The sequence below is a fragment of the Coregonus clupeaformis genome, unplaced genomic scaffold (genome assembly GCF_020615455.1).
Source record: "Coregonus clupeaformis isolate EN_2021a unplaced genomic scaffold, ASM2061545v1 scaf1072, whole genome shotgun sequence".
NCBI classification, from domain to species: Eukaryota; Metazoa; Chordata; class Actinopteri; order Salmoniformes; family Salmonidae; genus Coregonus; species Coregonus clupeaformis.
This window is the reverse complement of record NW_025534526.1, coordinates 117369-187350: the sequence shown is the minus strand read 5'-3', so window position 1 is coordinate 187350 and position 69982 is coordinate 117369. Positions and strand designations below refer to the sequence as shown.

Below are 69982 nucleotides of genomic sequence, written 5' to 3'. Positions count from 1 at the left end.
TATATAAAACACAGGAAAATCACGTTTTGACTGGACTAGGCCTTTATGGAGAAACAATGTCCAAATAAAAGGATTGCGGATGACTCCATACAGTTTTCCATTACAACTTTTTGGCATGCTGTATAAGTTTGTCCTTTGTCCAAAAATATCAAATATAAAGTAAACATCTTAATGACTAATCCACAATGTTCTATATAAGAAACTGGACAACCTAATGTGAAAACAAAGTGAAGGTCAAACAAATAAATCCCCAAACTTCCGCTCAGAGTGTTTTGTGCTCAGTGAGTGAAACAACTGTAGCCTTCAGTTGGCTTTGCAGAGAGCACCAATGACTGCCTTACACTCACCCAGGAGCCTTGACAGGCCTGTTTCCCTGAGGCCAGGGATGTAAAGACCCAAGTTTCCAGGACACATGCTTGATAAGGCAGCAGCAGCGGGCTTATTTTGGAGTAGCCATTCAGTGGCTCTACTAATGTGAGAGACAATACCCGCCATCACTAAGTGGAGAAAGTGGAGACTCAGAGCACTGGACGTGACATCTCTGTTACTTAACGCCATAGAGTCGATTTGATATGTTGCATTGATGCTTCGTATCCATGGCAACAAAGGGAGAGGTCAGCTGACCTGGGGGTGTAGGGGCTAAGCCGCAGCCAGGATGACAGGAGGCCAGTTGTTGGAATTCCTGAGAGGAACCCAATACGGGTGTGGATGATTGGTTAATCCTGAGAGATCCACAGGGCCCAGCCGACACACTGAAGCTGCTTGATGTATAGTGTAGTAGTGTTTAAACTTGATGGTCAGACATCAGCAGCACCCTGGGTAGTGTGTTATGTCACGTCCACATTACGGCCTATATAGCATCGCAGATCAGTTAACAAGAAATGGAATAGGGTTATATGCATGTTACAACAATGTTTGTCTATAAAGCCATCTGAGGGCAGCTGCCAATATATTTAAGCACTTTACTTACCGTACAGAGTCATGGACAATACTGTCTGAGATCACAGAACTATAAAGGCGTCCGCATTCTAGGTTCGGTTTGCTCCTAGCAGAACTTGGCTAGGCGAAGCGAACGTCTGTGCCTCGCATGCTCCCTTAAAAGACCTTCGATTGAAAAACTAGAAAAAATCCCTCCTGAGACGCTGTAGCAACAACATACCCAGTAACACATCCTCAAAATAGTCAGAATTAATCTAAGATCAATCTAGAAATCTGTAATTAATTTTGACATTGTAGCAAAGGAGGTCTTAGTCGCGTAATTTTACATCTAACTAAAATGTTTGGTGCAGTATTTCTCGAGTGAAAAAATGTGTATGCAAACTAGTTGTCTCTTGGTGAATGACAACAAACACTTAATTGAAGAATCCCATCCATAGTTCCCACTCCTACTAGGAGTAGTACTGTTGTGACGTGACTTACATTAATGTGATGACTGTTATTTATCAAATTAACTAACTATGTTTAATTGTCACTCGATTAAATTAATCATGTAACAATTAACTAATTAGGAATTAGGGGCACCACGGAAGACGTTGTTTAACGAGTTACCATCTCCCGAATTAAACTCTTAGAAGATATATATATATATGTTATAAACTCAGCAAAAAAATAAACATCCCCTTTTCAGGACCCTGTCTTTCAAAGATAATTCGTAAAAATCAAAATAACTTCACAGATCTTCATTGTAAAGGGTTTAAACACTGTTTCCCGTGCTTGTTCAATGAACTATAAACAATTAATGAACATGCACCTGTGGAACGGTCGTTAAGACACTAACAGCTTACAGACGGTAGGCAATTAAGGTCACAGTTATGAAAACTTAGGACACTAAAGAGGCCTTTCTACTGATTCTGAAAACACCAAAAGAAAGATGCCCAGGGTCCCTGCTCATCTGCATGAACGTGCCTTAGGCATGCTGCAAGGAGGCATGAGGACTGCAGAAGTGGCCAGGGCAATAAATTGCAATCTCCGTACTGTGAGATGCCTAAGACAGTGCTACAGAGAGACAGGATGGTCAGCTGATCGTCCTCGCAGTGGCAGACCACGTGTAACAACACCTGCACAGGATCGGTATGTCCAAACATCACACCTGCGAGACAGGTACAGGATGGCAACAACATCTGCCCAATTTACACCAGGAATGCACAATCCCTCCATCAGTGCTCAGACTGTCCGCAATAGGCTGAGAGAGGCTGGACTGAGGGCTTGTAGGCCTGTTGTAAGGCAGGTCATCACCAGACATCACCGGCAACAACGTTGCCTATGGGCACAAACCCACCGTTGCTGGACCAGACAGGACTGGTAAAAAGTGCTCTTCACTGACGAGTCATGGTTTTGTCTCAACAGGGGTGATGGTCGGATTCGCGGTTATCGTCGAAGGAATGCGCGTTACACCGAGGCCTGTACTCTGGAGCGGGATCGATTTGGAGGTGGATGGTCCGTCATGGTCTGGGCGGTGTGTCACAGCATCATCGGACTGAGCTTGTTGTCATTGCAGGCAATCTCAACGCTGTGCGTTACAGGGAAGACATCCTCCTCCCTCATGTGGTATCCTTCCTGCAGGCTCATCCTGACATGACCCTCCAGCATGACAATGCCACCAGCCATACTGCTTGCTCTGTGCGTGATTTCCTGCAAGACAGGAATGTCAGTGTAATGCCACGGCCAGCGAAGAGCCCGGATCTCAATCCCATTGACCACATCTGGGACCTGTTGGATCGGAGGGTGAGGGCTAGGGCCATTCCCCCCAGAAATGTCCGGGAACTTGCAGGTGCCTTGCTGGAAGAGTGGGGTAACATCTCACATAAGAACTGGCAAATCTGGTGCAGTCCATGAGGAGGAGGTGCACTGCAGTACTTAATGCAGCTGGTGGTCACACCAGATACTGATTGATACTTTTGATTTTGACCCCCCCCCCCCCTTTGTTCAGGGACACATTATTCAATTTCTGTTAGTGATATGTCTGTGGGACTTGTTCTTCAGTTTATGTCTCAGTTGTTGAATCTTGTTATGTTCATACAAATATTTACACATGTTAAGTTTGCTGAAAATAAACGCAGTTGACAGTGAGAGGACGTTTCTTTTTTTGCTGAGTTTATATCGATAACAGTCACTTATTAAATCATTACCTCATCAGTCTCATTCTGAACATCGCATAATCCTTGAACCTGCAAGAACCCTAACCTTATTGATGAATCAGCAATACACAAATTGGCTTAATTATGTATTTACTAACTAACTAAATAATAACACAGAATACAAACACACACACACACACACACACACACACGGTATAGGTTATTGATTACTAACGTAATACAATGAAAACAGGTCCCTAGTGGACTGGACTAACAATAGCATGACTGCTTGGTTAGGGGAAGGATGGGTCAATAGAAAGAGAGTGAAAGGGAGAGACAGAGATTCAACTTATCATTGTTACATTTGGAAACCACCACTCATTCGGATAAGAAAAGCAATGCATATTTCCGCGTAGCTGCCCTTGATCGTCGTCTCTCTGTTGAACCACTTTCTCAAAAGGGGTTTGAGTGTCCTATCCCACTTTGGTGTGACTCGGCTTGTCTTCGAATGGAGTGTTCGTTAGAATAGATACTTCAGATGTACCAACGGTTGTCGAAGAGGGATTGTCCTTCCCAACTCATGTATTTAGTGAAAGTTCTAGACACTTTACATGTACAGCTGCAGATTTATATGATAAGGTCTAGTGCGTGGTCTTCTTCTCTTGTAGAGATTGAGAATTTCAGAGTTTCTCACCATTTCAAACGTGCAGTTTTCTGGTCTTTCTGGTCTAACCATTTTAAGCCGTGTAGTCACCGCTCCACACTTCCTGGTCTTTCTGGTCTCTGATTCAAAGTTCTAACCATTCTAAACGTGTGGTCGCCACTCTCACGTTTTCTGGTCTGTAGAGTGTCAACCATTTTAAGCTGTGTAGCCACCGCTCCACACTTCCTGGTCTGTCTCATTCAAAGTTCTAACCATTCTAAACGTGCAGTCGCCACTCTCACGTTTTCTGGTCTAATGTTGATTTGTCTTTCAAGCCTTTATGCCCTCTTGGTAAAAGGGGCGTCCCTACTTGCTGGCACGATCTCTGATGGCACTTGGGGTGTGGCTAGTCACTGTGCATAGTTTATATGAAAAACGATTATCTCATTAGAAGACTAAAATCACATTCCTATCTTCACCAAAATACTCTCATACTTAATCATATATTTTATGCAACATTTAGATGTAAACTTGATAGATCACTTTCCGAGATACAGTTATTTATTAATACCATCCTTAATGATGTCACAAAACAATAAACAATATGACATGATTATTCTTTAGATCCCCACCGACCATTCCAAACATTTGGATCTCAACAACAATGTTCCAATGTCCAATCTTTTGATGTTAGAGTTTTTAGGCGGCAAGAGTTTCTCTGTAACAAAGAGATTTCTTTCTTCCCATACTAGAGACCAAAAGGAGTCCTTTTTTGCAAACTATTAATGACCAGCTGTTAAGTCATAAAACCGGCCCAACTCCCCCTTCTCCTCTCCTGTGGGAGAGAGGGGGGGGTCTGGCTGTCTGTCAGCCATTTGCCAAGCTGATCTGGCACATTTGATCCTCACCAAGGAGAGAGACATGACAGTATTGTTGGCCAATCACCGACGATGGGGCATAGACTTCGGCTACTGAGCTTTGACTTGCCTCAAGAAAATGTTTTGTGTTGGCGAACAGCTGGCAAAAAACCTGCCGAACACCAAAACGAGCAAAAATGTCACAAAATGTAATCATAATATATGCGCGAATTGGAGGGCTGCTGACTACTGACTGCACATATTTTTTTACCTGCTCTTTTAAGCTCTTTTATGCACTTTGTACTGTTTTAACTTCCATTCATTGTTAAGTTTTATGTGTTGTTGTATCTATTGTGTAAATACATGTATGCTGCTCTCTTGGCCAGGGCTCACTTGAAAAAGAGATGGAAATCTCAATGTGACTCAATGTGACTCTCAATGTGAAAATGTAAAACAAAGCAGCTTTGTGGACATGTAACACGACATTGGATACTCTAGGTGACATCTCACTCTGTGTAATAGTTTTAGTTCGTGTAACCTTCAGCATTGTTTTGTCTCTGTTTAATTTTGTTATTGTCATTATTGGTCCATCTGCTCTTCAATTGTTTTAAAAGCCTTCATTATAATAATGTATAGTACATCCACCTGTCAACATCTGTCAGTGCATGTGCTCATCCCTGTGTGTATAATTGCGTTTGGGAGTCATGTTTTTGGATGTGCACAGGCTCTGTGGCCCACAGGGCGCTGTGAAGGGAGAGGTTCTGTCAGGACCGGCGTAGCTCCATGATGCCAGCAGAGGAGAGGGAGAAAGATTTGCAGGAGATATGAGCAGCCGTCACAACTCCCAGGCTCAACTTTTATTGGAGCTATCTTTTCCTCTGTTGTTACTGGGACAGAGCCGTCAGATTAGAACCACTGATAGTCCCCTCACTGTGGGAGGTACTGTGAAGCTTGGTGTTTCAAATTAAAGAGACCTTGGAAAGAGGGTCAGAGGGTGAGGGTGCGATGAGTTTAAAGAGGGGGCTTATGTAAATGGGAAAAAGTGAGTTCAAGACCTGTATTTGTCATTTCAAATGACGCCACTAGGTTCTCTCTCTCGCTCATATCCCAAAACAAACAAATGAGTAAGGAAGAGTCTACGCTGTCTGCTTTGCCTCTAATCTTCTTTAAACAGTCTAGTAATGATTATCTTTAATTTCACCGATTTAAGATCCAAATGCTCTCTTCTCTGTTAGCGTCTTTGTTTTGATTTGACACTGACTGACCTACTATAGCTCCCATTATGATATCAAGCAATATCATATTCACGTAGCTGGGCGTACTGTAGTTTAACGTGTATACATTGATTGCATACATAGTAAGGTGCTGATCAATATGTACCTTGAAGCCTTATGCCTGGCCTATCTTGAATTTCCCTTGCAGTAGGAGATTAAATATCACACAGACTGCCTATGCCTTGTTCTGAGTGGAATCGCCCACACATAGACAGAGGATCACATCCCACACAGCTCAAGGCTGCTTCTGCTTGTGACCTTACACGTTGGCACTCAACTACACACTCCACAGACTCAGACAGTGGGCGAATAGTGTGGGATACTACTGTATGTCAGTGTGACTGTGGAGCAGCTTAGTTCGAGGTGTTACTCTTCTACTATCACATACTGAATGAGTGAGCTGGAAGTGCTGGGAAGAGTGGGCGGCCATGTTGGATAAAGTGAGCAACTCTTGCTCTTTTGTAGTGTGGCTGAGCTGAGTTGAGCCATCAGTAAGCCTTGAGAGGAGATGTGAGTGACTGTGGAGGCTGACTGTGCGTGACAGTGCACTGCAAAGGAGTATGTGTGAGTATGGAGTGTGTGTGGGAGTAGGAGTAGGAGAGATGGGGTTGTGTTGGCAGGTTGTGTAGGCAGCAAGTGACTGTTCAGGGTGTTTGTAGTGCTTGAAATCAATTTATGTGCTGTGTTTTGTTGTTTTGTTGTAGGCAATTATTGATGAGGGGTGATAAATTGGTCATTCGGGTCATGGTAGGCACTTACATGGGAATAATATGTAAAAAAACAAAAAACTTTAATGAACATGGTTATTCATAACTGGAGACAAAAAGCATTATGAGTGTTGTGGGAAAATTATAGGTTTTGTTCAGTGTTGTAACAGAACAGCAGCAGGCCATGCAGGGTGCAGCATTTTATGAGTGATAGTGCACAGTCACATGTGTTGTGTTCCCACAGCATGTTCTCATTATGATGAATAGTACTGACTGCTTTCCTTTTTAGTGCAGTCCAAACCTCTATCAGTTACTATAGGAGCAGATGGGAGGAATCTTAAATGGATTTTCTGTTTTACTGGGGATTGTCTCACTAAATTACTAGTCTTTTGTGACAGATGGAACATTGAGTAGATGGCCAGACCAGCGAACATGCAATATGGTTCTGGGTGCAGAAATCACTAAATTACAGACCGTAAACCTCTTACTATAAGAGAAAAATCATACACATACTGCATGTTGTACTGTATGTGGTATGTATTGGACATGCCGGCAAAAGCCAGCCATGCAGGTCCACTCATGATCCTGATTATTTTCATAGCACCTATTCAAAGCATTGTTCTGGCTTCCCAAAGAAAGCTGCTTAGCTCACTGTCCCCATCCTAATGTGAGCCATGTGATTTAATGAAACCATTGTCCCTGAACAACCTTCCCTCTCTCCACAGCCCTCCGCTCCTCTCCTCTTCTCTCCCCACCTAGCTGTGAATCACACAGGTAGGCCTAGTGGTCCCGTATGGCTCAGTTGGTAGAGCATGGTGCTTGAAATGTCAGGGTTGTGGGATTGATTCCCACCAGGGACCAGGAAAAGTACATAAATGTGTCCAGTCGCTCTGGATAAGAATGTCTGCTAAATGACTAAAATGTACTTCCCTCCCTGCCATGTAATCACGCTGCTCTTTTGTGAAGTGAAAATGTCACAGATTCCAAGAAAAAATATGAATGATACTCTTTTTGACATTATGTAGCAGTTGACTGAGGAGAAAGAAACGTGTCATTGCATACAATTGAGGCATTATGTGATCTTCAGGAGGGTTACAATAATCAAACTGCTCTCCATGTTTTCATCCCTGTCACGATTGTCAGGAATAGATGAGGACCAAGGCGCAGCGTTGCAGGCAAACATACTCTTTATTTAGCGACACGATCAAAACAACAAAACGATATCGTGACAGTTCACGGTCTAACACAAACCGACTGGAAACAAAATCCCACAAACACGAATGAAAAACAGACTGTATAAATATGGCTCCCAATCAGAGACAGCCAGCAACACCTGACACTCGTTGCCTCTGATTGGGAGCCACTCTGGCCAACATAGAAATAGCACCCATAGAAACAAAAACACATTGATCTACACACCCTGGCTCAACATAACAGTGTCCCCAGAGCCAGGGCGTGACAATCCCACTTATTTCACTGGAAATAATGATGGTTCATGATTACCTGTAACCTTTTACCTATCACAACATTATAGTGTATTTTGTGACATATTGTTGTAGCCCATCACAGTGGCTTTTGCCATTTTTTACTATTCGTCTGACTGAGTACAATAAGAAGTGCTAGACCAGATGTAAAAGCTAAGCTAATTGTATTAGCAAAGCCAAGCAGTAGCATTCTCACAGGGCGGCCAATACTGACTGCCTTAATGCAATTACACAAAGGTCTATTCCATTAGCCCACGCCTGGAACACCACTTTGATAGGGAAGATGCAGAGCCCATTAGCTGCTATATGAATTTAAACATCTGTGCCTCTCTGTGAATTATCGTGTACTACGTCACAAGTCGCAAGACTTCAAGGTCCAAATGAATTAAGAGCACCATCCACATCTCGTCCACCGCATTGCCATCCCGCAGATAGCATGAGTGACTCCCAGACCTGGTCCAACCTGCTGCTTACTTACAGAAACCAACCTCCAAATTGGTTATTTTTCATACAAAAAGAGTCCTAAGAAATCAGACGGACTCAGACATTAGCTATTACAGGCTGTTTCTAAGTGTTCTTCAGCAGTCTAACAGGCAGTAATGTACTTCTGTCTTTTCAAAGGACTTTCTGCTCCTACTCTGTTGCTTGGCAAATAATGCCTAAAGTGGGTCTGGAGACTGGATAGTGCCTTTTCTTTAGCTGCCTACTTACACACCTCCGTGCCTTGATGAAGTGATGACCCTGCTCTACTGTAGCACAATGCAAATGTCACATGTAACGTTACGTGAACATGCACAGGGAAATGACTGTAAAATCATTATGAAATACAAATACATCGTGTAGAGTGTACATTCTTGTAGCATACATATTCTTTTGCCTGTAATTTTCTTCAGAAGTGGTGATATCAATGGTTTTAGGCTACTATCTGTTATTGTTGTGTGAGGGCAGGACACGAGTGCTGAGAATGCTCTCCTGTAGTTCTAGGACGTGATTGCTATAGTAAACACAGGATTAACGCCACTCAGCGTAGCCAGTGGAGCGACACAGTTTCTGGAATAAACCCCTCCCCTCCTATGCCAGTGCCAGCCCCCTTCGGCAGGATCCATTTATGTCACTAAATGGGACCTTATTGGAGCCAAACCATGCCTTTCTGTTTCTGGGAAGGCTATGACGTCATGAGGAGCAGCTGGGGACAGCTGGATATGTTTGATATAGTTCCATGCAGCACAACCACAGTTAGGCTACCACAGCACAGAGGCAGCCAGCTGAAGCATGAGGTTCACTGTCATGCAATCCTATACCTCAGTAACTTCACTGTCTGTTTACAAGTTCATATGGAAAGACCTTGAATAGCCAGGGCTTTCATAGGTAGGACGCTAATAGGAATAAGAAATAATTATAACTAGGTGTTTTGTCAGCGAATCCAATCATGTTGTAATCAAAAAGCTAAATTCAGACACCCTGTTTCTTGATTTCATGTTTCTTGTTTTGAACTTTATTCAAATGTCTCTCTGCATTTTAATTTCAGACGAGGGTAATGTAGACAGACGCAGACACATTTGAAGTAGTCACTTTCTGCAGACCTATTCTGTGTGTCGCAGAGCAGACCCAAATCACAACTCCAAAATTGGATTTCATGCTTGTCCCTTTCCCAAACCCACAAGAGATAGAAATGCTCGATATGATTATATATCAGGGAAATTACATGTTTCCTGGTAGAGAGATGAAGGCTTCTCCTATTCTGTCTTTTAACCTTCAGTCGACTTCTGTAATCTTGCCCGTTGTTAACAGGCCGGTGCAGTGGAGGTAGGTGGAGAGGGGCTAAGTGGCCAAAGCCCTATTAAATTAATCAAGGCAGCGAAACGGCCCTCTCTTTCTGAGAGATTAAGTGGGTTTATAAATAGGTGGTGGCGGTGATGGTAAATTCCTTCCAAGTGTATAACTTTCTATCTGCCCAGAGTGTTGTTCGAATTTGCAGCGGTGAGAGCAGCTAATTTTCACGGCTGGCATGGCATCACTTTAAGGTCATTCACTTCCTGCCCTTACCAACTGAACAGGGTAGCAGACAGACAGTAGAAGTGGGTCCCCACTCACGGTCAAGCCCAGCAGAGGTACCCCCGGGATTCCCTAACGAAACATTCAGCATGGTAGCTTTTAAACTGTCTCAGGAACACTTGTTAGGTTCTATAATGGTTACTGTGATCTCAAACTTTCCCAGTGTTTGACATGGACTGAAATAGGTTCCGGGACTCATTTTGGGTTACGGTACTGTTTATATTTAGGTGCAGGAGCTCCACAATACTTTTGAACTAATATTCTATAAGAGGAACAGGAGCTCAAGCAGTAGAACATTTGAGTTGCCGGTACTCACCTCCGGTGAGCTCCTGCCCAAGTCAAGCACTGAACTGTCCTACATGCTGCTGATATACAGACAACCCCCATTACAGATGAGCACATTATCATGTTTGGCCAAAGTCAAATTGCTCATTGAGAACTCAAAATATACTTTTTAAAATGGGGGGAAAACATACAACAATGTTAAGTGACCCAGCAATGGAAACAGTACAGAACGCAAGCAAAGTCACAGAGCATACATATGTGGTGCATTACCTCTCATTTTCCTTGAGCCAGTTGGTGGGGACAGAGTCGAAAATGTCTCCTTCAGAAATGTCCCTGCCCCATAGCCAGCTTAACCACTCTGGTCCACAGAGATGCAGAATATGGTCACAGAGAGGTTAAATATAGAGCAACAGTCCCTCACAGCCATACTAATGCTTGACCCTATGTCAAAAGCAGGCTTGTTGGGCCTTTTCTACAGGGCTTTTGCGGTTATTCTGATTCCGAAGTACGTAAGCTAATGCTGTTTTTAGCTGGGTCACGTGTGCATTAGTTCCAGTGTAATTCCCTTGTGTATGATTCCATGCACATGTACTGTAGGCTACTATTAGAAGACAACACAGGGGAGCATCTGCCTGTTCTATATATAGTACACTGGATTTAAATGTTCTTTTTATACGTCCTAATGCTTTCCTGTCGTTGTTGTTATTGTGTTTTCCCTAGTACAGCCTAGTACGCCTGTGGAGTATTGTGGAACACGGCTGAGCCTGTGGATGTGAACTCCTTTCTGCTTTGATACACCACAGCCCATTAACCCTGCATGGGAGATTACATCGCTTACCCATCTGCTAACCTGCACACAGATGTATACATGAATAGCTATTGTCTCAGCGTCCACATAAACCAGATGCATGACAGGGAATAATTTGGCTGCTGGTCTTTGTTTTAAGGGCTGCCAACGGAGCTTGGGCCAATTGCTCCAAGGGAAAATGCACCATTAGAAAACCATAATGCATCAACTTGGCTAAACATCTTTCCTTTTTTTCTTTTTTTATAAAATGGTGTTGGTTGCCGCTGGGCGTCATTCAGCGGACCTTGAGCGTTGGGCTATTTATGCATCCCCCGGGTGTATATATAGACCAGCACGCTTGTCAGGTCATCTAGGTCATGTATGCTATTGTCATCATCCTGTATATTGGAGGCACATTGCTAAATGTGATTAAGACTGCTCTCTGGATAATCCTGGCTGTCCTATTACATGTACAACCATTTTGAGGTGGTTATTATAGATCCACCGGGGATGGAATTATTAAAGGCCCAGTGCAGTCAAAAACGTGATTTCCCTGTGTTTTATCTACATTTCCACACTATGAGGTTGGAATAATACTGTGAAATTGTGAAAATTATGATAATGCAATTTTAGAGGTTCCTAGAGCTGTTTAAAAAGAACCCCTGAAATGTCAGCCTGTTTTGGTGGGATGGAGCTTTGGCCTGCCTGCTGACATCACCAGGCGGTAAATTATTTAACATACCAATAAGAAAGAGAATTCCAAACCTCTCTGCCAATAACAGCTAGTTTTCAGTTTTCCACTCTCCACTCAGACCACTCCCAGACAGTCCTAGCAAAATTCTTGCTTGAGAAATTGCTCTTGGCTAAGAAGCTATTTTATTTTTATTTTATACAATTTTATTAGAAAACCATAAAAGTAAGGTACGTACAGGGTATTAAACCTGGGATTGCTTTAACAATACATCAACCTCGATGTGGTTAAGCCTCCTAAAAAGCATTGTGAATGAACAGTAGGCTTCTCTTTTCAATAGATTTATTACAATGTGAAATGTAATCAGTGGAATGATATGGTGCGAAGAATAGATTCAATTTGTCATCCTGCATTTTAATTACAAGGTTTAAAATCAACATTAAACAGGAAAAACCTACTGATTCTTACAAATCATTACATATCAATATTTAAAATAGCTAAAATAGCTTCATGCTAAAATAAATAAATAACAAGTAAATGTAACATCCCTATATGCATAGCAGTATGACGCAATCTTAATCAATGATAACATTGTAATTGCGAGAAAGTATTGTGTGTGTCACAAAATATGACAGATACTATAACTAAAACTCAACAAAATGTGTCATACTAAAAGTCTACTACTAGGGTGGTTCTTGAATTGCGGTGGCATTTAAAACCATGGAAAACACTTTAAAATGACAAATAGTTACATTTCAAACATGTTTTAGTCAATGATAAAATATAATACTAGACATTTATACTGCCTTACGTTTATGCATTGTTTAAAGTATTTAGGGTAAGCAAATTGCCTTGTCCCAGTTGTGACCTAGTAGAGTTGTAGTCAGAGTCATACAGTGGGGAAAAAAAGTATTTAGTCAGCCACCAATTGTGCAAGTTCTCCCACTTAAAAAGATGAGAGAGGCCTGTAATTTTCATCATAGGTACACGTCAACTATGACAGACAAATTGAGATTTTTTCTCTCCAGAAAATCACATTGTAGGATTTTTAATGAATTTATTTGCAAATTATGGTGGAAAATAAGTATTTGGTCAATAACTAAAGTTTCTCAATACTTTGTTATATACCCTTTGTTGGCAATGACACAGGTCAAACATTTTCTATAAGTTTTCACAAGGTTTTCACACACTGTTGCTGGTATTTTGGCCCATTCCTCCATGCAGATCTCCTCTAGAGCAGTGATGTTTTTGGGCTGTCGCTGGGCAACACAGACTTTCAACTCCCTCCAAAGATTTTCTATGGGGTTGAGATCTGGAGACTGGCTAGGCCACTCCAGGACCTTGAAATGCTTCTTACGAAGCCACTCCTTCGTTGCCCGGGCGGTGTGTTTGGGATCATTGTCATGCTGAAAGACCCAGCCACGTTTCATCTTCAATGCCCTTGCTGATGGAAGGAGGTTTTCACTCAAAATCTCACGATACATGGCCCCATTCATTCTTTCCTTTACACGGATCAGTTGTACTGGTCCCTTTGCAGAAAAACAGCCCCAAAGCATGATGTTTCCACCCCCATGCTTCACAGTAGGTATGGTGTTCTTTGGATGCAACTCAGCATTCTTTGTCCTCCAAACACAACGAGTTGAGTTTTTACCAAAAAGTTCTATTTTGGTTTCATCTGACCATATGACATTCTCCCAATCCTCTTCTGGATCATCCAAATGCACTCTAGCAAACTTCAGACGGGCCTGGACATGTACTGGCATAAGCAGGGGGACACGTCTGGCACTGCAGGATTTGAGTCCCTGGCGGCGTAGTGTGTTACTGATGGTAGGCTTTGTTACTTTGGTCCCAGCTCTCTGCAGGTCATTCACTAGGTCCCCCCGTGTGGTTCTGGGATTTTTGCTCACCGTTCTTGTGATCATTTTGACCTCACGGGGTGAGATCTTGCGTGGAGCCCCAGATCGAGGGAGATTATCAGTGGTCTTGTATGTCTTCCATTTCCTAATAATTGCTCCCACAGTTGATTTCTTCAAACCAAGCTGCTTACCTATTGCAGATTCAGTCTTCCCAGCCTGGTGCAGGTCTACAATTTTGTTTCTGGTGTCCTTTGACAGCTCGTTGGTCTTGGCCATAGTGTAGTTTGGAGTGTGACTGTTTGAGGTTGTGGACAGGTGTCTTTTATACTGATAACAAGTTCAAACAGGTGCCATTAATACAGGTAACGAGTGGAGGACAGAGGAGCCTCTTAAAGAAGAAGTTACAGGTCTGTGAGAGCCAGAAATCTTGCTTGTTTGTAGGTGACCAAATACTTATTTTCCACCATAATTTTGAAGACTTATAGAAAACGTTTGACCTGTGTCATTGCCAACAAAGGGTATATAAAAAGTATTGAGAAACTTTAGTTATTGACCAAATACTTATTTTCCACCATAATTTGCAAATAAATTCATTAAAAATCCTACAATGTGATTTTCTGGAGAAAAAAATTCTCAATTTGTCTGTCATAGTTGACGTGTACCTATGATGAAAATTACAGGCCTCTCTCATCTTTTTAAGTGGGAGAACTTGCACAATTGGTGGCCGACTAAATACTTTTTTTCCCCACTGTATATTAAGAGAGTTCAGCCAGGTTTTTAGAACGGACGCCATGTTGGTTTCAAGTTTTATTAGTCGTATGTACGGGATACGCATGTTATACATAATATACATCGTCCAACAAAATACTTGTTAGCTCCTTTATTCACAATATTTTGGTGATGTAACAATACGAGCGCGTCGCCGACAATTCCCTATGAAATGACCCGCCCCTCATGACAAAGTACTACTGAATTACTACACAAAACGTATTTGTGCAGTAGTGACTATGTAGAGACTTGTAGGGAGTGTGTAGTGAATGTGTAGTTTATGCACTACTCAAGACACACAAGTAGAGTTTTGTAGTATTCAGTAGGAAAACAGTAGTGTTTCCAGTAGTAATCAAATAGAGTTTTTACTACTTGATGTTGGTAGTAAATAAGTATCACAACACTACAGCCAGACTACACCGGTTTTTCGCAACCACCGAAGAACACAAAACAGGAAGTCGTAGCTACTGTTTTTGACAATCCCGAATGTAATCATCTTCCATCCTTTGTCATCCTGTCTTTCATAGCACCATCTTTTATATTTTATGAAAACTTTCATGCCGTTGTTTAGCCATTTATATAACTTTTTACTACATCAAAAAGATTGCTAGCCAAAACGGTCTTAGCCGTTAGCCGTTGTCATAGAGATGCGTTGAGATTAGCCTAACTATTTGCTAGCCACATTGAAATGTAGCTATGTAGCCTCTGGTTTCGTCATGCTAGTTCATCAGTATGTGTGTTTGTATACAAATGTCTTCATTTTCTAAAAGGTTACGTGGTGGAGAAATGTGGCTGCAACAAAAAAGAGGATCTGAAGATAGTTATGTCAAAGCTGAATGAAGACAAGGCCTCAAATGGATTAACAAAAAAGTGTAAATGTGTAATTTAATATGTAATTAATGTAATATAAATAGAAAAATTTACATATAATTGTTTGATGATATAACTACAGTTAGAAACTTGAGGAAATAACATGTGCACTATTCTAGTAGTGACACAGTAGTGAAACAAGATCTCAATAGTGATTTTGAATAGGCAAACAGTAATAAATGTTTTCAAAAGGGTTTATGTAGGAAATGAAAAAGGATCCGGAGCAATTCAGTAGTGATCAGTAGTGACACAACACTACACACACAGATGGCAGTAGTAATTCAATAGGGATTGAGTAGGCATGCAGCAGTAATGTACTAGATACCCAAAAGCTTAGTAGTTACACAGTAGTCATTAAGGGAGATTTATTGTAGTGATTTAAGTAGGAAATATTTAGTGTTCACCAGTAGTGAAACGTTCCAATTTGTCACTCATTACTACTTAAATTACTACATAAATCACTACTGGTTTACTACACATCTCAATAGCAATCAAGTAGTAAAACCAGTAGGTTTTGTGTAGTAATTCAGTAGTACTTTTTCATGAGGGGGCTGTAAACAAGCAAAACAGAGCAGTACATTTGACCAAACTCTATTTATAGTATTTGATCCCCTGCTGATTTTGTACGTTTGCCCACTGACAAAGACATGATAAGTCTATAATTTTAATGGTAGGTTTATTTGAACAGTGAGAGACAGAATAACAACAACAAAAATCCAGAAAAACGCATGTCAAAAATGTTATAAATTGATTTGCATTTTAATGAGGGAAATAAGTGTTTGACCCCTCTGCAAAAGATGACTTAGTACTTGGTGGCAAAACCCTTGTTGGCAATCACAGAGGTCAGACGTTTCTTGTAGTTGGCCACCAGGTTTGCACACATCTCAGGAGGGATTTTGTCCCACTCCTCTTTGCAGATCTTCTCCAAGTCATTAAGGTTTCGAGCCTGACGTTTGGCAACTCGAACCTTCAGCTCCCTCCACAGATTTTCTATGGGATTAAGGTCTGGAGACTGGCTAGGCCACTCCATGACCTTAATGTGCTTCTTCTTGAGCCACTCCTTTGTTGCCTTGGCCGTGTGTTTTGGGTCATTGTCATGCTGGAATATCCATCCACGACCCATTTTCAATGCCCTGGCTGAGGGAAGGAGGTTCTCACCCAAGATTTTACGGTACATGGCCCCGTCCATCGTCCCTTTGATGCGGTGAAGTTGTCCTGTCCCCTTAGCAGAAAAACACCCCCAAAGCATAATGTTTCCACCTCCATGTTTGACGGTGAAAATGGTGTTCTTGGGGTCATAGGCAGCATTCCTCCTCCTCCAAACACGGTGAGTTGAGTTGATGCCAAAGAGCTCGATTTTGGTCATCTGACCACAACACTTTCACCCAGTTCTCCTCTGAATCATTCAGATGTTCATTGGCAAACTTCAGACGGGCATGTATATGTGCTTTCTTGAGCAGGGGGACCTTGCGGGCGGTGCAGGATTTCAGTCCTTCACGGCGTAGTGTGTTACCAATTGTTTTCTTGGTGACTATGGTCCCAGCTGCCTTGAGATCATTGACAAGATCCTCCCGTGTAGTTCTGGGCTGATTCCTCACCGTTCTCATGATCATTGCAACTCCACGAGGTGAGATCTTGCATGGAGCCCCAGGCAGAGGGAGATTGACAGTTATTTTGTGTTTCTTCCATTTGCGAACAATCGCACCAACTGTTGTCACCTTCTCACCAAGCTGCTTGGCGGTGGTCTTGTAGCCCATTCCAGCCTTGTGTAGGTCTACAATCTTGTCCCTGACATCCTTGGAGGGCTCTTTGGTCTTGGCCATGGTGGAGAGTTTGGAATCTGATTGATTGATTGCTTCTGTGGACAGGTGTCTTTTATACAGGTAACAAGCTGAGATTAGGAGCACTCCCTTTAAGAGTGTGCTCCTAATCTCAGCTCGTTACCCATATAAAAGACACCTGGGAGCCAGAAATCTTTCTGATTGAGAGGGGGTCAAATACTTATTTCCCTCATTAAAATGCAAATCAATTTATAACATTTTTGACATGCGTTTTTCTGGATTTTTTTGTTGTTATTCTGTCTCTCACTGTTCAAATAAACCTACCATTAAAATTATAGACTGATCATTTCTTTGTCAGTGGGCAAACGTACAAAATCAGCAGGGGATCAAATGCTTTTTTCCCTCACTGTATACTGTATGGCTCTGGTTGTTGTGACATGTTTTGGGGGATTTAGATATATCTATCTATAATTTTGAATTCTAGAAGGTAAACAAAAGTATTAAACATACTGTATAGATCTATGAAAACAAAGTAGGCTATTAAAATACACTTTTATTACTAATATAATGTGTCCCTCAGTTTTATGTCATTAGTGTTACCTCCTCGAAAATCACTCATTACGTAAGGGATAATCAACGAGAGGCATGCGTTCTATGCAAACTAATGAACGACTTGGAAGCTGTGTTCAACGACGCGCTAGCGGATCCCTCCAGTGAGCATTCCCTCCAGTGGCAAACTGTTAACGGGGTAGTGGTCTATTTTAAAATAAAATTACAAGCTAATCATACCCTTTTAGTATATCATACATTTGAGGATTCCATTGATACTTTGGTGTGTCTAAATCCAAATTGTCACTTGGGGTTACTCTATTTAAATGAAGGGAAATTACATTGTGAGCAGAATTATTAATCATATCACTTTAGTAAGTAATTTTTAAAGGGTTAATGACCTTAGATTTTAGTATATGTGGCCTCAATTTCAGAAAATCCTAGTTTACCTAAAATGTATCATTGGTGTTTTCGTCGTTGGTGTTACTACTCCTACTGGTGGTACAAAGTTATCATAATGGTGAAAATGATTTAAAGTCATTAAGCTGCCATTAGTTGATTTAGACTGGGAAGATGTACCCAAATACATTTACTGTAAATTAAAAAAACTAGGAAAGTTAAGTACATATTTTCCCAAATGCACAAATACCACCGCAACCCAAGAACTACCCACTAGGTAAATACTATGCACAGTACTGAATAAACATTCTCACTATATCATTGCTCTACTGTTATGGCCCTGTCCATAAGGGCACAGTCAGAGACATATGCAGGCAGTACCCTCACAGTGAGATCCTCAGGGGCTCTCTCTCCTGGTTGGTTTTGCTCGGCGGTTTGGGGTTCTGGTAGGACAGCCTCACAAACACAACGATTAGAATGATTCCTGGGATAAATAAGAAAGATAAAATTAGGCCCACCATACAAAAATGTCCCATGACTAACTCAAATGTAAGATCCTGAAAAATATCCTAAGTGAACTCAGATCATCATGACACAAAATTACACAAAGGACCATTTTGCTTACACTTGAGGCTCGGTTTCTGTACAAGCACTTTGTGACAACTGCTAATGTAAAATGGGCTTTATATATACATTTGATTGATTGATTGATTGATTGATTGACTTCGCTGTTTTCACTTGGTATCTTAAAGGTGTTCAGTCTACAGTCCAACAGCAGCTACTCTTACCTATGACCCCAAGGGTTCCCAGAAGGATGCCGACGGTGGACTGGACGGTTGGCATGCCTTGCAGCTGCTTAGCGGCGGTCCTGCAGTTTCCTCTCACATTGCACGGGCACACCGTCACTGTAATTTAAGATACAGTCAACACTACTCACACAGTACAGGGACATATTCAGCTCTCATAAGCACATTACAGATACCCTGAGCAGACCACGATGACAGGGAGAGAACATCTCCATGCCCCTGCGGCCTCAGGATTTTACTAAATCAGTTCAGTGTGCTGTAGAGGGGGGATCACCAGGCAGACTGGGCTGAGACCAGGCTATAACAGGGGGAGAGGGTGCACCTGCGGCCCATCCTGCCCTGAGACTGATTCAGTCTGAACACAATGTCTCAGGATGACCAGTACTCTATTCCAACATGCTGCCATACATCAGGCATATAGGGCAACAAATCGACAGGGATCAATGATGTCCTTTTCTATTTACAAAGCAAATGCTGTCAACCAGATTGAGTTTTGGAGATATTCTGAGGGGTGGGAGGGCCAGGAGAAAACACATGAACACAGACCAAGCATATGCCCAACCCACTCTTATTTGTTTTCAGAGAAAGGACAGACATTACAGAGTAATTACAGCTCCAACATCCCTGTGTGAAAGGAAAGCCCAGAAGTGACATTGATTGTAAACAATGTATGTTTCTTAGAGCAATATATTCTGCTTCAACACATATCAATGTGTGTCACCTGGCAGGTTGATGAAGGTGCTCCTGGGAGGAGAGCTGCTGTCAGAGATGGTGAAGGGGACCGTGTAGACCTCAGGAGACAGGTACGGGATGTTCAGGGACAGGTTGGTATGGGTGTCTGGGGAAAGACAGATATTACATTGGTAGCCTATAGTAAACTTTTATGACAAAGGTTTATTGGGCTCCATAACTTTGAAAGGTCCTGTACGTATTCTTGGTAAAATTACGTAATTGTTCACATAACCTTTCCTAGAATCATAATCTATACAAAAGTATGTGGACACCCCTTCAAATTAGTGGATTCTGCTATTTCAGCCACACCCATTGCTGATCGGTGTATAAAATTGAGCACACAGCCATGCAATCTCCATAGACAAACATTGGCAGTAGAATGGCCTTACTGAAGAGCTCAGTGACTTTCAACGTGGCACCGTCATAGGATGCCACCTTTCCAACAAGTCAGTAAATCAAATTTCTGCCCTGCTAGACCTGCCCCAGTCAACTGTAAGTGATGTTATTGTGAAGTGGAAACGTCTAGGATCAACAACGGCTCAGCTGCGAAGTGGTAGGCCACACAAGCTCACAGAACGGGACCGCCAAGTGCTGAAGTGCATAGCGCGTAAAATTCAGCTGTCCTCTGTAGAGGGGGGATCACCAGGCAGACTGGGCTGAGACCAGGCTATGACAGGGGGAGAGGGTGCACCTGCGGCCCATCCTGCCCTGAGACTGAGTCAGTCTGAACACAATGTCTCAGGATGACCAGTACTCTATTCCAACATGCTGCCATACATCAGGCATATAGGGAAACAAATCTACAGGGATCTGTGAGATGTCCTTTTCCATTTACAGAGCAGATGCTGTCAACCAGATTGAGTTTTGGAGATATTCTGAGGGGTGGGAGGGCCAGGAGAAAACACATGAACACAGACCAAGCATATGCCCAACCAAGTCCTATTTGTTTCAGAGAAAGGACAGACATTACAGAGTAATTACAGCTCCAACATCCCAGTGTGAAAGGAAAGCCCAGAAGTGACATTGATTGTAAATAATGTATGTTTTTTTTATAGTTAAATTGCCCATCGACAAGACTGTAATAACAACACAGCTACCAGAGCGAACAATGGTGGTGCTGACAGAAATGTATATTCTACTGAAAGGAATGGACAACAAATAATGTCCATCTATTGTTCTGTCCTCGGTTGCAACACTCACTACCGAGTTCCAAACTGCCTCTGGAAGCAACGTCAGCACAAGAACTGTTCATCGGGAGCTTCATGAAATGGGTTTCCATGGCCGAACAGCCGCACACAAGCCTAAGATCACCATGCGCAATGCCAGGCGTCAGCAGGAATAGTGTAAAACTCGGCGTCATTGGATTCTGGAACAGTGGAAACGCGTTCTCTGGAGTTATTAATCATACTTCACATTCTGGGTTTGGCGGATGCCAGGAGAACGCTACCTGCCCCAATGCATAGTGCCAACTGTAGTTTGGTGGAGGAGGAATAATGGTCTGGGGCTGTTTTTCATGGTTCGGGCTAGGCCCCTTAGTTCCAGTGAAGGGAAATCTTAACGCTACAGCATACAATGACATTCTAGACAATTCTGTGCGTCCAACTTTGTGACAACAGTTTGGGGAAGGCCCTTTACTGTTTCAGCATGACAATGCCCCCGTGAACAAAGCGAGGTCCATACAGAAATTGTTTGTTGAGATCGGTGTGGAAGAACTTGACTGGCCTGCACAGAGCCCTGACCTCAACCCCATTGAACACCTTTGGGATGAATTGGAACGCCGACTGCGAGCCAGGCCTAATCGCATAACATCAGTGCTCGACCTCATTAATGCTCTTGTGGCTGAATGGAAGCAAGTCCCCGCAGCAATGTTCCAACATCTAGTGGAAAGCCTCCCAAGAAGACTGGAGGCTGTTATAACAGCTAAGGGGGGACCAACTCCATTTTAATGCCCATGATTTTGGAATGAGATGTTCTTTTAAGACCAATTTGATTGACGGTACACAGAAGTATTTTGTCCATTTTGGCTAGCGTCTAACAGCAAAGTAAACATCAGAGGGAAATTCCAAAAGCTCCAAAGCCCGTGCGAGAACGAAAAACATTACCTCAAATATATTTTTAAACATCTGCTTGTCCTCAGTAAAGAGTCCGGGATACAGGCCAATTCAGATAAATAACCGTGGCTGATTGATTAACTAGGTTTTGGCGAACACAAGTAAAATACTGGCATGATCAACAGCCCACATAAATGTTATTCTACATAGCAAAGACCTAGGTTATGTTTATCATACACATTCTGTATGTGTGAGGGACCTGTCTGGTAGACCCTCTGTGACTCAAAACAAACACACTGGCCAATGGGTGACGAAGGTTGGAAGGGGGGGTTCTAGTGCAAATGCACTGATACTTTATCTAATCTATGAACGAATCCAAAATACAAGCTCCCGTCTCGTAAACAGAGGGTTTACTATCAGACTGTTAGCTGTTATCTGGGGGACCAAAAGCCCCTGGCTGGCCTCAGACACTGGTCCCCTTCATGTGCCTCTGTTCTGAGACTGTGACGCACCTCTGGACCAACACAAAGAAAATTATTATCTTCTTCTATCTTCTACTATTATCACTAAAGGTCCTCAGGTGTGACATTTATTACATATTACACAGCCTTACACAGTTTGACTTGTCATTATGTACCGTGTGTAATGTCAGATGTACAGTGCATTTGGAAAGTATTCAGACCCCTTCCCTTTTTCCACATTTTGTTACATTACAGCCTTATTCTAAAATGGATTAAATTATGTTTTCTTCTTCTCATCAAAATAAAAAACAGAAATAGTATTCAGACCCTTTGCTATGAGACTCGAAAGTGAGCTCCAGTGTATCCTGTTTCCATTGATCATCCTTGAGATGTTTCTACAACTTGATTGGAGTCCACCTGTGGTCAATTCAATTGATTGGACATGATTTGGAAAGGCACACACCTGTCTATATAAGGTCCCACAGTTGACAGTGCATGTCAGAGCAAAAACCAAGAGGTCAAAGGAATTGTCCGTAGAGCTCCGAGACAGGATTGTGTTGAGGCACAGATCTGGGGAAGTGTACCAAAAATATTCTACAGCATTGAAGGTCCCCAAGAACACAGTGGCCTCCATCATTCGTAAATGGAATAAGTTTGGAACCATCAAGACACTTCCTAGAGCTGGCACCCAGCCAAACTGAGCAATCGGCAGAGAAGGGCCTTGGTCAGGGAGGTGACCAAGAACCCGATGGTCACTCTGACAGAGCTCCAGAGTTCCTCTGTGGAGATGGGAGAGCCATCCAGAAGGACAACCATCTCTGCAGCACTCCACCAGTCAGGCCTTTATGGTAAAGTGGCCAGACGGAAGCCAATCCTCAGTAAAAGGCACTTGACAGTCCGCTTGGAGTTGACCAAAAGACACCTAAAGGACTCTCAGACCATGTCAAACAAGATTCTCTGGTCTGATGAAACCAAGATTGAACTCTTTGGCCTGAATGTCAAGCGTCACATCTGGAGGAAACCTGGCACCATCCCATCACCATGTTTTTCAGCGGCAGGGAATGGGAGACTAGTCAGGATCGAGGAAAATATGAACGGAGCAAAGTACAGAGAGATCCTTGATGAAAACCTGCTCCAGAGCACTCAGGACCTCAGACTGGGGCGAAGGTTCATCTTCCAACAGGACAACGACCCACAGCTAAGACAACGCAGGAGTGGCTTCGGGACAAGTCCCTGAATGTCCTTGAGTGGCACAGCCAGAGCCCGGACTTGAATCTGATCGAACATCTCTGGAGAGACCTGAAAATAGCTGTGCAACGACGCTCCCCATCCAACCTGACAGAGCTTGAGAGGATCTGCAGAGAAGAATGGGTGAAACTCCCCAAATACAGGTGTGCCAAGCTTGTAGCGTCATACCCAAGAAGACTCGAGGCTGTAATCGCTGCCAAAGGTGCTTCAACAAAGTACTGAGTAAAGGGTCTGAATACTTATGTAAATGTGATATTTAAGTTATTAATACATTTGCAAACATTTCTAAAAACCTGTTTTTGCTTTGTCATTATGGGGTATTTTTTGTAGATTGATGAAGGGGGAAAAACGATTTCATCCATTTTAGAATAAGGCTGTAACGTAACAAAATGTGGAAAAAGTCAAGGGGTCTGAATACTTTCCGAATGCACTGTATATCATCTCGTGAGGTAAGGCTGCAGCCGGCAGGCTTCAGTGACATAAATAGTAGAGGAGCCCTTGGTCTTCCGCATCCTCAATGGTTCTTATTGTGACTTTTCTTTGATGTCATAATTGACAGGAATAGTGTATATGAGAGTTTTTTTTAACCTGGTTTTATCACGGCCCAGGAATAATGGGAAATATAGAGGTAAATCATTGCTGTATCTATTTATGATTAATTAGAATTGATTGACTGTCTGTTCAGTGGTGGACAGGAACAGTGGAATCTACTGGTACCCTCTCAGGACAATCACGTCACAGCACACTATGTTAGCTTCTCAAAGACAGAGGCTGCGTCACACCTCCGTCACTCCCTCCAGCCTCCCCAGTTGTCAGGGAGGAGGGCGAAGAGCCACAAAGGTGAGGTAAATAGGTGCGCCATGGCACGTGTTATTAGGGACAAGTCTTGCAGCTGCTGGGTGCTGCTGGGAAAAATACACTTTTAGCCTCTTAGCCTTTCAGCCCAGCGGGTCCCAGCTGTGACATCACACAAATTAAAGGGGAAATATAATTACAGCCGGCCTCCGCCTCTTCCATTAATAACGCGTCAGAGAGAAAGGGCGAGAGAAAATCAACGAAAGAGAAAAGGTTGGTGAATCAGAAGAGAGGCTGTGTCAGCACAGCCAAGTCGACAAGTCTGATTACTGTATGTCAGCCTGACACATTACAGACAGGTACAGCGACAGGAAGAGGCAATTAGGCGTATTACTGACACTGCCAAGTCAGACAGCCTCAGAAGAAAGGATGAGGGCAATTTACTTCCACTGCCAGTCAGTGTCTCAGTCCCACTCACTCTAATCCTCTCTACATGTCTCTGTGGATCTACAAGCGGCCTGAATGGATCCCTGAATTACCTCCTACTCACCATTCATCACATTGTAGCAAAACACCCTGGATTGTTCTCTTTCCAATGTTATTACAGGTACACATACACGGGTAGCCACAGTGACAGCGTCAGGTCTAACGTCACCATGATGACTCAAATAGAATAAGTGGTCTAATTTGTCACTGTAATTTAGCTGTTTGGCAGTGGTTCTTACACAGACATGACTCAACCAATCCAACACCTCGATCTGGATTGATCCTCCAGAGAGGTTAATGTTTCCTGGGTCCTACTTCCTACAGTATGGTGCTAGCCTACAATGTCATAGCGTTAGGTCACCCTGTCCCGACTACAGTCACTACACCTATAGTATTGTCATGCTGGATTGGTTACTAAAATATCTGATGGGCCAAGAGGTTGTTTTAAGCCTGTGTTGATTTTTCTGTTTGTCTGAAAGAAAATAAAAATGTGTTAGGTTATCTGGATGATGAGGCAGACAGTCGCACCATTGATGGGGGTGAGTTTCCAGTTGCCGCGCACGGTGGCGTCACTGCGCAGGGAGAAGTTGAGCCTGCCACCGTGCTGGGGACCATCACTGTCCCGGGATGCCAGCACCAAGGCCTGGTCCTCCCAGCGAGGTGTACACAGGTACTTCCAGGAGTAGTCCCCCACCAACACAGGACTGTTGTCATTCACATCCAGGATATGTACCGTTACCAGGGTGGAGGCTGACAGAGAAGAGTTCCCTTGGGGGCAAATAGTTCAGTTTTAATAAACATTAGTACCCATTGAATCACTGGAAACAATAGTCCTCGTATTGGGTGCTGCTGGCCTGGCTTTGACAAGCACAGAGAGGGACATTAGAAACCACAACCTCTCTGAACTACAAAGCAGATTTTAAAATGTTTCTGATACCTGTACACTTCGATCCAACCAACATAATACAGGATCTCCTCCACCAATTAACACCACTGTCCTCTCTAGCCTCTACAGGTTTGGACTCAATATGTGAGTCAGAGCCCCCATTCTGCGGGTAATGGACCAGTCTGAATTGGAATAGATCTTTCACTAGACATGATAATAAGTGCATACGAGGGATGAGGGCAGTGGGTAATTGGAGAGGTGCCGTGTGCAGCTCTCAGACCCTGCAGGTCTATCTTCTGTTCTGAGTCATGCTTATCTAGTGTTGGGAGGATTGGAGTTTTCTATACAACATACACCCCCTCCTCACTCCCCACTCTACACCCACCAGCTAGCTGGCTACACACTGGCTGTCACTTCGCTTGACTCACTCCCTGCTTATTACATTGTCAGTGAATACTGTGTGGTCTTGAATTCTCAATGGAAGTATTGCTTTAGCCTTGCCTTATTAAATGTGACACCCACTGGGACAAACAGAAGGCCGAGGTCTAAGCTGCCCTGAAGCCTCTGTCTGGAAAGATAGAGAAATATAGAAATAGACATTATTCTCAGAAAATCATCTTACGTCCATCTTCAGCCATGACCTCCATAGTGTAGGTGCTGTTTTCCTCTCTGTCCAAGGCCTGAACGGTCTTCAGCTCACCTGAGTACTTCCCAATGGAGAAATACCTCTTTGTGTCTCCTCTGAGCGAGTATCTGGACAAAAACAAAACCCAAACCATTAGTACGTATTACTTCAGAGTATATGCGGGGTGGGATAACACCCTGAACCATGCCTTTAAATTGTGAATTAATGTTTATTTTTCATTATTTCTGATGAATGATGTTTCACCTGATTGGGTGTGAGTCTGGGTCATATCCACGAATAGTGGCAATAACCCGTCCTGGCTCCTCTCCCTCTCTGACCGTGACCTCGTAGTGGCTCTGGGACAGGATGGGGCCCTCGTTGATATCGTCCACATAGATGGAGACGGTTGCCGTGGACGCTGGGCCATACCTCCCTCGGACCAGGGCCACTGGGTTTTGAGCACTAAGGACCAGGATGTACTCGCTCTCCCGCTCGAAGTCCAGCACCTGCATGCATACAGGTTGCCATAGAAAGGCTGCTCACATGGAAGTGCATGCACTAACATACATGTAGTGTTCTGAGAGCTGTGAAATATGGGAACATAGTGTTCTACATACAGTGCAAGAATGAACACTAGGAAAATAATCATGGGAGGGCTTTACTAACATTTCCTAGAAAACAGCAGACTTTATCTAAAGAGCAAAAAGCAGTCGGTGAATCTGTTGTGAATGTGCCATTTCAGCACTCCATGAGATGCACAGGCTGCTCATTTAGACTGAGCAAAATATCGAACCGCCCCCTCCAGAGGCATGGGATTGTATTACGCTCATTGAGCAAACACAGGAGGTCAGAAAGAGCCTGCATATGTCTGCTGGGAATCGACGCGTTCCACATATTTACAGACTGATCCTACAGCGACTCTAAAGTAAACAAGGCCTCTATAATACCGTCACCTGCATGTGAGACAAGCTGATTTACCGGCAGAGTTTTATTTCCATTGTAAAACAGAAACTGGAATGACAGGGACAGCCATTTGATTCAAGGGTCAACTGACATGAATCATGCTTGTGACGGAGAATCCCGTTAGTGGACAGCCGTTGCTATGCTTACTCTGTGAGTTGTCTACGTTCTGGAGAAATGAAGTGATTGCTGTTGCTAATAACATGTAGCCTGGCCCAAATAGCTACCTCTGTTGCTAGAGAGAAAACACAGACGTTCAGACGTTGATCTGTGTTGGAGTGACTAATGGTGCTGACTGGAGGTGAAGTGCAGGTTTGTGTCAGGCAACAACCAGAAGAATCCAACCACCACTCAGCTGCTGTTGCTGGCCTTAAGTTAATGTGTGGAGGGCGGCCCACTCGGTTAAATGGGGACACTTGAAGCATGAGAGTCTCCAGCTCAATGGATTTAAAAAGAAGGAGACGATTACTTGTGATCCCCTCTTTCATATCAAGATCATAATAAGATCAAAGCATTAGTCCAGTGTGTGAGGTTGTGTGTGTGTGTGTGTGTGTGTGTGTGTGTGTGTGTGTGTGTGTGTGTGTGTGTGTGTGTGTGTGTGTGTGTGTGTGTGTGTGTGTGTGTGTGTGTGTGTGTGTGTGTGTGTGTGTGTGTGTGTGTGTGTGTGTGTGTGTGTGTGTGTGTGTGTGTGTATGTGTAGCGCATGCGCATGTGTGTGTTCGTCTGTAATCTCTATTCTTCCCTCTGAAAAGGATTGAATCAGCTATGTGCACCTACAACCCAGCACACAGCCACTGACCACACACTTTTCTATCCCATCATCTCTAATTCACCATTCATGACGGCAGGTCTGTATGCGTGTGGGAGACATTTCAACAGAACTCATGCTTGACATGGGTCTAGTAAAAGGCCCAGAGTTTTTCCTGATCAAGTCACATAGATTATCATGCTACACCCAACCTCAGACACATCTGCCTACAGCACAGCAGGAGCTGAATATCCACATTGATATCATCTTTACGCTATCAAAACAACTGTAGCACAGCACCAGAGAGCCAGATGAGCTAGTGTTTAGTTAGCAGTGCCTTGCCTATGTGGTTTATAGTGAGTAAACTGCAATTACTTTCTACAGACTAATGGCACTGTGCAATTATTCAATTAGACTTTGTGGAATCTGCTCTTAATAAGACAATGGGACTACCCTCTGGGTTGTGTCAGTCTCGCCACAAGGTCACATATTAGTGAGCATGCTCTGATGCACTAACATGCTATTTTATCATTGGCTAGCTTTAAGCGTGTAACTGCTGCACAAACAATACACCATACGTGGTGCTTCAAAATTAGCTACAGTAGGCCTATGTCAGAGCCTTATACGGCTCTGTCATACATTTTATATTGTTACTGTATGTCAGGGTCCATCAGATACAATGCAAAGGGGTTGTGCTCCAGTCCTATATCAGTTTAGACAACTCCTGGTTTACCTCTGTGGAATATGGGTAACATTCCTCTACTCTCATAGAGAGGTAGAACATAGTTGCCACACTTCCAGGGAATTGGGACACACACAATGACAAACACTCCCTCTTTGTCTCCAAAGCCCTCCTGTCCAGGCCAGGGGAGAGCTGAGGCAGGGCGATGCTGAGGCGGGGCTGGGAGGGTGGAGGGGATTACAGGAGACCAGGGAAGAGCCAAAGAGACACCCCAGGGATGGGCTCAGATTATTTTGGGATAAACTCTTTTTTTTGTCATGGCTTATTTTTGGGACACGTGCCGTTGAAATAGCCACGTGTGTGTGTATGAAGAGTTTTGGGGGGTAGATCAGCTTAATATTGCAGATACAATAGATTGTAACTTCCATCAATGTAATTGTCTGCATCACTTCCAATCCCCCATGTTTTTATATATATATATATATATATACATATATACATACATACATACATACATACATACATACATACATACATACATACATACACACATACATACATACATATATATATATACATACACATACACATACATACACATATACACACATACACACATACATACATACATACATACATACATACACATACATATCCTTTAAAAATATATATATATTCCCCTTTATTACTTTCCAACCCTGCCACCCTTTCCCCACTTGGAGTAAACTAGTGAACAACAACACCTAGGCCTCTACTTCCAGCCCATACCCACTATCTATATGTTATGCACACAGTCAATTTTACAGTAATTACATTTTGTTTGTTCTTTCTCCTGAACTTCTTCTACTCTCAACCTCTTCGATCATTTTCATGATGTCCATCCGGTTTGCTTCTATATGCCATATCTTTCTAACTGTGCTCCTTCACAAAAGCTCCCAACCTACAACCCATACACTTATTATGGACACAGCATGCCTACATTATTAGTTATCTTGTTATTGTTTGTTGTTAGTTGTTATTAGTCCCATCCTTCAATTCCATTCAACACCTCCCATCTATCTTTTAACACCATCCATATAGGATTTCTATTTGCCATATATACACTGCTCAAAAAAATAAAGGGAACACTTAAACAACACAATGTAACTCCAAGTCAATCACACTTCTGTGAAATCAAATTGTCCACTTAGGAAGCAACACTGATTGACAATACATTTCACATGCTGCTGTGTAAATGGAATAGACAACAGGTGGAAATTATAGGCAATTAGCAAGACACCGCCAATAAAGGACTGGTTTTGCAGGTGGTGACCACAGACCACTTCTCAGTTCCTATGCTTCCTGGCTGATGTTTTGGTCACTTTTGAATGCTGGCGGTGCTTTCACTCTAGTGGTAGCATGAGATGGAGTCTACAACCCACACAAGTGGCTCAGGTAGTGCAGCTCATCCAGGATGGCACATCAATGGGAGCTGTGTCAAGAAGGTTTGCTGTGTCTGTCAGCGTAGTGTCCAGAGCATGGAGGCGCTACCAGGAGACAGGCCAGTACATCAGGAGACGTGGAGGAGGCCGTAGGAGGGCAACAACCCAGCAGCAGGACTGCTACCTCCGCCTTTGTGCAAGGAGGAGCAGGAGGAGCACTGCCAGAGCCCTGCAAAATGACCTCCAGCAGGCCACAAATGTGCATGTGTCTGCTCAAACGGTCAGAAACAGACTCCATGAGGGTGGTATGAGGGCCCGACGTCCACAGGTGGGGGTTGTGCTTACAGCCCAACACCGTGCAAAACGTTTGGCATTTGCCAGAGAACACCAAGATTGGCAAATTTGCCACTGGCGCCCTGTGCTCTTCACAGATGAAAGCAGGTGCACACTGAGCACGTGACAGACGTGACAGAGTCTGGAGACGCCGTGGAGAACGTTCTGCTGCCTGCAACATCCTCCAGCATGACCGGTTTGGCGGTGGGTCAGTCATGGTGTGGCGTGGCATTTCTTTGGGGGGCCGCACAGCCCTCCATGTGCTCGCCAGAGGTAGCCTGACTGCCATTAGGTACCAAGATGAGATCCTCAGACCCCTTGTGAGACCATATGCTGGTGCGGTTGGCCCTGGGTTCCTCCTAATGCAAGACAATGCTAGACCTCATGTGGCTGGAGTGTGTCAGCAGTTCCTGCAAGAGGAAGGCATTGATGCTATGGACTGGCCCGCCCGTTCCCCAGACCTGAATCCAATTGAGCACATCTGGGACATCATGTCTCGCTCCATCCACCAACGCCGCGTTGCACCACAGACTGTACAGGAGTTGGCGGATGCTTTAGTCCAGGTCTGGGAGGAGATCCCTCAGGAGACCATCCGCCACCTCATTAGGAGCATGCCCAGGCGTTGGAGGGAGGTCATACAGGCACGTGGAGGCCACACACACTACTGAGCTTCATTTTGACTTGTTTTAAGGACATTACATCAAAGTTGGGTAAGCCTGTAGTGTGGTTTTCCACTTTAATTTTGAGGGTGACTCCAAATCCAGACCTCCAAGGGTTGATACATTTGATTTCCATTGATAATTTTTGTGTGATTTTGTTGTCAGTACATTCAACTATGTAAAGACAAAAGTATTTAATAAGATTATTTCATTCATTCAGATCTAGGATGTGTTATTTTAGTGTTCCCTTTATTTTTTTGAGCAGTGTATTTCAACTGTACTGTGATGTCTTACAAAAGTTCTGAACCTTTCTATTCTCATTGTTTCTACAGATTGTGAATTGAAAATAAACATTTTTGCTAACAGTATTATAGTGTTATTGATCAATTGACTATGACTTTTCAGATCACCCAGTAGTGTTATCTGCAGGGTTAGCTCCAGGTAAATAAGGCAATCCTTTAGCCATTCCTGGACCTGTGTCCAAAAACAAGCTACAAATGGACAGTTCTAAAACAAATGATCTAATGAATCTGTCTCTTCGCAGCAAAATCTGCAGAGCTGGGAAGATTGTATCCCCCATATAAATAACATTATATTAGTAGCAAGAATTTTATATAATAATTTTAATTTAAAGATTCTAAGTTTTGAATCCGGTGTCGTTTTGCGTATCAGTTCATAAACACTATGCCATGGGATCGGTACGTCAAAAATCTCTTCCCAACTATTTTGCAATCAGTATGGGACGGCTGTCAATCCTTTGGTCCTTAAATGAAACTGATATACCTTTTTATTTATCACAGTTTTCCTTAACCAATTATGTTCTTTAATGCAAGGCCGACAGACAAGTTCCTTACTTTCTCCTCCTTCCACTTTCCTCTTCCATTTTTGCGGTAAGGCTGCAATTATTTGGTTGTAATTTTGGGTAGAGCAGACATTTCCATATGTTTTTGTTAGCTGCATGTGCGACATAACTCCACCAGTCCTACCGATGATATCATTTACAAAGATTATACTTTTTTTTTTTTTTGTCAAAAAAAAGAAGGTTTTTTGTCAATTAGTATATTTGAGTTTAACCACAATATTTGTTGCATTATTTGTTCTGTCATTTCTGGAGGATTAAATTGAAATTGCAACCAACTTTATATGGCTTGTTTTAGAAATAGTGATATCTGGGAGATGATTTCCTTTTCAAATAACTGAAAGTGAGTGGTTGTAATCTGAATAAAGGGAAAAAGGCCATTCTTGAACATTGGGTGAGACAATTTTACTAATTTGCTAGAGAACCAGTTTGGATTGAAGTATAACTTTTGTATGACTGAAGCTTTTAGTGATAGGTCTAATGCTTTAATATTTAATAATTTCTGTCCTCCGAATTCATATTCATTATATAAATAGGCCCGTTTAATTTTGTCTGGCTTGCCGTTCCAAATCAAATTGAATATTTTTTTCTCATATAATTAAAAAAACTGTTCGCTAGGCGTAGGCAAGACCATAAGCAAATAGTTAAACTGGGATAATACTAAAGAGTTAATCAGGGTGATTTTTCCACAAATTGACAGGCACCCACCTTTCCATGGTAGCAAGATCTTATCTATTTTTGCTAACTTTCTATTATAATTTATTGAAGTGAGATCATTTATTTCCTTTGGGATATGTATTCCGAGTATATCCACATCACCATCAGACCATTTTATTGGTAAACTACATGGCAATGTAAATTTTTTATTTTTTATTGATCCAATACGTATTATAGTACATTTGTCATAATTTGATTTTAATCCAGAGAGGTTAGAAAATGTATCTAGATCCTCTATGAGGCTGTGGAGTGATTCTAGTTGTGGATTTAAAAGAAAACATGAATCATCAGCGTACAATGACACCTTTGTTTTTAAGCCCTGGATGTCTAATCCCCTGATATTATTGTTGGATCTGATTTTAATAGCTAACATCTCGATGGCCACAATAAATAGATATGCCGATAGTGGACAACCTTGTTTCACTCCTCTTGACAGTTTAAAACTTTCGGAGAAATAGCCATTATTTACTATTTTACACCTAGGGTTACTATACATGATTTTGACCCATTTTATAAGAGATTCACCAAAATTGAAATGCTCCAGGCATTTATATATAAACTCCAGTCGTACTTTATCAAATGCCTTTTCGAAGTCTGCTATGAATAGCAGGCCTGGTTTCTCAGATTTTCCATAATGTTCTATTGTTTCCAATACTTGCCTTATATTATCTCCAATGTATCTTCCTTGTAAAAAACCTGTCTGATTATAATTAATAATATCCGACAATACCTTTTTAATTCTATGCGCTATTCATTTTGCTAGAATTTTTGCATCACAACACTGAAGTGTAAGGGGCCTCCAATTTTTTTAATGGACTGGATCTTTATATTTTCCACTTGTATCCTGTTTCAGTAATAATGAGATCTTCTTCTTGAGTGTCAGATAATCTACCATTTACATACAGTGGGGGAAAAAAATATTTAGTCAGCCACCAATTGTGCAAGTTCTCCCACTTAAAAAGATGAGAGAGGCCTGTACTTTTCATCATAGGTACACATCAAATATGACAGACAAAATGAGAAAAATAAATCCAGAAAATCACATTGTAGGATTTTTAATTAATGTATTTGCAAATTATGGCGGAAAATAAGTATTTGGTCAATAACAAAAGTTTCTCAATACTTTGTTATATACCCTTTGTTGGCAATGACACAGGTCAAACGTTTTCTGTAAGTCTTCACAAGGTTTTCACACACTGTTGCTGGTATTTTGGCCCATTCCTCCATGCAGATCTCCTCTAGAGCAGTGATGTTTTAGGGCTGTCGCTGGGCAACATGGACTTTCAACTCCCTCCAAAGATTTTCTATGGGGTTGAGATCTGGAGACTGGCTAGGCCACTCCAGGACCTTGAAATGCTTCTTACGAAGCCACTCCTTCGTTGCCCGGGCGGTGTGTTTGGGATCATTGTCATGCTGAAAGACCCAGCCACGTTTCATCTTCAATGCCCTTGCTGATGGAAGGAGGTTTTCACTCAAAATCTCACGATACATGGCCCCATTCATTCTTTCCTTTACACGGATCAGTCGTCCTGGTCCCTTTGCAGACAGCCCCAAAGCATGATGTTTCCACCCCCATGCTTCACAGTAGGTATGGTTTTCTTTGGATGCAACTCAGCATTCTTTGTCCTCCAAACACGACGAGTTGAGTTTTTACCAAAAAGTTCTATTTTGGTTTCATCTGACCATATGACATTCTCCCAATCCTCTTCTGGATCATCCAAATGCACTCTAGCAAACTTCAGACGGGCCTGGACATGTACTGGCTTAAGCAGGGGGACACGTCTGGCACTGCAGGATTTGAGTCTCTGGCGGCGTAGTGTGTTACTGATGGTAGGCTTTGTTACTTTGGTCCCAGCTCTCTACAGGTCATTCACTAGGTCCCCCCGTGTGGTTCTGGGATTTTTGCTCACCGTTCTTGTGATCATTTTGACTCCACGGGGTGAGATCTTGCGTGGCGCCCCAGATCGAGGGAGATTATCAGTGGTCTTGTATGTCTTCCATTTCCTAATAATTGCTCCCACAGTTGATTTCTTCAAACCAAGCTGCTTACCTATTGCAGATTCAGTCTTCCCAGCCTGGTGCAGGTCTACAATTTTGTTTCTTGTGTCCTTTGACAGCTCTTTGGTCTTGGCCATAGTGGAGTTTGGAGTGTGACTGTTTGAGGTTGTGGACAGGTGTCTTTTATACTGATAACAAGTTCAAACAGGTTCCATTAATACAGGTAACGAGTGGAGGACAGAGGAGCCTTAAAGAAGAAGTTACAGGTCTGTGAGAGCCAGAAATCTTGCTTGTTTGTAGGTGACCAAATACTTATTTTCCACCATAATTTGCAAATAAATTCATTAAAAATCCTACAATGTGATTTACTTGATTTGTTTTTCTCAATTTGTCTGTCATAGTTGACGTGTACCTATGATGAAAATTACATGCCTCTCTCATCTTTTTAAGTGGGAGAACTTGCACAATTGGTGGCTGACTAAATACTTTTTTTCCCCACTGTAGGAGTGGTTAAAACATGCTAATAGTGGTCCTCTTAGTATATTAAAAATCAACTTCGACTGGTATGCCATCCAACCCTGGAGTTTTCCCAGACTTAAAGTATTTAATTGCATCCAGAAGTTCCTCCTCTGTAATTTCACCTTCACATGAGTCTTTCTGTTTGGCTGTTAATTTTACATTATCAATAGAAAAAAAAACTCTACAATTAGCTTCAGTTAGAGGAGATGGAGGTGACTGAAACTGAATCTTTCTTGAATGAGTTTCTCCATTTCTTTTTGTTTTTCCTCTAATTTATTCTGAGCCTCTATGTTACAGTTTTTATTGCCATCTATCTGTTCTGTTAGACTTTCTATTTCCTTTGTTAGTATAAACTCTTTTGACCTAAATTGCTTTTGTTTTTGAGATGAGTACTGAATTGCATGGCCTCTAAAGGCAAATTTAAAGGTGTCCCATACAATAAGGGGATTTGCTGTACCTATGTTATGTCGGAAAAAGTCAGTTATAAATTCCTTTGTCCTAGTTAATAATAAATTATCATCCAATAGGCTTTGATAAAATTTCCAATATCCTCGCCCACGTGAAAATTCAGTAAGAGTAATGTATATGCCAATTATATGATGGTCCAACCACATTCTGTCCTCTATCAACACTTTTTAAACTTTTGGTGCCAACGAGAATGAGATAAGAAAGAAGTCAAGACGACTAGCTTGATTGAGTCTCCGCCATGTATATCTCACTAGATCAGGATATTTAAGCCTCCATATATCTACTAGTTCTAATGTATCCATGACATTCACGATTTCCTTAAGAGCATGTGGGTGATTGTTTGTGGTGTGATTTCCTTTACAGTCCATTGAGCTATTTAAAACAGTATTATAATCCCCCACCATAATAATATTGTCTTGAATTGCTTGCAGGGTTGATAATTTATTATATATAATAATAATATGCCATTTAGCAGATGCTTTTATCCAAAGCGACTTACAGTCGTGCGTGCATACATTTTTGTGTATGGGTGGTCCCGGGGATCGAACCCACTACCTTGGCGTTACAAGCGCCGTGCTCTACCAGCTGAGCTACAGAGGACCACAGGCATTATTTGGTCCGTAAATGTTAATGAGCCATATCTGTTTATTGTCCAATAACATATTTAAAATAATCCATCTACCTTGCATATCTATTTGGACAATTTGCACATTCGGATCGAAATTACTATTAATTAATATCATCACCCCTTTTGAATTTCTTTGCCCATGGGAGAAGTATATTTCGCCCCCCCCATTCCTTTTTCCACGCGACTTCATCTAGAATTGTTGAAGATATTATTACTATGTTGAGATCATGTTAAAATGCATCCTATTCATCGACATCTAGGGCTCTCTGGGTTGTGTGTTATTTGTGAATGAACAAGAGAGAATAGAGACTGTTGAATGAAGGAGATGGCCGTACCTTGGAGAGGATGATTGAAACCTCATTGGTCTGCTTGTCTGTGACCAGCGTGAACACCTCCTCCTCGTTGCCAGACTCCAGCCTGTAATTCACCTGCCAGCTGTCTCCTCCCCTCTCATCAGCATCCCACGCCGACACCACCATTACCGTGGCTCCCAAAGGAGCATCCTCTGCCAGGTGGAAGGGGCCGTACTAGGAGAGAGGGGGAGGAGGGAGAGAGAAAGGTGAGAGAAGAAAGGGAGAGAGGAGGGGGGGATGAGGACAGGGAGAAGAAAAAGATCATGAAGCAGGGGCTACTACATCTGCATTGCTTTCTCTCTGGAGTTTTAGGCTGGGTATCTGTAAAGCACTTTGTGACAGCTGCTGATGTAAAAACAGCTTTATAAAATTAATGTGATTGATTGAGAAATAGTTGAAAAGTATATTATTTAGTATTAGATTGATTTAGCTTAGAATATGCACTTTTAGGACTACTCCATTGGTTCCGTTGTTCCTGGCAAACTAAATCAAGTGCATTTCAAAAGTTTTAACATATTTGACATAATCTAGGTTATGTATTTGACCCAGGTCTGGTGTGTGTATGCAGGCGTGTCCCCTGTGGCCCTGTGTTGTTGACCTTCATTCACACACCTCCTATCTCTCTGCTTGGGAGTCCTTTAATCTGCCACTCACTGTGACCCTCCACTGAAGCGGCTGTGTCTCTGATCTGCCTGCCCAGGCTAGAGGGTCGCTGATACCATGGGTCTCACCACTCACCTGCCAGCTCCCTACAAACCCGTTCACATGTTGCTGGAAAAAGCAGGGGCACTCTGGCGTGACCCACTCAAGAGCTTTTTCCACCTCTGTGTGTGTGTGTGTGTGTGTGTGTGTGTGTGTGTGTGTGTGTGTGTGTGTGTGTGTGTGTGTGTGTGTGTGTGTGTGTGTGTGTGTGTGTGTGTGTGTGTGTGTGTGTGTGCCATAGTGAAAGAACATGAGCCTGGGGCTGGCATCGACTCAAGAAATGATCGACAGCATTGTTGAGGTGCATAGAGAATCCAAAATGAGAATGGCTGTAAATCTTTTGTCATGGCTTGCACCCAATGAGGAACACACTGGATGACTCTGGAATGACTCTAGAATTTGAAGGCAGGGCACGTCTCCTGTATCTTAACAGTACCTTCTCTCACTCCGAAAGCATCTAAACATAACAAGCACAGTTGGTGTTTACATTGACTTAGTCTAGCACCAGGACAACGAGAGCTTTGTGTGTTCATTGTCACATGTCCCCATCTTAAGATGATGATTTGCTCCCACATCTTTCACGACTATCCTGTCTCCTGCATTATTCAGGAGGTGTGGGTGTAGACTGTTTTCCATTCTGGAACAGTGTGTGAGAAAACGGTCTATCTTTGGCCCGTATACTGCATACCTTGAGGCCAGAGCTAACCCAATGTTGTCTCATAGAGACCTCAGCGGTGACTTCATTATTCATGAGGATCGACTATGGAAAAGACAGCTGGAAACACTGACTGTCCCCAAAGATGCTCTCATAGATCAAAAATAGCCTTTATGTTAAGATTAAGGTCAATTTCATTGGTAGGCTCAGGGACACTCCCCCCGTACCAGTGGAGATGACGACACTGTGCGGCTAATGAGATCTCTTATGAGTCACTTCTGAGGGTTTTTTATTGACAAATTCCAGAACAATGCAGTTCATTTCTGTATTAGAAGGGATGCATTTTTCACTTTTAACAAAGTATTTCATATTTAATCTAAAACTGCTTTTTTGGACCAGTGAGCTCAGACATAATATTGAATATTGCTCAGTGCGATGATTTTTCTATAAAGATGTGAAGTGTTCCGACTGCTGTAAGTGTGAGGGATATCATTTAGAGCTGTCTTATGGCGACGCTGTGGATTTGCCTATTCTATAAATAAAGGATTCTCACAGGCCTCATCTGAGGCTTACTCAGATTAACTCAGAGAACATTGTCCATTTGGAGCACAATGAGAAAAAACCCTACAATAATATGGTTCCATCTCTACAGATGTAGGATATTAATTTGATCACCCTGTTGCGGGAGAACTTTCCTGCAATGCACGACATTTAAAACGTGTAGTGTATTTGAGGTTTAAAAATGCTTCTGAAATTACCGACTTGATTTTCCCTTACGAAAAATTGCCCATTAATTATAATCCACATAATAATTCACATTTTCTGTTGCTGCAGGATTACTTTCCTGCTGTAGCAAACTGGCTCAAATGATGATCCTACATTTGTATAAGCCTGAGATTAAAGCTCGGATCCCCCTCGAAGCACTCCATCTCGCTCCCCTCTGGGAAATCAAATCAGTGACCTGGAGGGAGAGTTCACACAGCAGCCATCCAACAGAAGAGAAAAATCTAATATATAAGCAGATAGATTTGCAATGAGTGCTCTGAATCACTTCTATCCCCCAAACCCAAACCCCAAATCACAGGTCAGTCCCCTCTTCAGCCTGCGTAAAGGTACCTCGTGTTGAGTGAAGACGGGTGGGTTGTTGTTCTCGTCCTGCACTGTCACAACCACAGTACAGGAGCTGTTTAACCCTGCAAATGAAATCATCATCAGAGAGAGATAGGCTCCATTAGTGAGTCATTTCGTTTGGCATGCCTCTGTCATACTGATGCCCTCAGTCTTAATCATGATCATCAGTCACTGTAGTGTCATATTTAAACAATATTCTCCTCAGAGGATACATCTGCTAGTCTAAAACTCATTTACACTACCACTGCACCCATGTCTACATATCACAATAGGTTACTACTATAGAGTATCTCTGGATTATCTTTACATTGTACTATGCATACATTATCTTTGTGGAAGTAATCCCTCACCCCTCTCCCTAACACCACAGAACCACATTGCCATGCAGTACTGTTGGTCACCTTTAGCGTCCTCAGCAGTGATGGTCAGTGTGTACTGTGGGGCGGCTCCCTCTAGGTTGTCTGCCTGCACTGAGATGACCCCAGAGTCACGGTCCACCCGGAACAAGGCACGAGGGCTCTCTGGGATCTGGCCAACCAGCCGGTAGAAGATCCTCACGTTATCTGTTTTGGGATCATCGTTGTCGGCTGCTTGAACTGTGAGGATTTCCGTCCCTGGGAAAAGAGCAAAGTCCTCACAGATTAGTGTGTGGGCAAAAACAAAAACAGAATTGAACCCTCAAGTGAGAAACATAGAATCCTATTTTGAGCGTACTGATGAATTTCTCCATAGTTTTTTATTTTTCTGAGTATTTCGTTTTAAGCCTAAACAAAAGGCCTTTGTGATCCAGTTTGTTCCAGAGTTATCTGTAGGAGTGTGTTAAATGAGTGTTCTGAGGGTTGTGCCTCACCCCGTGGGGCGAGCTCCTTGACCACGGTGTGGTACTGTGTGGTAGGGAACGTGGGCCTGTTGTCGTTGGCATCGCCCACCATCACCCTCAGCTCCACAGGCTTGGCGATCTCCCTGCCGTCCGGACGCTCCACCACAATGCTGATCTGGAACTAACAGACAGAGCCACATGGGGTCATGTACTTTCACAAAATGTCCAGATTAAATCTCCCTGTCCGGATGCACAGTGAGACCACAAACAGTCACACTGGAATAACACAGAGCGCCAGCTCTCAGCCTGGAAAGATCTTCATGTTCTGTATTGAACGTGGCACAATTACACACTGGAACATCAGTTTGAGATAAAGCCACAATGATTTTGTATTTATTATTTATTGAGCTTTCTTAGAATAGATGGGGGGATGGGAGGTGTGTGGGGTGTATGAGTGTGAATGAAATGAGTTATTGCTTTTTTTGAGTGCAGATTGCCCCCCTCCCCCCTTTCACTCCAACCTGTCTTTAGAAGATGAAGCCATTAGACTAACCACAGGCAGTGACAGTATGTCCATTGATTCATGGACTGCTATTCAGCTCAAAGCACTGAGCCATTTTGCTTGTATAGCGCCCTCTTTGACAAGTCCAGGGATTATTCATCATCTCTGCACCCCGTACAGGCACACAACTCTGTCAACACCAAGCGAAAGGTACTGTACATGTGCATGCATCCCCCTCCTCCTCTCCTCCCTCTTCCCTCCATCAGCTGTACGAGTCACATGTCGCTGACATATGAGTCTCAGTCAGTCAGCGTGGAACCATCTCAATCAGGGAACCTGGACTGCCTCACTCGTGTTGTTTTGTGTGAGGAGGTGTATCGATAGGCTGTGACTCAGTGTGATGCATGCTGGAACATGACAGCTCCATCACGGTAGGTGACAGTCACTGCCAGGCAGGAAGAGAGGTGAAGGAGGGGAGAGGGGGTGTGTCTGGCTTTATAATTACTGTACTATAGGTATAGTTCAGACAGAATAGACTCTCAGAGGGCTTTCTGTAGAAACAGAACATCCAATACAGTGATGGATTTCTCCTTACTTGTGTCAGACCAGTGAGCAGTAAGTTCTCTGGGCAGACATGTTGCTTGCTACTCTGCAGAATGACCCCAAAGTCAACCTGTGCCAAAAAGTGATGTTTATCTAATCCTGTACAGCTTTGGAGCTTAGCTTCTTGGCAAACTCCAGAGGAGGAAAAAAGACACGTTGTGATTTGAGTCATGATCCTCCTTTTCTTGTTTACCCCGATTTTCCTCTGTCCTTACAGTGTAATGTCGTACATCACATGACATTACTCTGCATTCACTGCCCTAACAAGTCTTTACTCTACGATAAAGACAGGGGGTACGATAGATACAATGTGAATGAAAACAGTGTGCCCACTCACCTGGTCCTGAGTCTCTCTGTCTAGTGGGGCGTTGAGAGAGATGACTCCCTCTCTGCTGACAGTGAACAGCATCTCTGGGAATTCCCCCTCCAGGCTGTACTCTACCAGACCCCCACTCCACTTCACCTAGACACAGCACAGGGAAGCAGGGAAGGCACCGAACAGGTCATAAACTGAACATCGTCAATTCAACATTCCCTCTGCACTGCAGGATTGTAGGATTGAGCCCCCCTTCAGCTGTTCTCTCTCTCTCTCTCTCTCTCTCTCTCTCTCTCTCTCTCTCTCTCTCTCTCTCTCTCTCTCTCTCTCTCTCTCTCTCTCTCTCTCTCTCTCTCTCTCTCTCTCTCTAGTAAAGCATAGATACCTAGGCTTTACTAGAGAGGGAAACCCTCTCTAGAGACCTCTGGCAAAACAAAAGCTCATACATGTTGGATGGGGGGAGGGTTCCACTGATTTAAAGCACAGGGCTGGACAGGGAGCTGTATGATTGGCTCAAAGGACCCCATGAAACAGCACCCAAGAAGGAGAGGTGTGCATCTCCTCAACACACTGTCACACTCCACTCCATTGTTTTGGAGATGGCTCCCCAAACACTGAGGCTGTGTATACACGAGACTCTCTTCTCACTACTGCCTTACTCCCAGTGTTATTGTGTTTCAGGGCCTCAGTGCTTTGAAGAGATGTAGTACATAACAACGTGATTAATGACTTGGTTGTTCTAAAAATGGATGAGTAGAGCACACTGTAGCTGATGTAATGTTTTGCTTTCAGTGCTTTTTTAACAGCTTGCAGTGCACGCTCTGTCTTCTATGTCACCTTGTGAATAAGCAGTCTTAAAAGGCAATTCCGCCACTTTTCAACCTCATATTCATTATCTCCAGCACCATACCAGTGTCTGCATATGTGAAAATGGCGCGTTTCTATGATCTGTGGTTAAAAAGATAAGAAGAAAGGTCCTAAAACATTATTCAGTGATTTTCAAAGCCTGCAACGAGATTCTAGACAGAGGGAGGGTATTTTCTTGCTCCCTGCGTCACCGCGCATCTCATGTTTGAAAATCACTCTTTTAAAAATGTTTTCATTTTTTGATTATGTCAACAAAACGTAGAAATGCGTCGTTTTCACATTTGTAGACACTGGTATTGTGCTGGAGATAATGAAATGAGGTTGAAAAGTGGTGGAATTGCCCACAACTTCTGTATTTCTAATAGATCCATTTTGTTTTACAAATCTGACTTACATGTATACGAAGTATGCTCAATGTGGAATTCTCCTGCCTTGATTTAGCCAGAAAATGCCCAAAGATGAGCAATGCTTCTTGAGATCAACAACCAAAGTGCACCTATATCAATGACATGGGACTGAAGGAAAATATTTGGAAAGAGAAATGCATAATGGAAGAAAAATACATCAGCATAATGCATACGTGTTGCACGACATTTCACTGGGTAGATAAATGACTTTCCATGCTGTTGATAGTAAAGGGCTCCCAGCCATAGTCAGAGTCTTTCAACATGACCCCCCCCATCTGTTTGGTAACAGCACAGCTGTGAGTCCTACCGCCTACATACACATGGTGGTAAATGCAGAGTGGGCGGAGAGAGGCTTTTCCCATCATGTAGGCACAGTCACCAGTGGTGGATTCTACACTGTTAACCCTTTACATGGACATGCAGATGTGGTATTATGTGGTGCCTCTACAATACAAGTTACAGCCTAATTAATTGTGATATAGTAATAGTATGTTGACAAACAGATTCCTACTAAGAAGATGCACTATAAAAAAACATAAGTAATAGCCAATATAATCTTTACATTACAGTATAAAGTAATAATATACATCATGATGCTTTGTGGTCGTTTGTAGCTCTTAGCTCAGTTGGTAGAGCAATGGCGCTTGTGGATAAAAGTGTCTGCTAAATGGCATATATTATTATTATTATTTTGCAATCAGATTTAAAAGAAGCTTATATTTTTTGAGAATCTCAAGAACAGAGTCATCTTGTACTTTAAACCTGGTCCATGCTTTTCTGTCAGCCTCCCACCTCCCTGACCCCGCCTCTGAGCTGTGAAGAGCTCTAGAGCACAACCTCTAGCACATTCTCTCTCTCTCTCTCTCTCTCTCTCTCTCTCTCACACACACACACATTTATGTTCCGGCAGAGATTTGGAGGATTTGTTTGAGATTTTGCCTGTCCACATTTGGATAGATTTTATTTTAGGTTGGTAAATTGCCATTCAAATCTTCCCACGTTTTGAGTCCACACGTTTTCAGTGGGCGGATGGAGCTGGCGTGAGTGAGAGGAGGAGAGGAGGAGGAGAGGAGGAAGAGGAGTTGGAAGGGAGTTACTGTGGTGACACCCACAGACCACACTGAAATGTAGAAATACACATATTCACAGCAAATCATGACTTTATGTTCTCGAGTTTGCATTACTGTCTTGAGGTCTTAAGCTTGCATTTCTGACAATGTTCCATTGTTGTAAGCACCTATATATAGAAAACAGACTATTGTTTTCCAGACTAATAAATGTTGATAGAAATGCAGAGAAGATTCATACTACTGAGCAGTAACAGAACGTCTAGTTTTCCTCTTTCTGATAATGTCAGATGTTTCCAGTTATTCAAATCAAATCAAATTGTATTTGTCACATACACCTGTTTAGCAGATGTTATTGCGGGTGTAGAGAAATGCTTGTGCTTCTACCTCCGACAGTGCAGTAATATCTAACAAGTAATATCTAACAATTTCACAACATATACCCAATATGGAATTTAATTTAAGAATATATACATAAATGGACAAGCATGCACAGCTTTACACAGCTTTAGTGATTTGGTGCTGATGCAAGCAGTGGGCCGTGTCTAATATTATAAATGCTGAATAACAAGCTAAACGTCAGACTGTAAAGGTGACCAGGTGCAGATACAGAGACACTGGCCCCGCACAGAGCACAGAGACTGATCCCTATTCAATACAACCGCTAAGTCAGAAACAAAGTGTGAGGTTTGATTGAGCAATCTTCGACATTATGGACACATGTAACCAGTGTGAAAGGGCTAGCTAGTTAGCGGTGCGCGCTAGTAGCATTTCAATCGGTGACGTCACTCGCTCTGAGACCTTGAAGTAGTTGTTTCCCTTGCTCTGCAAGGGCCGCGGCTTTTGTGGAGCGACGGGTAACGGTGCTTCGAGGGTGACTGTTGACGATGTGTGCAGAGGGTCCCTGGTTCGAGCCCAGGTAGGGGCGAGGAGAGGGACGGAAGCAAAACTGTTACACACACACAAAGACACACCGACAGCGGGAACGGAACCTCAGGCTACCATGACTCAGGCAGGGGAAAGCCTAGGGGTATGAGTGACATTAATAATGCACACCTTGGTCGCTTAGGAAAGCCCGGGGGGGACTAAAAAGACAACAACATAACTGCAGTATCCTGATGATTCACCCATTCCTTTACAATGAACAGTCAAATAGAATATCTGAGGAAAGTTCACAGTGTTTGACATTTGTCAGAAAACCCCTTTCCATTCTTCTAGAATAGAGGCAAAGGACACCTGAGTATGTAATGTATGCAGGAATATACAGATATCTCTGTGATTCCTGAAAGCATCACTGTGTGTCACCTGTGAGATGGGGATGGAGAAGGAGCATGATACTATGTCACCTGTGAGACGGGGGTGGGGTAGGGGCCAGGGAGGTGCTACCTGTGAAATGGGGATGGGGTAGGGGCCAGGGAGGTTCTACCAGTGAAATGGGGTAGGGGCCAGGGAGGTTCTACCAGTGAAATGGGGTAGGGGCCAGGGAGGTTCTACCTGTGGAATGGGGGGTTCACTTAAATGGGGTAGGGGCCAGGTTCTACCTGTGAAATGGGGTAGGGGCCAGGGAGGTTCTACCTGTGAAATGGGGATGGGGTAGGGGCCAGGGAGGTTCTACCTGTGAAATGGGGATGGGGTAGGGGCCAGGGAGGTTCTACCTGTGAAATGGGGTAGGGGCCAGGGAGGTTCTACCTGTGAGATGGGGATGGGGTAGGGGCCAGGGAGGTTCTCCTGGAGGCGAACAGGGTCTGGTGACGCCCAGGTGTTTCCCGTCACCTCCACCGTCACGATGCCCGTGGAGAAGAAAGCGTTGGGTTTCCCCCCCATGTCCTTCACCATCACTGACAGCTTGTAGCGGCCACACATCTCTGGGTCCAGGGTGGAAGCCCCTGGAACACATACACACATATATCAATATATTACAATCAGACATTTAGACAAACACACACAAGAAATCACTGAGGTCAGCAGTAGCATATGTCATGATTATTATCATATATAATGATAACCGGGGGCTGTATGAATATACAGTAACCACCACAAGTGGGGCAGAATGAAATAACCAAGGGGAGAAATTGGGCTGTTGAATGATTGTGGTGGCATTTTAGGTGTTTAACTGAAAGTGTTTTCCAGTCTGATTTTATAGGATATGTCTCAGTGTCCAGAAACACACAGTTGACCTGTAAAATGTAAAGCCCTGCTTGGTGGCTATAATGGGTCACTTAAATTGAATGGCGGACTGCTACGATCCAGGGAGTCCTGGAGCTGCATTACGTTGTTCACAGACAGCATGTTAAAAAAAGCGGGAAAACATTGTTACAGTTTTTCTCAATTGTTTACACACAAATACTGGTACTTGAGACACAATGACCACAACATGTAACTCATGCACCAACCCCCTGAACCAATTCTGCTAAACTACAAGCACAATTCCTGCTTTACACTCAAATTGCAGTTCTACAACACACTTTTTTCAAAACACTACACACAAATATTTGCATTTGGCACAATTTTCGTGCAGAAAATCTCTTGTTTTCACAATGAACACACTACCATTCAAATATGCACACTGACTCATCACATGGGCAAACACCCGTCACACAGTTTTACAATTAGCAATCAGAGCTTTAGCATAACATTTACATTTTAGTCATTTAGCAGACGCTCTTATCCAGAGCGACTTACAGGTAGTGAGTGCATACATATTTTTTTTTTTTTTTTATGTATTTTTTTTTTTTCATACTGCCCCCCCCGTGGGAAACAAACCCACAACCCTGCAAGCCATTCCCTCCCCTACCCTGGACGACGCTGGGCCAATTGTGCGCCGCCCCATGGGTCTCCCGGTCACGGCCGGCTACGACAGAGCCTGGATTCGAACCAGGATCTCTAGTGGCACAGCTAGCACTGCGATGCAGTGCCTTAGACCACTGCGCCACTCGGGAGACATAAAGAGCAACAGGTGAGCTCTTCTGTTTTGGAGCAATGGATGCTAACATTGGAAACAGAGGCAGAGCCAGAGGAGTGAGAGTAAGAGGAGGAGGACGGGGAGGACAAGGACGAGGACGAGGACGAGGAAGGCCAAGGACCGTAATCTCTGATGAGAACCGAGCCACTTTGGTTGATCATGTGGTCAACCATGGTCTAACAATGAGGGAGGCTGGGCAAAGAGTACAGCCAAATTTGAGCAGGTACACTGTAGCATCCATCATCCGGACATTCCGAAATGAGAATAGGTAAGAAATCTACTCTCACTAGAAAATTGCAGTACTGCATATCAATACAGTACTCAATGAGTACAGTAGTACAGTATTGCCTGTGGACTGTTCTGTAGGACTCTAAAAATAAAGTATGTTTCAAGTATTTGGGAAATGTATTTCTACTTTGTATTTACAGCATTTTACTATTTGTTTGGCAGAACTGAAAGATTACCAACACAAGGTGGTCGGGAACGTGTTCCGTCTCCTGAACAGGAAACTGAAATCATGAACATGGTCCTAGAAAATAACACCATAACATTACGGCAAATACAAAGAAAAATTTTAGAAAACAATGAGATATTTCAAAATATTGATAGGGTAAGCTTATCAACACTGGACCGTGTCTTGCGCAGAAATAATCTCAGGATGAAGCAGGTCTACAGGGTGCCATTTGAATGCAATTCAGAAAGAGTCAAAGAATTGCGATATAACTATGTGCAAGTGAGTCCTATACAATCCCACAATTGATGCATACTCTCAACACTGTATAAATTATACATATTTCAGTATTGTAATCATAATGATTGTGCTTCACAATTGTGACCACTCCATGTCTATTTCTGATATTGTCATGTGTGTTTCAGAGAGTCCTTGAGCTAGAGGTGGCTGCAGTGGAGCACCAGTTCATCTTCATTGATTAGGTTGGATTCAACCTCACAAAAAGACGAAAGAGGGGAAGGAATATCATCGGCCAGCGTGCCATTGTTCAAGTCCCTGGCCAGCGCGGAGGAAACATCACAATGTGTGCAGCAATTACCCACCACGGCGTCATCCATCACCATGCTACCCTTGGCCCCTATAACACCGCCCATCTGATCACATTCCTGGACACCCTACACAACACACTCATTCCACCAGATCAGGTAGATGGCCCAGAGCAGCTCAGGTACGTTGTCATTTGGGACAACGTAAGTTTCCACAGGGCTGCTCTGGTTCGTAACTGGTTCACTGCCCACCCACGCTTTTTAGTTGTTTATCTCCCTCCATATTCTCCATTCCTCAATCCTATTGAGGAATTTTTTTCTGCCTGTAGATGGAAAGTGTATGACCGAAATCCACAAACGCGTATACCTCTTCTCCAAGCTATGGAAGACGCATGTGGAGATATAGCAGCTGATGCTTTTCATGGCTGGAATCGCCATGCTAGGCGATATTTCCCCCGCTGCTTGGCCAGGGAAAACATTGCTTGTGATGTGGATGAGGTGCTGTGGCCAGACCGCAACAGAAGAGAGGATGCAGCATAGTTGTGTTTTTTATTTTATTTTATTTTTTAACTGTATACATTAAATTCTTCTGTTTTGTATGTAGACCACTGTATGTGCAACTTTGTGTTGGTTGGGAATGGGATGTGACATTGTTTTTGTGGGAAAAATGAAATATATTTGTTACCGTGTATTTGTGTGTTCTGAGTATAAAAACAATATTCTCAAATATTTTACAACACACTTATGTATGTACTGTCTGTAGTAATGGCAACACTGAACCAAAAAAAGGCCTAAGTCATTATGATGAATGGAGAAGAAGTGTTTTCCATTCATCATAGTGTTTTACATTGAGCACATCAGTGTTCAACTGGTTCTTATAAATGTCTAGTCATATGATGGTTTGTGTGTGTCATTTGAAAACAAAATACAATTTTGATAAGAAATTACATTGTTTTGAATGTAAAGTTTCATTTTGCTGGAGAATTGAGGGGTTTTGCCCATTGTGTGTGTGTTTTTTGATTTGTGTGTAGAGTTCTGAGAATATGAGGCATGCTTTCAGAAAATGTGTGTAAACAATCGAGAAAAACTGTAATAACCCACTAACAAGGCCATCAGAGTCCTAAATACGTACTTAGCCAATTTCACAGTTAAATGGACCTATAGTGGCAGCCAATGGGGTGGATTGGGGTTGTTAGTGTTGTCTAGCTTCAGTCATGCTGTAACATAGGGGCACCATGGTAATTAGAAGTCCTGAAATAGCACCAACACTGCCCAAATTGGGACTGTTTTTATCAGAGTTAACTGGTGTACGTGTGTGTGTGTGTGTGTGTGTGTGTGTGTGTGTGTGTGTGTGTGTGTGTGTGTGTGTGTGTGTGTGTGTGTGTGTGTGTGTGTGTGTGTGTGTGTGTGTGTGTGTGTGTGTGTGTGTGCGTGTGTGCGTGTGTACATGCGTGTGTGTGTGTGCGCGTGTGTATGTGGATTGAGAGGAGTGTACTAAGTAATTCATTTAACAGTGAATTGAGAAAAGTAAGACAATACCATGTAGAATAAAACAGGACAGTTGAGTGAGGGGCCTATAACTCACCGTCCTCAGTGAGTGTCACCTCGCCGGTCACAGAGTCTATGAAGAACATGTGACTGGAGGGGATCCTGGGGGTCTGGTCCATCAGGCTGAAGCGCAGGTCAGCATGGGCTGTGTTACGGTCGTCACGGTCAGATGCCCCCACCTGCATGAATGAGATCCCTAGCCAAGAGAAAGATAGACAAGCTTCTGTACAGCTGTGTACATTCAGACTGTGATTTGACTAGTCTATCATAAGCAAGGATGACAATGGCTATTTCTTATAGTGAAACATCCTTACTCAGTTCAAATCCCAGTATTCCTCCTGGACAATCCTGATTTAATTATGATAACCTTCAGACTTTATTCCAACATAATTTTACATAACTTTACATTTGGTAAAAACATGAATTGGTAAACATATTTGTATCTACTGTCGTTCATGTGAATAGAGGCACACTTTATGGGGATATTACTATAACCTCTCAATGTAAAGTCTGCTCTATAATTGCCTGAAGTTCACATCACAATGTTATCAATGGTAACCCACTATCTGTTGGTATGATGCTCACACTCACACAGCTCCCTCCATTTATTACATTTTAGTCATTTAGCAGACACTCTTATCCAGAGTGACTTACAGTTAGTGCATACATTATTTATAAATTTTTTCATACTGACCCCCCGTGGGAATCGAACCCACAACCCTGGCGTTGCAAACACCATGCTCCACCAACTGAGCTACATCCCTGCCGGCCATTCCCTCCCCTACCCTGGACAACGCTGGGCCAATTGTGCACCGCCCCATGGGTCTCCCGGTCGCGGCCGGCTACGACAGAGCCTGGATTCAAACCAGGATCTCTAGTGGCACAGCTAGCGCTGCGATGCAGTGCCTTAGACCACTGCGCCACTCGGGAGAGTGTCTCCCACTCAACCGTGAGTCCCCTCAGTTACATAAATCCAAACGCTTGAGTCATCTCTTACACAAAAACTCAAAGAACTACCCCACAATAGCTCAAGGTCAGACTGTAGTAAGACTCCAATAAAAAAGATGAAGCACATCACCTCTACCTCTAATATATGTCCTTCACTAGAGCCATGTGGTTCGTTCAGGTGATACTATTTCTGTATAAGTCATGAAGATTCAGACAATGCAAACATCACTCATCAGTATGTATTGGGAAATAAACTCATGAATATGTCACAAATTAAAATCCCTTCTGTGAACTCCGGTATTTGTTTTCTCCTGAATGGTGGATGGGCTCTATGTTCTGGCTAGTATAACCAACCTTTCAGAAGTCCCAGCTGCACACTGCCTCTCATGCTCTCCTCGATAAACACAGGCACGTTGTCGTTCTTGTCAATGACGCATACTTCCACCATAAAGCTCTGAGACTGCAAGGATACTGTGAAGGACACCTGTGATGAGCACACAAGGTTTCAAGCGCTTAGTACCTAATCGTGCCCCTCATAACACGCTAAAGATGTCTTCAATGCTATATGAAGACATTGTAGTCTCTCACTTTTACATATACAGTATTTCTCACCAATCTGCTCCAAACTAAAATTTTTACATTTTATTAGGCAGAGATCTAAATTAAGCATGGAGGTAATAGCATTCTTTCACTCAGGCTGCTACTCAAATGGCCAATATTGACTTCCTAATTTAGGTCTATCTTCCGTTCCTGTAGTGACTGGCTATGCCTGTCACTCAATCCTGGGATAACGTGGGTGACATTACTTGACTTCCTGTACTAATTATTTTCTCGAGTGGCAATTACAGCTGAGAAGCTAGGGGGAAAAACTCACTTCCAGTTTAAAGTAAATGCAACTGTAAGTATGAAGGGCAAATATAAGTTAATTAAGACAAATACGGTAGCCTAAAGATCTAATTTGATTGTAATTAACTAAGGATATTGTGTCTCATTTGATGTTGCTAGACAGTACATTGTTTGAGGACAAGCCAGAGATAATACACACCAATCAAAACAAATCATTGCAATATATTGTATTCAATTTGATGGTATTTTTGATGAGGATGATTACAATATCGTTCCATCCATGCAATCTCATAGGTCACCTTGTGTTCCATCTTTGCCAATGGTCATAATAACCGCATGGATGATTAATCACGTATTGTGATGTATTGTAAACTTAATCATGTATTGTAAACATATCACTACATGCATAGATAATGCCATAAATGTGTGACTGTCAACCTGCAGAGAGTAAGATGGCTGCTTCTCTCTGTCCAGAGGCTTCAGGGCATAAAGAAATCCTGCCTCAACTCCAAAGATCCCCTCATCGTCCCCTTTCACCACAACGTCAGTGTAGGTAGCTGGGAGGTCAGGGAGCTGTGTTGGACAAGGACAAGAATATTAATTCAATCTACAATTCCCTCTTCAATACAATTAGACTTTAACTTTAGTATTCTCGGCAAGAGTCACATGTGCAGCTAAAATAAAACTTCTGGTTACTGTGTGTGGGCAAATGTTGACCTTTTACATCAAAGTTGAGAGGATAACTGTATGTCACTGCAAGCACAGGAGATCTCTGGGCCTTGTGTAATGTCTTTTTGCTCTGCTCATATAAAGTCAATTGATCATTCACCCATTCTATGATGTGTAAATGGATGAATATGTGTATGTATAGCTCCATCTGGCAATCCTTTTGAATCTTTTGAGTGAGCGGTTATGTGTCATAATGAACGTTGACATTTCCCCCCTTATGGAAAACTTGTTCACCGCTGACAGTTTGTTCTCAAGGGTGTCACAAGCTGCTGGCAGAGGGGCAGTCACAAAACAGACGCCCTCTGGTCCAGACCCACAATGCCAGTGTCTGGCCCGGCCATGGTCAGGTATGAATGGGTATCCTAGTCATGTACTGTGTGACTGTCTATCGTAGAGGACTGTCATGGAGCCTGGCCTGGCACGGTGTGACTGTGGCATGGTTAGAGCAGCCTATGAAACAGGAGCATGCTGGTGATCTCGTGCCACTCAGCGCTGCATGTTTTACGGCTTCACATACCACATAGCAACTGGCTCTCAGCTGCCAAAGCCGTGCCAATGATCTCAGCATGTGTTCAACTCCTGAGAACCTAACACTTTGATTTGGTCTGGGATACTTCTTTCTTGACTGCTCCATAACCTCATTTTAGACCAACAGGCTGCAAAGTCTATATTTAAGGCTATGCAGTGGTTGACAAAGTAGCTAATCGTTCACACCAAACATTCTTCTCTTGTCATGAATCTAATGTGTTGACATGAAATGCAAATGTTTTCATGACAGAAATGTATCTTTTTCATTCTTACATTCATGTTATGATTTTAAAAAACAGCTATCACGTGGCAGAGCAGGATACCTGAGAAGTTCAGAGCCGTTCAAATAGTAAAGCTGGTGAGAAAACAACTCTGACTCATAGACCTGACTGTCAGTGCCATTTCTGCTCAAGAACACACATTTTAAAGTAATAATGTTGTCCTTTCCACCCTAACACAAAGTAGTGCCAATTATCCGATCTCCACCATGTCCGCCATTAGAGTGAATCTGAGGTATGTTTTGATCATACATCATGCAAAAGGGAAGAACATTGACTGGACCACGCATTTAATTTGACAGCTTCAAAAGGCCTTCAATTACAGTGTCAAACACATGCACTGCCAGGACAAACCTGATGATTTCTAAGTGAAGAAAAGAATCCTCCTGCCATGGATGCAGGGCTGGCGGTCCAATTTTTGAACAGACAGCCAGAGGCGCTCCAATTTTTGTTTAGTGATGAGGGAGCTGTGCGGGAGTAGCTCCGGTATAATTATATCTTGAGCGCTGAATGCAGTGCAACAGCAAAACGTTTTATGGCTCTTCTCCCTCTTTTACTTGCATACAGCCATTAATACATCAATATCAGCAGGACCAGGGTATGATGCATCACACAGACTGGCAGCAATATGGAGAGAATTATTCCTTAATTATTATTTCCCAATAAGCAAGCTGCTTTGTTGTAAATGTTTTATTTTTTGCATAAATGGTCAAATTAACTGAAAAGTCTTACCTTAGCAAGGTACCATGGGAAAATACCATCATAGTTTTCAGGGACGCCAATTTTAAGATTGGCCCCTGAGCACTGTGCGGGAGTCTGAAGTACCACCAACTACAAAAATCCAAGGAGACAAAAGACAGCATGAATTTCAATCATTTAGTTGAAGTTTGTTTTCACATAAATAGTATATAAAAATCATAATAATATCAGATTGCTATAATAACCTGTGAAGGCCACATTCAAAGGAAGCATACTTACAGTCAGTGTAATAATAAAGATGGACATAACTTATCTTCCAGTCATGTGTTTCTGTAACTGTATATCTGTAAATGCAGGATGCACAACATTTCCAGTCAAACAGTGGTTATTTTTTACCTTTGGGAACACATGGTTTCTATGATTTCTGTCTTGTTATGGATTGATTCTCACTGTTATGAAGCAGAGAAAGAAAGATGGAGAAAGAGAAAGAGAAAGAGAGAAAAAACCCAGTGTGAATGCTGCATGTGCAACTATTCTATTTTAATAATATAAAAAATATATATAAAAAAAAATTGACCTGCCAATCTGCAGAATCAACCATCTTAAAAATGTAAATACAACTTCAATAGGCCTACACCTGTGCAAGACAATGTTGCATTTAAATGGCTGTTAGGTTAAATATATACTCAGTAGCCACAGGCAGTAGGCCTACATGGTACATTAATGTCTCATCACATTCACAGACTTAAAAGCGGAATGTACCCTGCAACCTGGACTCAGGGGTAGAGGTAACATAGTACATTTAAATCTGGGTCACTTAAATTAGTATGATATGTTACGAATTACAATTCGTATATGTTACAAATTACAATTTGTATGATATGTTATGAATTCTAATTTGTTTTGGCTAATGTTAGCTAGGTGGCTAACACTAACGTTAGCTATGTGTCTAACATTAGCTAGGTTAGGGGTTAAGGTTAGGAGTTAGGTTAAAGGGTTAGGGGAAGGGTTAGCTAACATGCAAGTAGTTGCAAAGTCGCAAAAAAGTAGTAAGTAGTTGCAAAGTTATACACCCGACCAACCACCCTCCTTTAGTTTTTGCCTTAAGTAACCTTCTGTCTTATGTAACCATACTGAAACCATCCTATTTTGAGTGTACTATGTTACATCTAGTCTATGAGAGCAGGCTGCACTCTGTTTCCCAGGGCATTCTTACACCTGCGACACAAAACAGCCTAGCAATTAATTGTTCTCTCTATAACAAGAATATTATGACTTTATAGTATGTCTTATATGGTCACAAAAGACAAGGCAATTGGCACAAGAAAGAGTTAATGATGTGATTTGGCACTCCAGTAAATCCCCCCAAAATAAAATAATGCTGGGCACAGGTCGCGGGAACCTCTGTACCTCGCTGATGGCCCATCGCGCCGCAAACTACAATTCACAACACCCATTGGCCATTCGCTTGCAACAATATTTACATGTCTTATTATGATTTACAAAGACCGGCGAATGAAAACAATCTCACTCTCTGAACCTCAACCTGTAGGCCAGAATAAGAGCCTATACCTCACAAAAACTGAATGAATGATTGGCAAACATTACTTATTTACCTAACACTCCACGATCATTTTTGCAATTACATTTTCATTCGAAAACGTTCTATTTATTGTGTCTTACCTTCTCTCAATCATGCGCGTGTTCTCAATGAAGGAGGGAGAACGGTTTGAATAGTGTGGAAAAACGAAGTGCGTTTGCAGACTCTCCAGTTTAATGTTTTACTACCTTGTTTCCTTCCAGTAATGCTGTTGGTCAACAAGACTCCAGTCCACTGAACAATCTATTAATGAATATTTATGAGGACATAAATCAAATAACAAGGTCTGTTTTATATACAGTACCAGTCAAACGTTTGGACACACCTACTCATTCAAGGGTTTTTCTTTATTTTTACTATTTTCTACATTGTAGCCTAATAGTGAAGACATCAAAACTATGAAATAACACATATGGAATCATGTAGTAACCAAAAAAGTGTTAAACAAATCAAAATATATTTTTTATTTTAGATTCTTCAAAGTAGCCACCCTTTGCCTTGATGACAGCTTTGCACACTCATGGCATTCTCTCAACCAGCTTCATGAGGTAGTCACCTGGAATGCATTTCAATTAACAGGTGTGCCTTCTTAACAGTTAATTTGTGGAATTTCTTTCCTTCTTAATGCATTTGAGCCAATCAGATGTGTTGTGACAAGGTAGGTGGGGTATACAGAAGATAGCCCTATTTGGTAAAAGACCAAGTCTATATTATGGCAAGAACAGCTCAAATAAGCAAAGAGAAACAACAGTCCGTCATTACTTTAAGAAATGAAGGTCAGTCAATCTGGAAAATGTCAAGAACTTTGAAAGTTTCTTCAAGTGCAGTCGCAAAAACCATCAAGCGCTATGATGAAACTGGCTCTCATGAGGACCACCACAGGAATGGAAGACCCAGAGTTACCTCTGCTGCAGAGGATAAATTCATTAGAGTTAACTACACCTCAGATTGCAGCCCAAATAAATGCTTCACAGAGTTCAAGTAAAAGATACATCTCAACATCAACTGTTCAGAGGAGACTGTGTGAATCAGGCCTTCATGGTCGAATTGCTGCAAAGAAACCACAACTAATAATATATAATAATAATAATATGCCATTTAGCAGACGCTTTTATCCAAAGCGACTTACAGTCATGTGTGCATACATTTTTACATATGGTACACCAATAATAAGAAGAGACTTGCTTGGGCCAAGAAACACGAGCAATGGACATTAGACCGGTGGAAATCTGTCCTTTAGTCTGATGAGTCCAAATTTGAGATTTTTGGTTCCAACCGCCGTGTCTTTGTGAGACGCAGAGTAGGTGAACGGATGATCTCCGCATGTGTGGTTCCCACCATGAAGCATAGAGGAGGAGGTGTGATGGTGTGGGGGTGCTTTACTGGTGACACTGTCGGTGAGTTATTTAGAATTCAAGTCACACTTAACCAGCATGGCTACCACAGCATTCTGCAGCGATACGCCATCCCATCTGGTTTGGGCTTAGTGGTACTATCATTTGTATTTTAACAGGACAATGACCCAGAACACACCTCCAGGCGGTGTAAGGGCTATTTGACCAAGGAGAGTGATGGAGTGCTGCATCAGATGACCTGGCCTCCACAATCACCCAACCTCAACCCAATTGAGATGGTTTGGGATGAAGAAAAATAACTTCAAGACTGTTGGAAAAGCATTCCTCATGAAGCTGGTTGAGAGAATGCCAAGAGTGTGCAAAGCTGTCATCAAGGCAAAGGGTGGCTACTTTGAAGAATCGAAAATATAACATATATATTTGGATTTGTTTAACACTTTTTTGGTTATTACATTATTTTTTGATGTCTTCACTATTATGCTACAATGTAGAAAATAGTACAAATAAAGAAAAACCCTTGAAAGAGTAGGTGTCCAAACCTTTGACTGGTACTTTCGTTTTTGGTGTAACCTAATTGTTTTACGATCTGGGTAAGAAAAGATATGGAATATTTGTATTTCTTTTTTTTATTAAAAAAAATCAAATGTAAACATAACAAAATTATTGAATATTAAAATGAAGTGCAAATCAACTATATTTAAAACAAAACGTTAAATTCACATGACAAATATAACTTATTATTGCTTTCTTCATTCACATCTGGACTGAAGGTTAGGACAATAGAATCATATATTTTTACAAAACCTGGCCTAACCCCCATTACACATTGTTCCTGTCCTCAGTATCATGGCCAAAGTACGAACCTGCGTACCCAGTTTCAAGTAAAAATGACTCCAGGTGACAGAATGCAGGGAAATCACTCATAGGGCTTACAGTTCCATTGCTTTTCAGGACAGTGTACCATCATCTAATCTTTCATGAGGGCTATATACAACACGACCAACACTACATGCAGTAGAACCAAACACACTGTCCCCCATTATCAAGGCAATCTTACAACTCATGGTTGAAAATAACAAGCCTTTGTGGATTGAATATACATACACAAGAAGTATCAACAGCTATACATAAGGCAGACAAAAAAATTAAATAATGAAACTTCAAAAGCCAGATCATTATCATGGACATGTATGTTGTATTTAATTAATATAATAAAATATATAATTTCTGTACAGCTCTATCAGTCCTTGGGGTTAGTGTTAAAAACACACAGCGTCTGGTCTTGAAGGCCAAAGAGAAAACAGCAGTCCAGATACTATACTCTCAGAGGACCGAAAGGTCATGGCAGGACTTGGACTTCTGTCTGAAGGCCATCTTCTTGTTCTTCCGGGCCACCATACGGCCCAGGAAACGCTTGGCCTTCTTGCCGATGCTCTCGCGTCGTTTGCAGTTGGCCATACGGCGAGCGTTCTCCTCCTTGCTGTCTTTGCGAAGGCGGATCTGCCGGACGATGCCCTCGAACAGGTCCCTGACATTGTGGTGGAGATTGGCTGAGGTCTCGATGAACTTGCAGTCAAACACCACAGCGCAGGCGCTGCCCTCTGCCAAAAAAAGGAGGGGAGGCGCAGGTGAGAATCTATAGTGTTCCATGGGGACAGTGACTTCACCCTCATCATTATGCCTTTGCATAACACCTTTATACTAGCTTTAACTATAGCAGTAATTCTAAAATAAGTAGCACTAGGCAAAGATCACTGTCACTTACCATCCACAGAGACTTCTCTGGACCGCACCAGATCGCTCTTATTTCCAACAAGGATGATGGGAATGTTCTCAGTCTGGCGAGCTCTGCGTAGCTGGATGCGTAGCTCTGACGCCTTCTCAAAGCTGGACTTGTCTGTCACTGAGTAGACGATAATGTAGGCGTCACCTATCCTCATGCACTGTTCCTTCAGCCACTGACTGTTATCCTGAAGGCGAAGAGAAATATAATTAGATTAGTTACATTGCTTATCTAATCAAAAGCTACAGGTGCTCAAATTAAAGTTATTATAGTGATATATGATATTATACATCAGCATTAGAGCACTACGCAGTACATCAAATGATATGCTATGACTAAGACCAATTTTACTGAGGGTCAAACTGAAATTGCATCATTTGCATTATATGCCTCACCTGTTCCCAAATGTCGTACAACAAGATGGACGCCTCCTCCTCGTCCACCTCGAACGATCTGTCATATGTGTTTCCTGAAACAAAAGCAAGCAGACAGATAAATACTCCTGGCCACAATGTTATAAACCCACTAACTGGGTAAAGTGTGAGGTCTCACTCACTATTGCCCATTTCTATTTCCCATTTCATGATGCCTTTAGTACAGCTTATTAACTCTCAATTAACCTATATCTGTGATGGGTATTACAGTGCATTACTGTCTCCTTCCCTCAGTCAATGATTTTCATATCTCCCATCCACTATCTCTGTGGCTGTATATGTCAACAGCAGTACTTTGATATGTGTGACGCCTTACTGACTGGATGGAAATAAGCAATAATCAATGTTCTTCAGCCTGTGTGCAAAGATTATATGGAAACCAATCCTATATTTACTTAGTTTGGAGCCTATGTGCATTAGCTTTAATGGGGTGCTGAGAACAGCCACAGTCAAACAGTTATTTTCTTTGTTTTGATAACGTATTTCATTGTAGTGTATTTTCAATGCCATATAAACTTCAACACCATCATCATCAGTAATGGTCATCAGACACTCACCTGTCTCGTCGCAGTCGTGACCATCCTCGACTCCACCGAAAATACGTGCCAGGCTAGACTTGCCGACACCCTGCTCACCGAGGAGAACCACCTTGTACACCTGTCCCCCGGAGTCGCTGCCGGAGGAGATAACGGAATCGGACGAGTCCGATACACAGCTGTCTCGGTAAGGCTCCCCGGGGGTGTAGGACGTGCAGCGCATGAGGTTGGACAGCTCTCCAGTTTGCGCCTTGCGCATCTCGCGGTCATCCACCGGCATGCTTCTTCTGTGCAGGTTCTGCAGGTGCATGGGAAACGGCATGCTCCCTCTCCTTTTGTCCATGTTCCGCAATTTGTCACCTTTATTCAAAGTCATTACTTTTTTGTCTGTGAAATAGATGCGCTCTTTAGTAAGATTCTGCTGTTAACATGAAAAGCAGCCAACTCTGACAAAGAATGCATTTCTCATTACTTTTTTTATCCTTTATTAGGCCTCAACTTATATGAACTTTTGTGTATTTATTATTTGAACAAATACATTTAAGACAATAATGTGCTTGTATCCTATAATATTAATTAAGGTTTGATTGAGCATTGAGCAATGTTAAAATTGAAGTTGAACTAAAATGATTTGAAATAGCCATAGCCTAATTAATGTATTATCACGACTGCAAAATCATTCAATTCCATAAACAAACTTACATTTGATGTGCGTCTGAGGTATTCCAAAATACTGAACCAGGCAATCCACTTTTCGTTAGCGTCGGTACTCAATGAAGGGAAGTTTCGGTTTGATCCGTGAACAGTACGGATCCCCATATTTATCTAGTAGCCGAGCGAGTGACGTCACCATGAGGCAGGGTTTGCCTCTGATAGTCACGTCTCTTCTTATTATAGTAGTAGTACGTAACATCATGCCAGGGAGGGAGGAGAGGGAGTGAGGACCGCTCTACAGAGACGTGATTGAAAATGATGCGCGGGCGGGCTAAGGGATTCTCCCGTCCTGCAATGCAATGCCATCATGCCACTGATGTAATTATTTTGCCGAGTAATTCGCCCATTTACTCTCAATAAGTTATAGCCTACCTGCGTTGAAGGGGTAGGCTAACTAGCATAGTTTTAACAACAGTTGGCCCAGAGCCATGGAGAGTTGGCCTGACACGGTTTCCATGCTTTGTGATGGCGCCCGCTACAATTCATCTGGACAGGTGAGGTGTTCCCAGCCATTCGCAAGGCTTACCATATTCAATCAATTCTTTTAAATAACACGATGTGTTTGTAATTGATAAGTTATCAACTACAAATTGTCAGAGGATTAGCCAAGATCAACTGAGACATCAAGCATTTCCAGTAGATGCTTCTCAGCATTTCCGCCCATAGGTCGCGTTGCCTTGGTGACACAGCTGTTCACCACAGAAATACGACACATTATTTCTTAAACCGACGCCTAGACGTATCACTGGGGCCACAGGTATCCCACATGACACAGGAAAGAAAGACTATGAAATAAATCCATTGCGATCCAAATTAATGATGATTTCACCTGCATGAGTCTCATTGAGGTTAGTAAACCTAGTCTGTAGTCGCCATCTGATGGTGGTTATGTGAAATGCACAATGTTATAGTAGGCTGCTGGGACGGCAAGTTCTGTTTGTCTTTTACCATTCTGCTTCCTGAGAAGAAGAGAAGACCAGTGACAAAGGAATAATTACTAGCCTACTTCATTCCTCATGATTGGAGACAATGCTCAATGCATAAAGTCATTGGGTGGTGTCTTGGTGGACAGACTAACGTTAAACGCCTTCTCAAGTGACATTAACTGTAACGCAGTTCCCAAAGGTTTTCAGTTGAATAGCACAATGTTTCCAAAAACATGTTTTGGTCAGATCTTTTCATCAATTGATGTTTTTCTCTGTTGGCATTTTTTTTTTTTTGGTGCTCTATGAAACGTGTTTGACTCACTGGGTTTCTCTGACTCAGCTTTAGCCTGTACTTTTTAACGGGTCATACAGTGTCATATTTACAGTACTGAAACAGTTATTTACAGGAAGAGAAGAACAGGCCTTCCTCCCCCAGGGTTGGATAAGCTTCTCTGGTTCCCCATCAGTGGGAGAATCAACATGACTTGTCTCTTTAACAAGGAAAGTGACCTTGCATAGGGCTCTTTAATTAAAAATCCCACTCTATGCATGTGTTCAGTACATGTTTTTATCTTCTGTCTCCATCACACACATACACATGCAGAACAGTGTGGAGGTGGAGATGTTTATCTCCATTCTTATAAGCAAAGTCCACATTAAACTACCAGCTGTTTTGTCCTCAGTGACTCACTAGTTATATTGGGTTGCTCCTGCTGTTTCATTAGCATAACATTTTTAACATTGAACAATAGGTCAGTCAGTGTTTATGTAGCCTACTGAAGCCTGCTGAGTGGTCTGAGTGGTGTTCACTGATTGTGGGCTATATAAGTATGAACACCTCAGCACGAGAACCCAGGGTGTAGGCTGTTGTTATTTACAGAAAGACATTTGAATATTTCCGTTAGGTTCCCTACTCTGTGAAGTGTGCATGTGCATTACCCACTAAACAATGCAATTTTTACAACTTTGGCAAAGGGTAAAGTCTACAAAACTTAGTCCACTCTGTTTGGGACAGATTCTAGTTTTGGGAACAGAAAACTGTATTGAGATCAAATATTTCATAGATGAGAACATTTGCAGAATCTCGCACAAAATCCGTCTCGTAAGTCTTCTCCCACTGCTGGCCACTGGTAGCGAGTGGAAACGCCCAGCGGATTCTTCACTTTTATACATCCGGTGAAATATCTGTCTATCTGCGTTACCAACCGTGGATATTGCTCGTGTGCCTGCCGCTAACTCTAGCAGGTTGCGCGTGCATGTCGCACGTGGCTGGCTAGTCGAACGCTGAACTCTTCATTGAAACAATGCTGAAACGTCAAACAATGTGCAAGTCAGTGGTACATTTTCATTTGTGCCGAAATCGAAATGAAAGAAAATTCAGCAGGCTATCGTGTGAAATAGACTTTTAGAAGTGCCGTCTTTATTTTATTACTTTGGTGTGGTTATCAATTCACGAGCACCTTTTTTCCCACTCCTATGATAAAAAATAATTGTATTAAGTCCTACAAAAGTTTTACTGTGCGTGAAGTTTCAAATGCATTTGTCATTACTAAATGTGTAATGTGATCGGTATATTAACATTACTATTTTTTAACACACAAAAACACGTTATTAATCAAGTATTTAATCAGTTGTCTTCCTTAAATGAAGCAGATGATGACAATCTTTGCGGATCAGATTCCTCATTCATGATAAATGTAGTTAGCCCTGAGTTAGCCTGCCCCGGAGCAGGTTAGATCTGAAGATTTCGTTAACATTGAAATGTACCTGGCTAAAAGGCAAGACACTTTATTGGTAGCAGTTATCCCAAGTTGAACTCAGAGTTAACCAAAGTTACCTCGCTAACTCCTCAAACAACATTCGTAGTATAAGGCTCTGCAGCCTGGCTCTGGCATTTTCAGGTATTTACTTAAAAAAAGAAAAGGTAAAATGGTAATGACACAATAATAACCTATGTCACAAGGAATAGTCTTATGTACTTAAATGTCCCATAGGGAATAAAGAGGAGTAAGTAAGTAGTCGTGCAAGGAATAGTCAGCTCCACTGAGGCATACTGTATATAAGAAATCTTCATGTTGCTTTTGTACAATACTACTCAACCAATGCTGCTCGGATAGGGTACCCCTATCATCTCCAACGCAACAAGGAGACTACTTCAGAACAGACAGATTGTATCTACAGGAGTCTGTAACGACTCTCTCTTGCCCCCAATCTGAGACACCACATGTTAGCTGGAAATGCATTGGCAATGGTAACTTTTAAATTCAACACCTTAACCCATCACAATGACCCCCTCCTGACCTCTGATGACCCTTCACACAAAACAGCCTTTCAGGTGAACACAAACTAGTGGACTTCTATAGGGGTAAATGACTTCAGAAAAATAGCTTGGTTGTGTGTATCAGTAACAGCATAGATTTGGTGCTATTTTGGTGGAAGGCACTGACAACCCTCAAGGAATTGGAAATTGTCTTTAAATGGGCTAAATGGAACAGCATTGGAAAAGTGTTCTGTTACAGTTAGAAGAAACCGTATCACTCATCCATTTTTAATGCACAGAAATGGCAGCAGATTCGAGAAGTATCCAGGGATAATAACTCCAGAATATTTCTACAACTTTATTTAATTTTGCTTTGTTTCAAACAAATTATATCACACATTTTATTGATCACAGTAGGCTAGTTCTAAATTAACTACTGCATGTAACTCTAAATAAGGTAGCATGCTATGTTAAAAGGTATGGTTTACTTTATCCTCAGTGTAACACATGTTAAAAGAAGAATACTTTATTGCCCATGTTTACAGAAAACAGACATTTGTCTTGTCTTAAGTTTCAATTGTCAGGAGATGGAATCTAGGTCTAGGATCGCTCCCACCAGATTTTCCCGTTGGACCTGGGATTCAAACCTGCAACCCTCCGGTTGCTGGCCTTACCTCTAACCTCTAGGTTGCTGCTGCCCCAAAAAGGATTCCTGCCGAAACCAAACCAGAGACCTTTAGATCTTCAGTCTAACGCTCTCCCTACTGTGCCAAGGATATTTCTCATTAGACAAGGTTGTGCCACCAGGAATGAACAAGTGTAGCGATTTCAGGGGGCATTTTCTACCAAGAATCAACATACTCGCCGATGCCGACCCTGTATCGAATCCCGGCACGGCTGCTGTATTGAATCGTTGTTTTTTATGGTTTCTTTTCCTACTGTGAAAATCTGACAGTAGAAAAGCATCGGGCTTCTTCCGACAATCCTCCCTCCTCTTACCCCGTAAATCTGTCAACATGAAAACCTGTCTCTTTTCGTGAAATCGCTCACCCTCGTCAGGATTCAAACTTGTAAAAGGATAAATGTGTTAAGCCTAAACACCACAGGAGTTCAATCATGTTTATCTCAATTAAGAGAAAGGGCTTAATATATACATTTAAGATCATTTTCACACCAAAAACGTAATGTTAGCTAAATAGTTTTGAGTGTAAATCAAGGAAGTAATTGAAGATACTGAATTGGAGGAAGCCGTGAGAATGACAAATATACTCTAATTGTTTGAAATGTTGGAAAATTTAATACACTGAACAAAAATATAAATGCAACATGTGAAGTGTTGGTCCCATGTTTCATGAAAAGCTGCATACTCACCAGACATGTCACCCATTGAGCATGTTTGGGATGCTCTGGATCGACGTATACGACAGCGTGTTCCAGTTCCCGCCAATATCCAGCAACTTTGCACAGCCATTGAAGAGCAGTGGGACAACATTCCACAGGCCACAATCAACAGCCTGATCAACTCTATGCGAAGGAGATGTGTCGCGCTGCATGAGGCAAATGGTGGTCACACCACATACGGACTGGTTTTCTGATCCATGCCCCTACCTTTGTTTTAAGGTATCTGTGACCAACAGATGCATATCTGTATTCCCAGTCATGTGAAATCCATAGATTAGGGCTTAACATGCTGACCACACCGCTCGCGTTACGTGTGCGAGCTTTACAAAATAAATGTACTGTGGTATCTAAATAATGATGCTAATTATGCTGTGAGAACAAGGAGTCCGCTTACACTGTACTTTGATTATAAAGGTTTATTATTTCAAAGGATTTCAGCGTAAGTTTACAGACATCTGCAGGCATCTGGAGAACAACGGACCCAAAATAATATGTTGTTCTGTCCTCCTTTGTCCCAACCAAGTATTTATAATCTTTAACATGATATGGGTGCTTTCCCCTACAGACCAATCCCATGACTCCACACAACAGACTTCCTCTGTTTTAGGGTGCCCCTATAGAACTGCTCCCCAGATGCTTCCCTAAGCTGAATCAACATCCTCTAAGATACCATTTACAAACGTTAGCAAAGTCATAAATTGCTTCGACACCACATATTTCCCCCCTTCGAGACTAATTAAGTCTCGAAAACAAAAAGAATAGGATTATGACAAATAACAATTTCTCTTATTTATCTTTAACAATAAATCAAAAACACATTCTTCTATGGAGTGTAAATACATTTCTATGAAATATGAACAAATCTTTATGGAGTGTGAGAGCGAAAAACCTGTCTGGCAGCTTTCTTTCCAAATATAATAATAATAATAATATGCCATTTAGCAGACGCTTTTATCCAAAGCGACTTACAGTCATGCGTGCATAAAACATTTTTTTGTGTATGGGTGGTCCCGGGGATCGAACACACTACCTTGGCGTTACAAGCGCCGTGCTCTACCAGCTGAGCTACAGAGGACCACCTGTCTGGCAGCTTTCATTCCAAATATCCATCAATCAATCAAGACAGGAAAATTCTCTTACGGCCCCTCTGCCCCAGGCAACCACCTAAGTACTCCAGATCAATTCATACATCTTTATCAATGCATTTTAAACTATGATGCAATTTGAATACACATGAAAGCCTCAGCAAACAAAATACAATCAAAAATGTCCACATTCAGGCTGGTCGACCCATCGGACCCTCCTGCGGATTCTCTCTATCCCTGCCTAGACCCAATATCCCTAAGCATCCACGAAATAAACAAAAACATCTGAGATCCCCACATGTACCCAACAACAGCAAATATCATTCTTCAAAAATTTATACAGAAAGAATATGACACAAATTATGTATTACACATGTAAATATGTCTATATATCATTGCAGACACTGGAATGTAGTCCACTACACTTCATCTCCTCAGCAGTGTCGACTTCCAATTCAACGTCGATGATGGAATCTGAACATTTCCACACCTTCCTTGTTCCACTTCCTCCAGTCCATTCATATTGTCCATGTTTGAGTATTTGAATCCCCTCTACACATTCCCCCATATGCTTCTGGAAGAAAAGAAAAGACCAAACAGTATCTTTTGCAAAACAACACATTCAAATTAAAACATCAATATCAACTAAAAATGATATATAAAATTATATATAAAATGAATCACATTCCATTTCCCCCCTTTGATTCATCACAAAATATAAAAATCACACAAATATTTAAAAACATGTGAAAAATGATCGGATATTCAAAATGGATATCTATCCATCATTACTCCATCCAGTCCCACTTGTTCATCTTCATCTAGATCAGTAACAGTTAACAACGGCATCTGAGTGTTTTCTCCAGGCATCACAACTCCAACCCATCTCAATATCATAGCCTTCGCAAAAGTCAATAACAAAGTACAAAAGCAAAACATCACACACAGCGCTATCAGAGCTGCTACTAAAATCTGAACTATCACTGCTCCCACTGGGCCTAACTGATCTTGCAACCAAGCCTTACGCTGACCATCCAGCTCCTTCAGATCTACCAAACGCATCCCTTATATTTTTCAATGCATCTATAACACTAGTGATATTATCGGAACTATCTGGGATCAAAGTATAACAATCATCCCCCGTCAAATTCATAGCCAAACATAAGCCACCTTGTTTTGCTAAAATATAGTCAAGAGCCATGTCATGTTTCAACAGCGTCAGTCTGTGACTTCTTTGAGTATTTGACAGAAGGTTAAACCCTCTTATCGTTTCATTTGCAAAACCCTGCAAAGTATAGGTAATATTATCAATGTGATCTGCCAAAAATGTTACACCATACCATGGAAAAATCCAAGTCCCCACTTCTCTCCTAGACTTATCCTCCAATGGTAGGCTTCCAGACTATGAAATTTCGCCATGTCCCTTTTCACCCTATTTCCAAATCTAGATTCCGATTTATCTGTGTCCGGTGCTTCCCCTCTTTTAATGGTAAAAACCTCATATGGAAGCTTCAACGTCAACATGTAACAACATCCTGTCCATCCATAGGGTAAGAATATATACGCTTTATCACCACAAACCCACCAAATATCTCTAAAATTCCCAATAGTCACATTACCAGGCAAAAGCTGATCTTTCACCATCAAAGTCCTGCTCTTCTTACTAACTGGAACATAAAAAGTTACATTATATTTCTCATTACTAACCTTATGTTCATGCTTACCCAAAGTCATCATATAATCATCACAATCTGATATTCCCATAAACATACCCTTTCCATCATATGTTTTATTAGAACAAAAACAGCTTTTAGCCCTCACTGGTTTCACCTCCAATGCTTCAGGAATCGCTGTTAACTGATTTTCCTTCCCATCTAACAAATTCACATAGGGTAATTCATTTAACCAAGAACACTTAAACTTAGGCCTAAACAAATGCTTCGACAACGACATTATTGTATCTGTTAATGATTGTTGCTGATACAACAGCCATGATAAAGCATAAGATTGACACGTACTTGATAGAGGTTGAGCCACCGTCTCTAAGATTGAACCCCATGTGCCTGGTGCTGGAATTCTCAACAGACATGGACCCTCAAGATTCCTCACTGATCTTACAGAATGAGTTAACTGCTGGAACCAAAGATTCCTACCTGCCCATCCATCTTTAATTTGCAAAACAGAAGAATCAAATCCATATACCCTCCATTTAGTTTCTCTCTTCCCTAACGAGCGGTATTGATCAGATATATCTTCTTGTCTTCCATCAAAATCAAAGAACTCATCCTGTACCTCCATGATAGTATTCTGCACTATTTCAGATGAATCTGCATCATTCTCTACTACCATCTGCTCTCCTATTTCAACACTATCCTTACTACCATTGACAGCACTCTCCATCCGTATCATAAACTCCTGAGTCACTCTTACTACATCCTTTAGTTTCAGAAAAGTTGTTGTTGGTGTCTGTGTCATATTTCCTAAATTTGTTATTGCCGTCGTACCATTAATCTCTTTCAAGGTTACTATTAAAATAGTTGCTTTAGTTGATGTATTAACACTCTTAACTATTTCCAGTGGGAAAGTTACAGATATCCTCTGTGTATTATTTACTGTTGGAGTGGCTACTGTAATATACTTCTCCTGAACTCCTTTGGTGACTGTGGAAGCTTCAACAGACTTCAAATCTTCCATCATAAGCGTCACCTTACGAGTTACATAGCCTTTTAACCAATAATTCTTAACCGGAACAAATTTTAATGCTTGCACTAAATAAGTACACATATATTCTCCCTGATCTTTCCATGTAACATTACGCAAAATAAGTGAGCAATCACTCATAACCCTCTTCCACTTCATATCGTTGTACAAAATATACTTCCTTTGAATAGGGGGCACAGCTTCTACTTCTGGTCCTGATAACAACACTTCTTCTCCATAATTATCTCTCCACTTAACTCTAAATTTCCCTTCACCACTGTTCTCTCTCTCTTACTAACATTGAAGCTAAGCTGACTGTCCTAGAGTTCCTTCAACCCTAGTTTTCATAACTTTTTGATCTGACTTTTTCCCCTACTTTTTCAAAAACCATTTCACTGATTTATCCACAAATTCCTTTCCCACTAATTTGAGGATATCTGATCGGGAAGTCCCCACCTGCTTATGACTTCTTTACACAAGAACTTGGCAAACGACTGAGCACATTTTAGCTTAGTTTGACATCTTATGCACCTCTTGGTGTAGGAATTTAACCAAGAATAACAGTCACACCCCTGCAAACATTATTTTTCAGACAGATTGTCCACCTGCCTATGACATAGTCAATCTATTCAAGCAAATATGGTTCCCAAAAACCCTACTCCTTTGTGATCTTTTTCCTAACCTCCCCCCTTGCAACATGAGCTAACCCATGTGCTTCCTGAATCATCAGACCTAATAGGTCTAGAGGCGCTACTATCAACCCCTCATGGTTTCTCCCAAGACAACAATTGATTGTTACTCTAAGGATTTTTTCTCATTGTCTTCAAAACACCTGCTTTTGAAAGTCAATTTCTGGTTCAATCCCTTGGATTGCTTCATCTTTCAATGGATACTGATTCTTCCAAGGAGGTCTGGCTCCTCGTCGAAGTTCAACTTTCACCTCAATTGTTGGATCTTTTTTCCGGTCCTGAAGCTACCAGCTGACACCCCCCTTTCGGATCTTCTGGGCACCCCTAGAATCCTTGCTCCGGGCCCCTATAGGGGTTCACCTGTCCTCCAGATGATCTTCACTTGCCCCTGTATCTTCCTCTGAAATTCCCTCTGATGTTTCCTCCTGGCCCATTGCACTCACAGCAAAGTCACCAACCTGTCCACAATCATAACACACTTCTGAAGATTGCTGGAAGTATGCCTTAAATCTTCCTCCTCTTCCTCTTTCTAAGCCTTCTCGTCCTCTTCCTCTCCAATTCTGTGTCTGTCCAGAAACTGGCTGTGGATATGAAACAACTGGTACCGCTATTGGTGGCTGGTACAATTGCGGTTGGAACTGGTCCGGTTGAAGCTGTGGCAGTGATTGTTGATTTGGTGCACACTGATTCTGCATAACCAAAGCTTGTTTCTTCTCCTTCTTATTCTCCACCAGTTGTATTTGATTGAGTTTTCTGAGAGTTTCTTGATCCTGTTCTTTCTGGTTGTGTTCCTTTTTCCTGTACAGATCCACTTGATGGGCTATATGATCTGTATAGACGCCTTTTGTCATGCTTCCAAGTCCAACCACCTCTGCCAGTTTGCTCCGTACTGGTGAGGGCAGTCCCATCTGCAGTTTAGCTCTCAAAATTGACTGCTCAATTTGACTCACATCTGGATCATTTCCGGTAATATTTCTCCACACTTGATGAACTCTTGACACATAGGCTCTCGGATTTTCTTGTTGTCCTAGTGGGTCAATCAGAATGTTGTCAGGATGCACATTTGTTGGAAACGTATCTTTCAGTGCTCTCCACAGCCGATTTCTACTTGCAGCCAACAATTCAGGGTCATTCACTGCAGTCCCCACATATCTATTGAGTCCAGCTCTCTGAAATATTTCTTCCATATCTGGAATCCCAAAGAGATTAGCCAAAAGTCTCTTAATGTCTCCTATGGCTGACTGTGTTCCCACCGTAATTTCTTCCCATTTTGAAATCCAAGGATATGCTCCATCTTGAAGAGTAGGCAGCTTATCAAGTATATCTGACATATCGGTATTTTGCAAAGGCTTATATTCTAGGTTTTGTCCTCGAATG

The 69982-nt window shown here is 42.2% G+C and overlaps 3 protein-coding genes across 3 annotated transcripts; all 3 read right to left on the bottom strand.

The window, feature by feature from the left end:
- Positions 1-18200: 18200 nt before the first annotated feature.
- On the bottom strand, positions 18201-36677 carry LOC121548395 (cadherin-17-like). The gene is made up of 7 exons (XM_045217486.1): positions 36501-36677; positions 26438-26679; positions 26171-26301; positions 25191-25430; positions 19611-19727; positions 18872-18988; positions 18201-18567 (listed from the first exon to the last, which is right to left on the bottom strand). The coding sequence occupies exons 1-7, from the start codon at positions 36642-36644 to the stop codon at positions 18467-18469; spliced, it is 1092 nt and encodes a 363-aa protein (XP_045073421.1). The 5' UTR covers positions 36645-36677; the 3' UTR covers positions 18201-18466.
- Positions 36678-38928: 2251 nt separating this feature from the next.
- On the bottom strand, positions 38929-41436 carry LOC121548396 (cadherin-4-like). The gene is made up of 4 exons (XM_041859833.2): positions 41269-41436; positions 39857-40007; positions 39408-39620; positions 38929-39068 (listed from the first exon to the last, which is right to left on the bottom strand). The coding sequence occupies exons 1-4, from the start codon at positions 41338-41340 to the stop codon at positions 38929-38931; spliced, it is 576 nt and encodes a 191-aa protein (XP_041715767.1). The 5' UTR covers positions 41341-41436.
- Positions 41437-56685: 15249 nt separating this feature from the next.
- Positions 56686-59638, bottom strand: LOC121559745 (GTP-binding protein RAD-like). The gene is made up of 5 exons (XM_041872842.2): positions 59533-59638; positions 58852-59217; positions 58256-58329; positions 57843-58047; positions 56686-57678 (listed from the first exon to the last, which is right to left on the bottom strand). The coding sequence occupies exons 2-5, from the start codon at positions 59204-59206 to the stop codon at positions 57401-57403; spliced, it is 912 nt and encodes a 303-aa protein (XP_041728776.2). The 5' UTR covers positions 59207-59217; positions 59533-59638; the 3' UTR covers positions 56686-57400.
- Between the last annotated feature and the right edge of the window lie 10344 nt (positions 59639-69982).

Coding starts and splice junctions, on each gene's coding strand:
- LOC121548395 (XM_045217486.1), bottom strand. CDS start 36,644: ATGGTGGTGTCGGCGTGGGATGCTGATGAGAGGGGAGGAGACAGCTGG. Junction 26,302..26,437: donor CCAGACTCACACCCAATCAG/GTGAAACATCAT, acceptor GTTTTTGTCCAG/ATACTCGCTCAGAGGAGACA. Junction 25,431..26,170: donor GGTCATGGCTGAAGATGGAC/GTAAGATGATTT, acceptor TTTGCCCCCAAG/GGAACTCTTCTCTGTCAGCC.
- LOC121548396 (XM_041859833.2), bottom strand. CDS start 41,340: ATGCTGTTCACTGTCAGCAGAGAGGGAGTCATCTCTCTCAACGCCCCA. Junction 40,008..41,268: donor ACAGAGAGACTCAGGACCAG/GTGAGTGGGCAC, acceptor TCTGTCTGTTAG/TTCCAGATCAGCATTGTGGT. Junction 39,069..39,407: donor CACTGCTGAGGACGCTAAAG/GTGACCAACAGT, acceptor TTTCATTTGCAG/GGTTAAACAGCTCCTGTACT.
- LOC121559745 (XM_041872842.2), bottom strand. CDS start 59,206: ATGACTTTGAATAAAGGTGACAAATTGCGGAACATGGACAAAAGGAGA. Junction 58,330..58,851: donor TCACGACTGCGACGAGACAG/GTGAGTGTCTGA, acceptor CTTTTGTTTCAG/GAAACACATATGACAGATCG. Junction 57,679..57,842: donor CAGAGAAGTCTCTGTGGATG/GTAAGTGACAGT, acceptor TTTTTTTGGCAG/AGGGCAGCGCCTGCGCTGTG.